At 36.1% G+C, this 72,089-nt stretch overlaps 3 protein-coding genes and 1 long non-coding RNA gene across 10 annotated transcripts in view; 1 reads left to right on the plus strand and 3 right to left on the minus strand.

The window, feature by feature from the left end:
- Window positions 1-29,073: 29,073 nt before the first annotated feature.
- Window positions 29,074-35,216, plus strand: LOC132603712 (inactive protein kinase SELMODRAFT_444075-like). Of its 3 annotated transcripts, none has more exons than XM_060316893.1 (9): window positions 29,074-30,285; window positions 30,982-31,158; window positions 31,251-31,345; window positions 31,615-32,588; window positions 33,102-33,262; window positions 33,637-33,713; window positions 33,791-33,938; window positions 34,348-34,497; window positions 34,601-35,216. In XM_060316893.1, the coding sequence occupies exons 1-9, from the start codon at window positions 30,226-30,228 to the stop codon at window positions 34,838-34,840; spliced, it is 2,082 nt and encodes a 693-aa protein (XP_060172876.1). In that variant the 5' UTR covers window positions 29,074-30,225; the 3' UTR covers window positions 34,841-35,216. The 3 variants fall into 3 exon arrangements, with proteins under 3 accessions (XP_060172876.1, XP_060172877.1, XP_060172875.1); XM_060316894.1 differs by having other exon boundaries at window positions 30,994-31,158; XM_060316892.1 differs by having other exon boundaries at window positions 29,076-30,285; window positions 31,004-31,158.
- A 506-nt stretch (window positions 35,217-35,722) lies between these two features.
- Window positions 35,723-38,715, minus strand: LOC132603713 (uncharacterized). 5 transcript variants are annotated; one of them, XM_060316896.1, is made up of 2 exons: window positions 38,475-38,715; window positions 35,723-36,228 (listed from the first exon to the last, which is right to left on the minus strand). In XM_060316896.1, the coding sequence occupies exons 1-2, from the start codon at window positions 38,599-38,601 to the stop codon at window positions 35,930-35,932; spliced, it is 426 nt and encodes a 141-aa protein (XP_060172879.1). In that variant the 5' UTR covers window positions 38,602-38,715; the 3' UTR covers window positions 35,723-35,929. The 5 variants fall into 5 exon arrangements, with proteins under 5 accessions (XP_060172879.1, XP_060172880.1, XP_060172883.1 ...); XM_060316897.1 differs by lacking the exon at window positions 38,475-38,715 and adding an exon at window positions 38,053-38,191; XM_060316900.1 differs by lacking the exon at window positions 38,475-38,715 and adding an exon at window positions 37,675-38,037.
- A 1,723-nt stretch (window positions 38,716-40,438) lies between these two features.
- LOC132602391 (uncharacterized) lies at window positions 40,439-42,859 on the minus strand. The gene is made up of 3 exons (XR_009567762.1): window positions 42,592-42,859; window positions 42,056-42,104; window positions 40,439-40,863 (listed from the first exon to the last, which is right to left on the minus strand). It is a non-coding gene; the product is annotated as an uncharacterized LOC132602391 (long non-coding RNA).
- A 27,550-nt stretch (window positions 42,860-70,409) lies between these two features.
- The window catches only part of LOC132603714 (DEAD-box ATP-dependent RNA helicase 20), an 8,698-nt gene continuing 7,018 nt past the window's right edge, over window positions 70,410-72,089 (minus strand). Inside the window, exons 9-10 of the mRNA XM_060316901.1 lie at window positions 70,958-71,188; window positions 70,410-70,665 (exon numbers count right to left, since the gene is read on the minus strand). Coding sequence (XP_060172884.1) covers window positions 70,604-70,665; window positions 70,958-71,188 — 293 coding nt within the window. The 3' untranslated portion in view covers window positions 70,410-70,603. The remainder of the gene's footprint in view (window positions 70,666-70,957; window positions 71,189-72,089) is intronic.

The following is a 72,089-nucleotide window of genomic DNA, read 5'->3' on the forward strand; positions in this document are numbered from 1 at the left end:
ATTCAAGAAACCCCAGAAAACAGAAACTTTGTTTTCTTTGAAGTGTGAAAACGAGAAACATCAGCAGGAATAATTTATATCAACTAAAACTCAAAAGAAATTCAACTGAGAAACCCAGAGCAAAAGAAAAGGAATGTAACAATAATCTGTCATACCCATTTCATTCCAATAATAATGATTCAAAATCCCCACTATAAATGCGCACACACAAAGATATCTTGAATGTCTGAATTTTTTAATTATTTTAAATTTAATCAAATGTCATATAATTGTGTCATTAACGGAGGTATAATTGTAAGCCTGAAAATAATATTAGAGATCTAATAGGTTGAAGGAGAGTAATTTTAAGCCATTTCTAATACGTTAAGGGCATTTTTTATGCACTAGGTAAAAGGATGACATTTTTGAACAATTTTTAATATGAAGTTTAATAAAATATAAGTTAGTCGAAATACCTATTTTCTTGTAGAAATTAGTATTTTCGGATGTGCCAACAGCCAACGGCCATAAAGTCACTTATTATGGACCCAGGGGAGTAATAACTTTGGAAGGTTGTAGCCATTAACAGTATTATAACAAAATACTCTATTATAATATACTCCCTTCATTTTTACTTTGTTCAATATTTTAAAAATAGATTTTCACTTTTACTTATCACTTTTAGCATATCAAGAGAAGACAATTTATTTTTTCTATTTTATCCATAGTATTAATTATTCACTTCAAATCATTTTTCAAATCCAATAAAAATATGCACTAATTAATATGGGCACATTGGTAAATTATGCACTTCATTTATTATTTTTTAAACAGCGTGAAAAGTCCAAAGTGGACAAGTAAAAATGAACGGAGAGAGTAATAAATAGGGGTACTTTAGTAAACTCCATATTATATTTATTCATTTCTTAATTAATGAGCGTGATTTTTGCTAAGATGAAATTTATTTTGGGACGGAGAGAGTAATAGTTTTGTTAATACAAATTTAGAATTTGGATAAAAGCTGTTAGATTTATGCGAATTCATATCTTTAAGATTAAATCCGCCTCTATATGCAACGCTCTAACCACATACGTAGATGAATCTTGAACCTAAACTCAAACCCAAAAAGTTAACTGCCAGAATTATCCAAGATTATGAAGACACCAACTTATTCGGGGCTTTTATTAAATGTGACAAAAAGGTTTAAAAATTGAGTAGGGGTGATAAAATTTGGATTAGTGATTAGGGAGTTTTGACTTGCCCCAAAGTTATACTTTTAACACTTTGACTCCAAGCTTTGTTTTTTACACGTTGCCTTCAAGTTTTGTTTTTAACTCTTTGACCCAACTCATATAAATCATAAAATACCCCCTGCCCCCGATGCCCCCCGCCCCCGCCCCCACCCCCTGCCCCCGATGCCCCACCCCCACCCCCTGCTCCCAATGCCCCCACTCCACCCCCTGCCCTTGCCCCCCACCCCCACCCCCACAAAAAAATGTTTTTTAAAAAAGATTTTGAAAAGATTTTTTTTTTGTTTTTTTGTACCACCCACCACCCGCCCCGCCCCACCACCCCCGACCCTCCAAAAAAAATTAATTTTATTTTAAGAAAAATATTATGTTTTTGGTTTTTTGCACCAGCCCAACTCATCCACCCCTGCCCTTGCCCCCCACGAAAAAAAAAATTTAAGAAAAGATTTTGAAAAGTTTTTTTTGTTTGTTTTTTGTACCACCCAACCCCCCCCCCCCCCCGCCCCATCACCACCCACCCTCCCAAAAAAAATAATTTTATTTTTTTAAAAAAAAAAGTTTTGAAAGGTTTTTGTTTTTTATTTTTTGCACCACCCCTCCCCCTGACCTTGCCCCCACCCCACCCCCCACGAAAAAAAAAGGTTTTTTAAAAAAAGGGTTTGAAAAGTTTTTTTTCTTTGTTTTTTGTACCACCCCCCCCCCCCCGCCCCAACACCCCCCGACTCTCTGAAAAAATTTAATTTTATTTTAAAAAATGTTTTGAAAAGTTTTTGTTTTTGGTTTTTTGCACCACCCCACCCCATCCACCCTCCCCCCGCCCCCCACCCCCAAACCCCACAAAAAAAATGTTTTTTTTAAAAAGAGTTTGAAAAGTTTTTTTGTTTGTTTTTTATACCACCCCCCCCCCCCCCCGCCCCACCACCCCCACCCTCCCAAAAATTAATTTTATTTAAAAAAAAAAAATTGGTTTTGAATTTTTGCACCACCCCTACCCCGTCCACCCTCCCTTGCCCTTTCCCCCCACCCCCAAACCCCACAAAAAAAATATTTTTTTTAAAAAAGATTTTGAAAAGTTTTTTTTTTTTGCACCACCCCCTACCATCCCAAAAGAAATTAATTTTATTTAAAAAAAAGTTTTGAAAAGTTTTTTATTTTGATTTTTTGCCCCCCCCCCCCCCCCCCTCCCCGCAAAAAAAAAATCGTGAAAAGTTAATTGTTTTCTTTGGTTTCTTACTCCACTCACCCACCCAAAAAAAATAATTTTGTTTTAAAAAAAAGTTTTGAAAAGTTTTTATTTTTTGTTTTTTGCATCACCCACCCTCCAAAAAAAAAATTTGAAAAGAAGTTTTGAATTAGAGAGAGAGATACCTCCTCCATATGTTGATCCTAGCAAACCTGGAAGAAAGCGGACAAAGAAGAGGCATGGAATCGGGGAATCATTGCGAACGAGGAAAAATAAATGCTTCTTATGTAAAACAGCTGGCACAAAAATAGTTATTTTTTGGAACTTTATGACATTTTAATATTGTTCTTTTTTATAATGATAATTTATGTTCTTGGTGTTTGTGAACTTGGTTTATATGATATGTTGATCGTGTTCAAATCACAAATGTGTGTATTCTTGTTAATAAATTGCTGAACAGTTTCTAACAAGTAATGAATCTGTTGCAACAGCTCTGTAACTTGTTGGGTTTTATCCAACAAGTAACAAGACTTGTTGCAGCAACTAGTATCTTGTTGGAACAGGTATCTCACTTGCTGCAACAGATATTACAGTTGTTGCAACAGATACTACACTTACTGCAATAGATATTACAGTTGTTGCAACATATACTACTTGATTCCCCCATATTTAGTGATCAACAAAGGGAATCAATGATATTTAGTGATAAACAAAGGAAATCAACGATATATAGTGATCAATGTATAATACTTAATCAATTTGATGTATTTTGAGTCAGGAAAGATGATTTACTGAGTCAGTATGCACTAAATCGAGTGGTCATTAGAGTGAATTGATGTGAACTACTTGATTCACCCATATTTAGTGATAAACAAAGGAAATCAACGATATTTAATGATCAATGTATGATACTTAATCAATTTGATGTATTTTTAGTCAGGAAAGATGATCTACTAAGTCAGTATGCACTAAATCGAGTGATCATTAGAGTGAATTGATGTGAATTACTTGATTCACCCATATTTAGTGATAAACAAAGGAAATCAACGATATTTAGTGATCAATGTATAATACTTAATCAATTTGATGTATTTTGAGTCAAGAGAGATGATCTACTAAGTCAGTATACACTAAATCAAGTGATCTTTAGAGTGATTTGATGCGAACCACTTGATTCACCCATATTTAGTGTTAAACAAAGAAAATAAATGGTATTTAGCGATGAATATATATGTCTACTAACATCCTTAATGGATTAGATAGTAATTTCATGGATTAGATGGGCAATTCTAAGTGTATTCTTCCTAAATCGAGTGATCATTAGAGTGATTTGATGTGAAGTACTTAATTCGACCATATTTAGTGATAAAAAAATGAATTCAATGTTATTCAGTATAAACAAAGGAGTTCAATGTGATCAATATCGTGAATATGTTGCAACAATGGAGGAGTTGTTGCAACAGATGAGATATCTGCGGCAACATATGAGTAAGTTGTTGCAACATATAAGATACCTGCTGCAACATGTGAGTAAGTTGTTGCAACAACTACGCAACTTGCTTATACATCTGATCCATCTGTTGAAACAGATTATTAACTTGTTGCAACTTATTCAACAAATGTATGATCTGTTGCAACAATTAACTCATCTGTTGCGATATATTTTTTCGTTTTTGCAATAATTTAATCAATTGTTTGATTTTTTCCAACAAGGTGAGTAATTTGTTGCAACAACTAAGCAACTTGTTTAAAAAGATTAGTAACTTGTTGAAATAAATTAGTAACTTGTTGCAACTTCTTCAACAACTGTATGCATCTGTTGCAACAATTAGTAAGCAAAATAAATAAGTTCATAAACAGAAATTGTTCAATAGACACCTTGGCTCCAAATACCACAACTTAAGTAATAATTTGTTCAGCAACTGCCTTCTGGGGTGTAGCAGATTTCCTTGATCTACTCCATTTCCTTCGTTTCCATCGTTAGTTTCTTCATCTTCTAGTTCTTCTTCACTTTCTTCATTTTTATCTACTGCTTCTTGGCTCTATTCTTCATCTCTTTCTGAGGATTGATTGTTAATTTGACTGTCAATTTGACTATATCTTTCCTCAACATTTGATGATTCATAAATAGGTTGTCTACTTGTTGAAACAAATGTAGAACTTGTTGCACTACACTTGTTGCAACAACTACAAATCTGTTGAATATCTTCTATAAACAGAACCAAATAACCGAAGCTATGTCCAACAGATTTGTAGTTGTTATAACAGATTGTCTACTTGTTGCAACAAGTGTAGAACTTGTTGCAACAACTACAAATTTGTAGGATATCTTGTACAAACAGAACCAAATAACTGAAGCTATGTCCAACAGATTAGTGAGTCGTTGCAACAGATTGTCTACTTGTTGCAAAAAGTGTAGAACTTGTTGCAACAGCTACAAATCTGTTGGTTATCATCTAAAACAGAACCAGATAAATACCAGGACAAGAACAAAAAACAATATGTTGGAATTTTCGTAAACCCTGAACCATACCAGGACAACAACAGAAAAACCATCTATTTCACTACAAACACACAACAACAACCTGGATTTTATCCAAACTTTTCCTAAACCCAAAAAAAAAAAAAAAAAAAAAAATCAAAACTTCCTTTCAATATATTTTTTTTTTGGAGTGGGTGGGGTGTGCAAAAAACCAAAAATAAAAACTTTTCAAAACCTTTTTTTAAAAACAATTTTTTTAAGGTGGGTGGGGGGAGAATTTTTTTAGGGTGGGTGGGGGGAGTAAGAAACCAAAAAGAAAAAAATTCAAAAACTTTTTTTCAAAAAAAATTATTTTTTTGGGTTTTGGGGGGGGGGGGGGGGTGCAAAAAAACAAAAACAAAAAACTTTGCAAAACTTCTTTTTTTAAAACAATTTTTTTTGGGAGGGTGGTGGGTGCAAAGAAACAAAAAGAAAAACTTTTCTAACTTTAAAAAAAAAAAAAAATTAGGGGGGGGGGGAGGGTTGGGAGGAGGAGGGGGGTGAAAAAACAAATAAAGGAAATCAAAACTTTTTTAAAAAAACATTTTTTTTGGGGGTAGGGGGTGGGAGGAGGTCGAGGGGGGGCTGATGAAAAAGCAAATAAAAAAATTTAAACCTTTTTTTAGAAAACAAATTGGGGTTAGGGGGCGGAGGAGGGGTGGGAGCAGGGGGCTGGTGAAAAAGCAAATAAAAACATTTAAAACTTTTAAAAAAAAAAAATGGTGGGGGGTGGGGGGGGCAGGGGAGGGACGGAGGGGGGGGGGTTGGGAGCAGGGGGGCTGGTGAAAAAGCAAATAAAATAATTTAAAACTTTAAAAAAAAAATTGGTGTTGGTGGGGGTGGGGGGGAGGGGAGCGGAGGAGGCGTGGGAGCGGGGGCTAGTGATAAAGCAAATAATTTTTTATTTTTATTTTTAAATTGGGGTTAGGGGGGAGCGGTGGGGGAGGAGAAGGGGGGCTGGTGGGTTTTTTGGGATTAAATTGGAGTCTTTTTATATTTTGTAAAAGATTAAGAAGTTTTAAAAATTATAATTCAGTCTCATTTAATTTAATCATATTTTTAAGACAGTTTGACTTTGGCTAGTCAAACTTGTCACCATTTCTAATTAGTAGACTTATTTGTCACCATAAGTTAAATTTTCCAACTTACTCCACAGTTAAGTTGAACTACTCTAATAAAGAAACTTATGATAGAGAAAAAGTCATAAATGCCAAACGAATTTAAATTTGTAACTAGAGATAATATCAGATGAGCCGACTCAGTCTACTAGTTTTGTGAATTTAAAGAAAGAAAAAGTAGAGATTTTGATTTTTTTTGTGGCGGAAACGCTACTGTCCTTTCATTTCTCATTTTATATGACGATATATCTGACTAGATACGAAATTCGAAAATGAATCCAATTTATTTATTGTATTAATAAAGAGAGAAACATTATACAATAATGAATATATATATATATATATATATATATATATACTTGTTATTGTAATTTATTTTATTTTTTAAAATACAAACTTAAAAAGGGCGGCACACAGTCACCGCTATATTTCTGAAATGAAAAGCTTTTGTTTTTGGTCATATGAAATGAAAAGTTAGTAAATGTCTTTCTATTCTTTCTTGTTTATTGTGAAATTCACAAGATTTCAACTGCTGCTATTTTGTTGGTAGTTTCAGTGAGTTGCATTGCAGCAGTTTAATCGTCTTTCTCATTTATTATTTCTGTCTTGCTTTGGGAGTCATAAATTTTACTAGTACTCCTTAAATTTAAGTGACCAAGACAATGTTCCAGCAAATCAATGCAAAATCAAATTTTGGAGGGAATTTGATACAATAAAATCCATGAGACAAATTTTATTTGAAATAGAAAAGAAAGAGATAACCAAAAGAATTTACGTTCTCTTATTAGTTATGTTCAGTATTACTCCCTCCGTTCACTTTTACTTGTTCACTTTAGACTTTTTACACTATTTAGAAAATAATAAATGAAGTGCATAATTTACCAATATGCTCATATTAATTAGTGCATATTTTTATTGGATTTGAAAAATAATTTGAAGTGAGTAATTAATACTATGGGTAAAACAGGAAAAATAAAATTGTCTTCTCTTGATATGCTAAAAGTGACAAGTAAAAGTGAAAATTTATTTTGGACAAGTAAAAGTGAACAGAGGGAATATATGTTTTTTGTGAATTGAACAATAAAAGATGACAATTTCTTTAATGCTAAAATCATAGTTGGAAACACTTGCCAACTTTTGTCTTTGACTTCCTAAGGTAATCCCTATTGTGGGACAACTTTTTTGTTGATAAAGGGACACTTATTTAGGACGGAGGGAGTAAATAATACAACAACAACAACAACAACAACAAGCCCAGTATAATCCCACCATGTGGGGTCTAGGGAGGATAGAGTGTACGCAGACCTAAATAATAAATATTTAATTGTGAATCCAACGTCTCATTATTATATATTAACTTGAGATTATTATAGAAATCAATAATCTTCAAATCTTAAATCCGTATCTGGTCCCATAAAACCTTTGACAATCTTCAAACTCGTGCAGTTGCTTTTGGAGGTGATTAACTAATTGGGAGAGAATACTGCATGAAACTCTCAGGGTCAAGCATTTTAAAACAAAGAGAATAGTTAAAATGCAAAGAAGCAGTGAACCATCCAAACATGATGGTACATATATATGACTACATAAAGATTTAAAGTTCATGCATGCCCGGAGAAACCACTTTACTCCACCAAATCTTAAAATATTAGTCCGCACTTTATTGGTGAAACCAATATAAATCACTCCTCCATTCACAATTAAAATTTATTTGACACTTCTTCTGTTCTAATAAAAAAGACTACAAGTAATAATTCATTTTAAACTTCTTAATTAAATTTTAAATGAATTTCGTTTTTATAATTACACAAATATTATGACATGTGTAAGATTATAAGTTTTAAAAATCTTATAACTACATAATATTATGTCACGCTTAATACTTAGAAAATTATTCGTTTTCCTTTGCGCATCCGAAGGTAGTGATTGCGGGTTCTCATGTCATCAAAAAAAAAATTCCTTAGGTTTCATACCGAGTCAAACTATATCTTAAAAATTGACACGGATGGAGAAAAAATAAAAGCAACCAAAAAGGATCCAAATTGTCTATAGTAAAGATGGTAAATCTTGGAGATGGAGATGGAGATGGATCCAGCTGGATGTATCCCAGAAGAAACAAGGTTTTGTTTCTGTGAATCTATAAAATGTCTGATTCCAACTACTCTACATTAATGCTGTTGTCATATGGAGCCCGTTTGGCCATAGAAGATTCCAAATTTTTGAAGTTCGATGATTGAATAAATGTTTGGTTGCTAAGTTGACTAGTTCTTTTAGTTTTAAATTTAAAATGGGGATTTTTATATAAATAGCCGATCGAATTTACTTTTTAATTTTCGTGACCGATTTACATAGATTATATATCAATTATACATGATTATACATGTGTTTAGGTAGATTATATATATGCCGACTATTTTTCATTTAAGTTATTGGGTGAGCGGCTATATATAATTTAAAGTTTGAAAAACATATTTTAATAGTTTTTTCAAAAGAATATAAATGCTGATTCACAAAACTTTAACTGCGTTTTCATGTCCAACTAGGAGCTTGATTGGATTGGCTTATTTTAGGTGCTTTTAAACCAAAATACTTTTAATCACTTTTGTGGTGTTTGGATAAAATACAGAAATGCTTTTAATCACTTATTTTTAAGCTAAACCGACAAAAATAAGCCAAAAGTCATAAGTTATAATTCCTAATTTATGGCTTTTAGCTAATAAGTCAAAAGCCATAAGTCCATGCAAACGGGCTATAGTTCAACAACTTTCAAATCCATTTTCTATTTCAACTCCAAATTCTACTCTTTTTGACATCTTAATCAATTCATATCCAAACACCTATTAAATGTAAGCAAACAACTTTTCGGATTCAGAATTTTAAATCAATAGGTATGAAACAGTACCATACTAATCATTTACTAATACTGAGCTGTGACAATATGTTCAATTACACATCAGCTCATTCTTACATTCACAAATACTGAATAGCACCAAATATTTTTTGGGAATAATACGGAGATAGACACCTTAATTTGTGTTCATAACTCACAACGTAACTAAATACTTCAACTTTTAGAATGCACATCTAAATATTTAAAGTCATTTCCATTGTATCTCATGGACACCAGACACTGACGTGGCACTGATGGTTAGATATTCTTCGAGTTTTATGAGCTTATTTGACGTGATTTTTATGTGAAGTTAGAGATTTTACGTGTGGATATTGCTAAATTGTGTCGTTTTATCTGTAGTTGAGGATGAACCAAAATTGAGAGCAAAATGGATGAAAAGAGGATGAAACAAGTGAGAAACTACACACGAAGTGGTGCGCGGTCGCACGCCATCGCGCAGGGGGGCAATTTGCGCAATTGCTGGTGATAGCGTTGCGCGAAGTGCTATCCAGCTGCGCGATCGCGCAACGAGCGGACGAGAAATTTAATTCTAGGCTAATTTCGACACTTTACGGACAAACCCCTTGGACTATATAATGGTTTAGCTCATCCTAATTAGGTTATCTTGTAACTTTTGACCCAGCGAGCATTGGAGGAGAGTAGATGAGGAATTGACAGCCGAATTCATTAATTTCTATCACGATTCGATTCAATACGGAAGTTTGGATCAATCGTCGGTTGTAACCTTTACTACTTCTATTTCTTCTATGTTCTTTTGTTCTATTATGGAGAAGTTTCTTATAGGGTTTTGACAAGGCATGATGTATTGATTGACGTTTTTAGATTCGATTCTTGTTTTATTGCTTGAATTCATTAATGGGGTTTTGAATTGAATTGCAGAGTTATTTACTATTTTATTTAATAGAGAGAGGAAAAAATTGGTGAATATCTTCGGATTATTTTTATTTGGTTTCAATTGGTGATTCTTCTAAGTAATCGAAAGAGCTTCCTGAATTATTGGTTGAACCAAGAAAGAAAAATATTTGAGAGACGTTTTCCTTGAGACTAAACCCTTAATGTTGTCTTGCATATGTTCACAGACTTTTCATCAATCTTGAACTCATGGATAGTAGTTTTACTTGATTGTTGAGATATTCTTGAATGCTTTAATCGGAAGAGAGAGTGTTTTATAAATTATCTTAATATAAATCTGATCAGCTCATGATTGAATGATTTTATTGAGTAATCGGATGAGACTCTTGAATAATTTATCTTGGGTTATAAGCTGACGATATTCGTGAGAAGTCGTCTGATGATCTATTTCTATCCATGTATTTTGCACATTCTCAGGGCTTGCATTAGTTTAATTTGTGGAATTTGAATAAATAATCGGAAGACATTTATCAGATTCTTGAGTAAACTAATTACTTATTGAATTCGAAAGACTCAATAAATATTTGAAGAGAATGATAAAACGAATTGGATCTAATTGCTAAAACCTTGCATCTGTCTTGTCTACTACCCTTACTTCTCATATTAATAGTAACTATTCCTTTCATTGTCAATTGTCTTTAATTACATTTGTAGTTGATAATCGTGGTTTATAACCACAACAAACTCAAGTTTTGATCACCTGAATAATACTGAGCTAGACATTGTTTGAGTAATTGTTTGTACCAATCCTTGTGGAGACGATCTAAATACAATACTATCTTTGACTAGCAAAGCGCTTAAATTATACTTTGTTTTGTGCTCGTCAGACACATAAATTTTAGAGGTGTCTAGCTGATCATTTTATAAGTTGAAGTGTTTGATTGATACGGTGGAAACGAGTTGAGGTGTCTAGATGATCAGTTTGTAAGTTGAAACATTCAACCGAGAGGAATCAAATTTAAGTGTGTATCTACGTCTTATGCTTATATTTTACCAATACAATACTTGTAGACCCCAGTATTAATTCATCAGCAATCAATACTAATCTCTGTCCATTTAGATTGAGTTGTTTTCCAACTTTGAAATTTGAAATTTCGGTCATTAATGTTGATTGCTTGTTTCCCTCTCTAATGTCCCTTTCCTAGCAGGCAACCGTACACAATTTTTGAATCACTGAATAGTTTACTCTTTAAAACATGTTTTTAGCTGCTTTGACGTGAAAGTAGAGCAAACAAGTACTGTAGTTAAGGGTGATGGAGATGTATGTTTAATTACTCACAACTAACATCCCTCACACACACCAATAACATATTTATGCCCCATGACATTTTTTTAATTTTTTCAAGAAAGAATAATTCTTTTTTTTTGGTAAGAATAATTCTCTTTATATTTGAATATTTCATAATTTTAAAGTCTTGATGTTTATACAAAATGTCATTGGGCATGTATAAGATTAGAGTTAAACAATGAAACCATGCACTTTGAAGTTGTTTTCTTGCAATGAATCTAAGCATAGATCTTATCAAATTGTTATGTCATTTACTTGCCCTTTTTCTGGTGGATGTTTGAGTTGTTTGTGTCCCCACTTCATCTGCTTATATCTCTGTGAACAAAAAAATGAGGAATATGCATCTATGTGATTGGGTTTATAGCTGCTTGCCCTTTCCTTCATGTTGAATATTTGAAAGAACAGTCTATACACTGGATATATGCTAAGGGACAGAGGTATATACACCTTGTATACTCTGAATATATAAGAGGGGAGTATATTTTCTGTATATCATGGTATATTCAGTGTATGTAGGAAAGTTTTTTAAACATCAGTTGCAAGTATTCCCTTTACCCTCCCCTTTTCTTTCATTCCCTTCTATTAAGACTGGTTTACTGAGACATATGTGGATGTAATTTATGTATACTTACATTATATCATAAATGGTTGCTTCCATGTGTTTGAAACCGTGAGTTGAGTTTTTACCCCATTTCCTTCTCCCTGTCTATCGTCTGAATATGCATGTTGGACCCGTAGCCCAAAAACTTATATTCCCTAGTGAGTTATGTTAAAGGATAGGCCTAGCAGAACCTCTTTATGATATTGGTGTACTATGACTTAGCATCGCTGAGCAGCTAAGTATTGAACCGGTTATGTATGTGAACACTGACATACATTTCCCTTCTATTTTAAGACGTGTTTTGAGTGTTGTCCTTTGTGTTAGTTTCTCGTTCTAGTAGTTTAATAGGTGTAGATGGGCTCTAACCTCAATTTTCCTTTTCCCTCTTGCCTTTACATGAACTCATGTGACACGGGCCAATTGGGCCAAAAGACGCATGTCAACCGCTTTAGGCCCAACACTTTGCATTATTGACTCAAACTAATTTAGAAGACCTAACCAGTGAAAATGGTTTAACTGTGGGCTTGGTAGGCCCACCAGTCTATTGTGCTTTTTCTTTCCTTTTATTTTTACGTATCATGTATTGTTTGTTGTAAAGATGTTGGAGAATGTCCAACTAAAATGTATTGGGTGTTTTACAACAAACAATACATGATACGTAAAAATATTTGGAATTAAATAGCGACTCTAGAAATAAATTAATCCAAAAAGAGTCCACAACTATGAAGTAGCTTTTTGTCTCGCGTAAAAGTAAACTGTAACAATGATCTAATAATAAAATTATCATTTCTCTGAATTTCAAAATATTCTAGCAACTTTCAAGTATAAATATGCACCAAAATAAAGGAATTCCTATAGATATCGTCCCACAACTTGAGAGGCAACATAGTTATAACATGATAATTTTTTAAAAATTTTTTTTGCGCGGAATAACAAATTTATAATATGCATATCCAATATGTTATTCCTAAACTTATTCAGAATGCATTTCATGATAATCACAAGTGAGTCATCTCTAATATTTAAGAAATTAGATTTCACAAAAATCATAAAGGGTAGAAATTCATAAATAAATAATGAGTGAAGTTAAGAAAGTAGAACCCGATATTTGTTGCTTTCATCTTGATTCACTAATTGCTTTTGATTTGATCCCTTTTATCGTAGGAAAGTCAAATTTGTTGTTGCCTTAAGTAGAGAATTTCAAAAGACACACGCCTTTTCATCATGCCTTTTATTGCAATGCTCTTACAAATCTCGGGTCGACAAAGATAATTTCCTTGATGTGCCAAATATTAGAGGTGAAGTTCATCAATAAAAAAGACATTAATTTTTTTTTCTTTTGTAATCCCAGTAGAAAGATCACGAATGAAAAAAGAGAGCAAAACTATCAAATATGCAATCAAAATTTCATTTCATGTTATAGCTTAGTGGAACAAAAACTCCACTTTAATTGGAATCGGTCAATTTGATGCATGTATGCATGTCTAATGAAATAACAGAGGACCTTTGGCGGCAAATTGTGGCATCACTTTGCTTAGGCAATCGTTCCAAAAGCCTACAATTGTTCTTCACCGACTGCAGCAATCTATGCTCTTTAAAAGAGCGCGAACGAGCAAAACTTCAAGGGATCAATAAATGTATTAAATAATTCTCTTTGATTGTTAGAAATTGTGAGTTTGTGGTGAAAAATATGGATATACTTCAAGCCGTATACTTTACTTGAATCACTTTCTAAAGAGAATTATTTTTCCCTTACAAATACTCTCCGGGATAGAATGAAGCAAGCCAAGAAGTAATGAAACAATTCTCTGAACACACAAGAATTAATGCTGCAGCCACTAAACTTATGCAGTCTTTCTTAAGCAAGAATGTTGTTACTTGGAATATTTCTTAGGATTGAAATATCCTCAGGATGTTCCTCTATTTTAGAGGATGTCTTTAACTCTTGAATCTGAAACGGCGCAACATTTAGGGAAAAGATGTATTGTTTCATGAAGAGATGTACTCTTTTAGAAAGAAAAGTACTTTTTCTTTTGCCTATTGCTCTTATCTTATCTTGAAAATTCCAATAGATACATTAATTATACACAATTCTATATATTTTACGGAAAAGAGCCAACCTAACGTATGGGTAAAGACTCACAAATACCTTCCATTTACCTATTGGTATAAAAATAGGAGTCCGCAACTTTTTTAACCCAAAAATTGTCAAAAGACACCAAAATACCCCACTAAAAAAAATAATCAAACTACCTTTTGCGCACTAAATGAGTGTGCAATAGGACCAAAGTGTAAATTTACACTTTGGCCGTATTTCGCACTAATTTAGTGCGCAATAGGGGTTTACTAAAAACCCCACTCGTCTTCCCCACCCGATCAGCCCCACCATTTTCAAAAAAAAAAAAAATTGACGTTCCACTTCGTTTTCAATGGTCCCCACATTAAAAAAAAAAATTCGTTTTCGTTGTTATTTTTTAACCCAAAAGTCAATATTCTTACTATATTCAAGGCAAAGAACAAATTTCAAAGCTTTGATCTCGGAAGAAAGCGACGTAAAACTAGAATTCAAAAACTAAAAATCACCTTCATTCTAGATATTTCACTACGAATTTTGTATTACATTGTTAAATATATTACTATTCTAAGCATGATTGTCGTGTAATAGTTGCGGATTGCGGGAAAAAAATATTGCACACTATTTTTGTGCGAAAATAGGCAGTCCACTGCCCTTTTTTTCATTTTTTTATTAATTAATTGTTAATTCTTTGTTAGGTAATTGTTTATTGGTTGATTATTTATTTCGTAATTCTTAATTGTCGGATTAACTAGTTATTTATTTATTATTTATTAAATATTTTTTCATAGTTTCATTAATTAATTGTTTGTTTGTTAATTATTTGCTAGCTAATTGTTATTTGTTTATTTTCTAATTATTTTCTAGCTAATTGTTAATTGTATGATAATGAATTGTTAATATTTATATTTTTATTTATGAAATATTTGTTAATTTAGGATGAACATTCTTAGTTTAGGTTTGAACATCCTTAGTTAAACTTTAGTATCCTTAAGATAATATTTGTTAGTTAATTGTATTTAATCCTTAGGTTAGGTTTGAACATCCCTAGTTTAAGATTTAAAATAGCATTAATATAATTGTATTTAATCCTTAGGTTAGGTCTGTACGCCCTACGGGGCCAGGTTCACATGCGCCAGTCGGCCATGGTAGAGGCAGGGGGAGAGCTCCCAGTCCTAACGGTCCTCAGCCTCGTATTTATGCTTTGGCTGGACGCCAAGATCTTGAGTCCTCTCTTGACGTGGTCACAGGTATATTATTGGTATTCTCTCATGATGTATATGCTTTGATTGATCCAGGCTCCACATTATCTTATCTTACTCCATATATTGCGGGTCGATTTATAGTTGAGCCGGAGTCGATCAAACCTTTTGAGGTGTCTACACCCGTGGGTGAATCGGTGATAGCCAGCCGAGTATATAGAGATTGTGTAGTTATGATGTGTGACTGTCGTACCATGATTGATTTGCATGAGCTAGAGATGGTAGACTTTGATGTTATTATGGGCATGGATTGGTTGGCTTCTTGTTATGCCAATGTTGATTGTAGAATGAAAATGGTTCGTTTCCAATTTCCGGGAGAACCAGTCTTAGAGTGGAAAGGGAATACGGCGTCACCAAAAGGTAGGTTTATTTCCTATCTAAAGGCAAGAAAAATGATCACAAAGGGTTGTATCTATCACCTAGTGCGGGTTCAAGATATGGAAGCTGAGTCGCCAACTCTTCAGTCGGTTCCCGTAGTAAATGAATTTCTGGATGTATTCCCGGAAGAGCTTCCAGGCCTTTCTCCCGAGCGGGAGATTGATTTTGCTATAGATGTATTGCCAGACACTAAGCCCATATTTATTCCTCCTTATAGAATGGCTCCCGCAGAATTGAAAGAGTTGAAGGAGCTATTGAAAGACTTGCTTGATAAAGGCTTTATTAGGCCTAGTTCGTCCCCGTGGGGAGCACCCGTATTGTTTGTCCGAAAGAAAGACGGCTCCTTAAGGATGTGCATTGACTATCGGCAGTTGAATAAAGTGACGATTAAGAATAAATATCCTCTTCCAAGGATTGATGATTTATTTGATCAATTGCAAGGTGCCAAATGATTTTCAAAGATCGATTTGAGGTCCGGGTATCACTAAGTGAGAGTTAGGGAGAAAGATATCCCTAAGACGGCCTTCAGAACAAGATATGGGCATTTTGAATTCCGGGTGATGTCATTTGGGCTAACTAATGCGCCGGCAGTATTTATGGATTTGATGAATAATGTGTTCAGGCCCTTCCTGGATCTATTTGTGATAGTATTTATCGATGACATCTTGGTGTATTCTAGATCCGAGGCAGAACATGCGGATCATTTGCGTATTGTCCTTGGAGTTCTTCGAACTCAAGAGTTGTTTGAAAAGTTTTCCAAATGCGAGTTTTGGTTGAACTTGGTAGCATTTTTAGGGCATATCGTTGCAACCGATAGTATTCGAGTGGATAGTCAAAATATCGAGGCCGTGAAGACTTGGCCAAGGCCCACGACTCCTACGGAGGTTCGTAGCTTTCTGGGCTTAGCAGGTTATTATAGGAGGTTCGTTGAAGATTTCTCTTCTATTTCTGCACCACTCACAAAGTTGACCCAGAAATCGGCGAAGTTTCAATGGACGGATGCTTGCGAACGTAGTTTCCAAGAGTTAAAGGGTAGATTGACTTCTGCCCCAGTCTTGACACTCCCGGAGGGATTGGAGGGATATGTCGTTTATTGCGATGCTTCAGGTGTTGGATTAGGCTGTGTATTAATGCAACATGGCAAGGTGATTGCGTATGCTTCAAGGCAATTACGAAAACATGAGCAGAATTATCCTACCCATGATCTAGAATTGGCCGCGGTGGTCCATGCATTAAAGATATGGAGACATTATTTATATGGTGTCCAGGTGGATATTTATATAGATCATAAGAGTCTTCAATACATCTTCAAGCAGAAAGAGCTGAACTTGCGGCAACGACAATGGTTGGAATTGCTGAAAGACTATGATGTTGATATTGGGTATCACCTCGGAAAGGCAAATGTTGTGGCTGATGCTCTTAGCCGTAGATCGATGGGGAGTCTAAGTGATGTACGACCAGGAAAGAGAGAAATGGCTCGTGAGCTCCAACAGTTAGCTAGCCTAGGAGTCCGAGTAGTGGACTCAGGTAGCAAGGGAACTACTATTCAGAATTTTGCAGTCTCGTCGCTAGTGGCAGAGGTGAAGGAGCGACAATATGAGGATCCCATGCTAATGCAGTATAGAGATACACTCCCTCAGAAAGAGGAGTCAACATTTGATATTTCAGGAGACAGAGTTCTCTGATGCCGAGGCATATTATGTGTCCCTGATGTGGCAAGTCTACGCCACCAAATTTTGAGAGAAGCTCATTGCTCTCGTTATTCTGTTCACCCCGGAGCGACGAAGATGTATCATGACCTTAAGTCTATATATTGGTGGGATGGGATGAAGAAAGATATAGCGGAGTTTGTAGCTCAATGTCCTAATTGTCAACAAGTGAAAATCGAGCACCAAAAGTCGGGTGGATTATTGCAAGCTATAGAAATCCCAACTTGGAAGTGGGAAGTGATTAACATGGACTTCGTTTCAGGGTTGCCTCGCTCACGACGTAAATATGATTCCATATGGGTGATCGTGGATAGACTCACAAAGTCAGCCCATTTCTTACCGGTCAGAATGACCTATGTAGCAGAAGATTATGCAAGGCTTTACCTTAAAGAGATAGTGAGACTCCATGGCGTACCGGTATCTATTATCTCCGATAGAGGGACTCAGTTTATAGCACAATTTTGGAAGTCATTCCAAGAGGGTTTAGGGACCCGAGTTAGCCTTAGCACGGCATTTCATCCACAGAACGATGGGCAAGCCGAACGTACTATTCAGACTCTTGAGGATATGTTACGGGCATGTATGATAGACTTTGGAGGAAATTGGGATGACCATTTGCCACTCATTGAATTTTCTTACAATAATAGTTATCATTCTAGCATTCAAATGGCACCGTATGAGGCTCTATATGGGCAGAAGTGCAGATCCCCGATTGGGTGGTTCGAAACAGAAGAGGCCCAGTTGATAGGGCCAGACTTGGTTCAGCAAGCTATAGAGAAAGTCAAGGTCATACAAGATCGGTTGTTAGCAGCCCAAAGTCGTCAAAAGTCCTATGCAGATAATCGTCAAAGAGACTTGGAGTTCAAAGTGAAAGACTGGGTATTCTTGAAAGTGTCACCTATGAAGGGTGTAATGAGATTTGGCAAAAAGGGGAAGCTTAGTCCCCGGTATATTGGGCCATATGAGATTGTACGAAGGATAGGCAAAGTGACCTATGAGTTAGACCTACCTCCGGAATTGGAGTCAGTCCATCCAGTATTTCACGTCTCGATGCTCCGGAAATGTATTGGAGATCCCACTAGGATCGTCCCAGTAAATGATGTGCAAGTGACAGAGACATTGACTTATGAAGAGATACCTATTGCCACATTAGATAGGCAAGTACGGAGGCTTAGAAACAAAGAAGTGGCCTCAGTTAAGGTCCTATGGAGAAGCAGCAAACGAGAGGAAATGACGTGGGAAACAGAAGAAAGTATGCGATCCAAATACCCACATTTATTTCAGCCCTTGGAAGAAGTCCAAGATGAGACGTCAAGATCCTAAGGTATGTATGCTTTCCTTTTATGCTTTTGGGTCGTGTGTGGCCAATTTTTATGCTATTATGTTGTGGCCCTGTGAGGCATCGATATTATGGGTTGTTGTGATAGGGTGATAGTGTCGTATTATAGGGGAAACTCTGGCGAAATTTTTATAGAATTCCCGAACACTTTAACATTCGAGGACAAATGTTCTTAAGAGGGGAAGAATGTTACATCTCGGAAATTTTCCGTTGGTACGCAAGTGAATGAACTAGTGATGAGTGCGAGTGCATGATGTTCCATGAGTAAGAAATGACGTTTGATGACTTTAGGCGAGATTTCAAGGTATCCGACGTAAGACGAGGAAGTTGGCTAAGATAAGGCAAGGTATGAGATGATCAATGCATGTAAATGGATGCGGAGGATTAGAATGAAAAGCCTAGGAGTGTGAAAAAGTTGCAGGTTTGCAACTGTCCAGGTGGTCGTAAAGTGTTATACGGACCGTAAAATGGTATACGGTCCGTAAACTGGCAGGTCGTAAATTGGCATGCAAGACTTCAACTTTCTGCCAGTGAGCAAATGGTAAAATACGACCTGGAATACGGACCGTAAAGTGATTTATGGCTCGTAAACCATGGTCGTAAATCACCATATTGCAGCCTGAGGTTCTGGTTCTGAAAATGGTTAAAGACGACCACGAAGGACGGTCCGTAAACTGCTATACGGACCGTAAACCCAGTTCACGACCACTGTGCACTTCAACACAGATTTTCAAGTCATTAAATAAGGGGACCAAGACTTATTTTATTTCACTTCTACATTACACTCCTTCTCTCTAAAACATCTCTCTACACCCATTATACAAGTTTTCAAGGATTATAAGTCATCAACAACATTAAACAAGTGAATCAAGAGTAAGGAAACCATCAAGGATCATCCAAGGTCAAGAAATCCAAATGGAGATAAACTAGGGTTTTGCTCATGGTGGAGTATTATCAACTAAGGCTTGTTCCTACAACATCTAAGGTAAGATTCATGATATTTATATGATGTTTAAGATATTGGAGAGTTGAAATGCATGGATTGTAGAAAATATGGTAAAGTAGGTCATGAAGGATGAATAGTGACATTTTGAGGAATAGTTTGAATTGAATCATAAATGTTGTTGTGTTGTGATATGAATGTGTTATAAATGGTGTTAAGATCATGAACTAGACACTTTAGACGGATGGACGAAGTTGGGTGTTATGACCAAGAATATGGGTGAATTAGAAGCAAATTGAGAAATCTAGATAATGTGGATAATTAATGACCATTGTTATGATATTATGAATGTATTGTTGACGTTTGGGAGTTGAATTACGATGTGAAGGAATAATTGTCCGATTTTACCTAGCTTTAACCATGTGTGCTAATTATTGATGCTAATGATAGTATGACCTTAATGAAGGTAGAAACGTGAGCATCGGAGGAGTATGTGCAAGTGTAGAATAGTCCGACGGGAAGGTATGTAAGGCTAACCCTTCTTTCATAAGGCATGGTTCTTTGGCCAAATTCCTAAATTCTCTCTATGAGTATGTTGTCTCCAAATGATTAATATTCCGAGCTCGTAAGCTCACGATCCTTGATATGTACTACGATTGTACTATGCACCTCATATGACGAGTAAGCCTATGATATAGACGTAGCGATAATGATGATGATCGTAATGATGATGACAATAATAATGATATTAAAGGTGCCTACGGGCTAGTATACTTATATGTGCCTATGAAGGGCTATAATGAAACCCCGAGCTTATAACGTCGGGTAGAATATATATATATATATATATATATATATATATATATATATATATATATATATATATATATATATATATGAATATGTATAGAGTATGTATACGATTACGTAACGCGCGCACACATCTGCAGATGGTACGGATAACCCTGAAGCCTTGGTAGGGCCAGGTAGATATAACCTTGAGCCTTGGTTGGCCAAGTATGTACGAAACACCGAACCTTATGGTCGGGTATGCTATGTATATCTATATATATGTGTATATGCTATGTATATGACATCATTAAGAGTACGAATATGTTATGTAAATGATTATGAGGGTAATTAAGTACGGATATGGATGTATGTACGCGGATTCGTGCTAGAAACGGAATGTCCCTATGGAAAGCAAGTAAGTGCCACGATGATGATATTGTTGTCTCTCCTCTTATGCTATTCATATGTTGTTATTGTGCTTCTATATCGATGTTGATCATGCTTTACATACTCAGTACATTCTTCGTACTGACGTCCTTTTGTTTGTGGACGCTGCGTCATGCCCGCAGGTGCACAGGGAGACAGACTTGATCCATAGTTGTTTATTCGGAGATTACGCAGCAGAGCTCCATTTCCTTCGGAGCCATAGTTTTTGGGTACCTATTCTTTTGTGTATTTAATTATGGGCATAGCGGGGTCCTGTCCCGCTCATGTGTTATGTCATACTCTTCATAGAGGCTCGTAGTCACGTGTATGTGGATAGATATGTCTGGCCTTGTCGGCCTATATTTTGTATATCATTTTGCCGGCCACGTTGGCCCATGTACATTGATGTGGCATAGATGCCTATGATGATATAAAGATGTTGTCCAAATGGGGCTAGTTTGATGAATGAAAGGAAATGTGTGTCTAATTATGTGGCTCACCTAAATGTAAGCATAAGTGTAAGGTAAAGGGGCGCCCGGGTGGGCTAGCACCGGGTGCTCATCGCGGCCCCTAGTCGGGTCGTGACAGTTTCGAGCGCCAGCCGCATGATATATGGGGTCAGAGTCGGCGGTCGATGTCTTCCCTCTTCGAGCACTTGCGCCTCATAGACATGCAGCATCCGATTACAGAGGACACACCTCAAGTTGATGTTGACCAACGTGATCGTCTGTACCTTCTCGTCATATTCGGAGGCATCTTGCTCCCGAACACATCGGGTTCGCATGTGAGCTTGAGGTATTTGCCCTTTCTGGAGCATCTGGACAAGTTGGGATGTTACAGTTGGGGCACTGTTGTTCTGGCTTTCATGTATCGCGGATTCTGTCGAGCGTCTGTTGGCGTGAGGACTGATATCGCTGCATTTTGCCCGCTCCTTCAAGTACTATATTTAAGTGTGTGTAATTTTATTCTAAATATAGCTTTTTGAAACAGCGACTAATATTTTTTTTTTTTAATGACCCTTTTAGATATGGGTGTGGACTAGGATGAGACATTTTCAGCCCATAGCAGCTGACCCTCCGCTCGACTATATTGATGAGGTGATTCCATACGCGCCGAGATGGATGAGAGGAGGCTTTATCCGAGATGTGGATACGCACCACAGCATTCTCCCGTTCAGGGATCAGCTGGATCGTATGACTTCGAACGCGGTAAGTTTTTTTATTTAACATTAGTATGTTATTTTTTTTATTATTATTTTTTAAACTATTTTAGTCTTTTATTGTTAACTAATTAAATTATTTTTACAGGCTTTTATATGGACGCCGGATGATGAGATTTTGGATCAGCTGCCAGCATTTTGTAGGGCTGGTAAGCCCTCGTGGAGGTCGCGGTATCCGTTGATACCTATGGACATCGTTGAGGAGCATGCGCCCGACCGCGTCTTACAATAGTTCGGCCATGTACCGAATTTATCTGAGCAGGCGACTTGGGAGCACGACCATTATACGCGGGACGAGCGTACGGCCGTCACTGATGCATGGCGGGCCTTTATGCAGCTCCAAGTTCACCGTTGGGATCAGAGGGTGGGGACGCTAGTGGTGGTCAGACATGCGACTCCGGTCCAGACGTATATGCAATGGTACACTCGGATCACTCGTAGCTTGATTGGCAACCCCGCAAGGCCTCGCGCAGATGGCCGAGGATATGCAGCTCTCTTAGGACAGTATGAGGCGTTGGTAAGTTTTATTAGTCTTAAACTTAATTAATCGTTTTATGTATTAAGTTACAAATTTATTCAATCAATAATATTTGCAAACAAATGCCGCTACGGACCGTACAGAGGATGCGCTAGGAGAGTTTGGACCATATGGATGCCCCAGAGACAGCGAGATATGCAACGCGGATGGTTCAGCTAGCCGAGGGTGGTATGCAGAAGACGCAGGAGCTCGGACGTATCGACGAGCCTGTTCCAAAGGTCATCAAGCAGCGGGTAGTCGTGGTCGTGGTCGTGGTTGTGCCAGAGGGGCTAGTGGCCGAGAGGGTAAGGGCAGAGGAGCTGGTGGCCGAGGAGGTAGGGCCAGAGAGGCTAGTCACAGAGGGGGTGGAGCCAAAGGGGGTCGTGGTCTAGTAGATGAGCCTAACGACCATATACCAGGCCCAGCTCCAGCTTAGCAGCCTCCGTCGACTTCAGAGATCCCATCGACTTTTTGCTGGCCGTCGACTTCAGAGATCCCGTCGACTTCAGAGCGTCTGTTGATACCTGTATATACGCTGGATTTATTTTTAAATCACATGTTCTGGCCATCGCCTACACAGTTGCCAGTTCGTCATCCACAGGGTAAGCGGCCAGCTCGTGATCTATAGGGTGGCACGGTGCTGGACTTTGATTTCTTATTCGAGGAGTTCGACATGTCTCGGGCTCCGGGGCCCGCTCAGGCGACCGCTGAGGAGCCATCTCAGGAGCCCTCTAGCCAGCCATCTCAGGAGCCCGTCGACACACAAGTTTGAATTTTCACAACTAAATAATGTATTAAATTAATTGTTTATATGTTATTTTATGTTTAGTTTAGCATAAAACTAAACTATATTGTTTATGCGCCTGTGGACCCGTTTCCTGCTCCGATACCATCTACATCTCCGGCTCCGGGGCCCACTCAGGAGACAGCTGAGGAGCCAACTCATGAGCCCTCTAAGGAGCCCTCTAGCCAGCCATCTCAGGAGCCTGTCGACACACAGGTTTGATTTTTTATAATAAAATAATGTATTAAATTAATTATTTATATGTTATTTTATGTTTAGTTTAGCATAAAACTAAACTAAGTTGATTATATGTTATTTCAGGTACATTCTTTTGTGCCTGTGGACCCGTCTCCTGCTCCGATAGAGTCGTCTCCTGAAGATCACATTTCGGTCACCGTCGTCTCCCATAGGAAGCATGTTTTGAACAAGCCCCCTAGGAAGGGAACACAGGATGATCACGCCATAAAATATGTACAGATTAAGAGGAAGAGGGGGGGGGGGGGGGGGGGGGATGGAGATGATGGTGAGAGTGGTGGGGCTCACCTTAGGCCTAAGGTTATTCTAAAGCCTCCCATACGTGGGACCTAGGGGGATGGAGATTGTATATTTGTAAATAAAATGTACATTTTATGTTAATATATATATATATATATATATATATATATATTGACATTATTTTCTTAATGATAATTATTTATCTTAGTTTTTTTATTGTCGTTTAATAGTAACTCGTGCGACGTCTTAAATTAATCAAAACCCTATAAAATAAAACATTTAAACCTAAAGATAACAAGTTTCCAAACAAGCAAAACTTACTTCGGAGCATTTTATAACCCCTAAAACGACGATCCAAACGTATAGGTATACTTGATGCATTAAGCCTACATTATTGTTCGCAGAAAAAGATATTAGGTTCTATATATAATATTGATATTCCGCGTTTTTAAACTTGACTAATCTTTGGTCAAAATACGGAAAAAACGTGAATTTCAAAACTATTCAAAAGAATAAAGGGTTGGGATTTTTAGTTGCACTTTGATCCTATTGCGCACTAATTTAGTGCGCAAAAGGTAGTTTGGTTATTTATTTATTTTAGTGGGGTATTTTGGTGTCTTTTGATAATTTTTGGATTAAAAAAGTTGCGGACTCATAAAAATACCCCTAACCTGTTTTTTTGGCTCATGAATACTTCTCAAACTAACCCCCAAAATTTGTTAGCTTTTTCCATTGTAAAAAAGACACGTGTCTATTATGATTGACCACATATATTATATTTAAAAGTTAAATGACTCACTTTTAAACCCAAACCCGCGTACCCGTTTTAAATCCACCCACTCCCAGACACATGAGTAAATGGGTGTGGCGAATATATTATTAACAGTTAAACAGAAGCATTTAGCTTGTAGAAAACTATTTGTGTTATTTAGTGATGGAAATTAAAGTAATGAAGGCATTCTCTGACAATCACCCTTGCAAACCTAAATTTAGTCTAATTAGTTGGAAATGGACAGAGATTAAGTGATTATACAATACAACTTAGTGAGCATAGGCTTTGATTAGTACTCCCTCTGTTTTAATTGACGTGAATTCATTTTCTTATTAGTCCGTGCCAAAAAGAATGATTTTTTTTCTATATTTGGAAATAATTTACCTTTATTCAATGATTTATAGTCACACAAAATATATGTGACTCATTTTACACCACAAGTTTAAAAGTCTTATCTACTTTCTTAAACTGCGAGCCCAGTAAAATGGGTTCACATAAATTGAGACGGAGGGAGTATTTCATTTTGCCTCGTTCTAGCTGTGTCTGATGAGAATGCCATGGTTATGCATACGCGCAGTGGCGGAGCTAGGAATTTTGTCAAGGGTGTTCAAATTCATATAATCTATATATTAAGGGTGTTCAATATGTAATATATGTTTGTAATACGCGGTATGATTTCTTTGAAATTGGACAGATGGTGGTGCAGAAAAGTATAACTTAAATCCATTTCTGAAGATAAAAGTGGGGGTTTGGGTTTAAAAGTGGTGGGTTTAATTTTTAAATAAATAATATATGTGGTCAATCATAATAAGTCACGTGTTTTTATCAAATTGGAAAAAACTAACAGATTTTGGGGTTTAGTTTGAGCGGTATTCATCAACCAAAAAATTAGGTTAAGGATATTTTTAGTCAATAGGTGGATGAAGGGCATTTATGAGTTTTTTCCCATACATTAGGGGTATTTTTAGCCCTTTTCCTTATATTTTATACATGAATTATACATTTTTCAATTTCAACTCCGTATCCTACTCTTTTTTCAAATCTTAATCAATCCGTATCCAAACGCCTATTAATATGTCTGAACTAAATGTAGATAGTATATTTTTTAAAGAAAACAGTTCAACTATACATGTCATTCTTACATTCAAAAATCATAGTAGGGCAGCAAATATATTTTACCAGTACTGGTAGACCCCATAATTATTTCATCAGCAATCAATGTCCATTTTAGATTGAGTTGTGTTTCAACTTTGAAGTTTCAAATTTCAATCATTAATGTTGATTGCTTGTTTCCCCATCTAATGTCCCTTTCCTAGCAGGCAACTGTACCCAATTTTTGAATCACTGAATAATTTACTCTTTAAAACATGTTGTTTTTAGCTGCTTTGACGTGAAAGTAGAGCAAACAAGTTAAGAGTGATAGAGATGTATGTTTAATTACTCACAGCTAACATCCCTTACACACACCAGCATCAAACTTTACTACAAACTATTTTTGGTAACAAAGTAATTAAATTTCACCATCACCTGTGATCGCGTTCCCCAAGGACCCCTCTCTTTCAAAAGGATTCGCGGTATGTCAAACCCCGGTAAAGTTTTTCGCTTTGCATCGAATTAAACCACATGCTCCTCTGCTTGTGTGGATCCCCATCAATTCCTTTGAGTTTCATTCTTGCGAACATACTACCCAGGCGGGATACTTAATGCGTGAGCTACAACACTGCACGGGTCGATACGCACAGCGCCTAGTATCCATCGCTTACGACTAGGACTACTGGCCGGGATATCGAATCACATTCACTCCCTAGCTTTCGTCTCACAGTGTTAGTGTCGGCCCAGCAGAGAACTTTCTCTGCTGGTGTTCTTTCCAATCTCTACACATTTGACCACTCCACCGGAAATTCCCTCTGCCCGAATTCTAACATTATGTTTATGTTAAAGTAATTGAATTTTATCAAATATAACAGTCAAGTTACAAAGACACACTCTAACAATAAAGTCACCTTAATGAATAGATTGGATAAACTTTGATGATTTTATTGTTATAATGGGTGAAATTTAATTACCTCAATGTAACCACAAATAGTTTGATGGCTTACTGTTTCAGCGAGAAAATTTTAGTACTTTTACATTATAGTAAGTAAAGTTTAATTATGTGACAAATATTAGTTTGTAAGTTTACAGTTACATTAGATAAAATTCAGTAGGGGAATCTAACCCCCATTGTAGCACTTTTTGTCTAATTTGTTCCAAAGAATATTTCATACTTTACGTGACATTATTACTATTTAGAAAGTCAAATGAAATTTTCTTTTACCGCATCTTTTCAAATATTCTATAAATATCTTAAAACCGTTAATAATTGTGAATTTTTTATGTAATTTCTAAATGTGCAAGTTTTATTAAAAGAAACTTGAAGAGTTTATGTTCAAATTCACACTTGAAATTAGCTAGTTTGACTCTTGTATGTCGAACTGTGTCACATAAAGTGAAACAAAGAGAATATTATTTTAATTTTTTTTTTTTGAAAACTTCATAATTCTAAACCTTTTATTTTACTTTTAATGACATATTCTTGTAGTCACAAAAAAGTCATGACGTGTATCAGATCATAAGTTCTAAGAAAATTTTTGGTACGCCGCAAAAAGTCTTTATTTTTTTTTCTCTTAAACTCCATGATCAGTTAAACACATAATTCCTCCGTTTCATTTTTTGTGAACTTATTTGACTGAACGCGAAATTTAAACAAACAAACATTTAAAACTTGATCTCAAACATGTCACGACGTTTGTGTAGCTATAAAATTATATTTTTAAAGTTAACGAGGGGACCTAAAATAAAGAGCGGTAAGTGCCAAAATTGTCCCTTTAACTTTAGGAGTTGGTCTAACTTTGTCCTTTATGTATTATGCTAAGCCCTTATCGTCCATTAACTTTGCTAAACTGGGAAATCTAACAGTGTAACCACGTGGATGCACATGAGTTCTCACAAAAGTGCACAAAACTATACTATTAGATTTTAAAAAGTTCTGTTAGTATTTTGTTAGTTGAACCAAAATTGCTCAAGTTTAGAAAAGTTAAAGGATGATAAGTGCTCAACATAAAAACATAAAGGACAAAATTAGACCAACTCCCAAAGTTAAAGGAACAATTTTGAAACAAGACTTAGTAGGCATTTGGACATGCGGTTTGAAATCAGGATTTGAAACCATGAGATGAAACCAGCGTTTGGATATGCATTTCATCTCATGGTTTCAAAAAATTTAAATATAAAACTTGATCCATAAGTTTATATTTTATAAAAAAAGACCCATAAGTTAGTAAATATTTTTAACAATTACTCCCACCAACCATTTACCAACCTCATTAACTTCCACCAACCTTTATTTATGTCAACCATGTGGAAGGATTATATTAAAGAGTAGTTACAATACTATTCATGTTAAATTTTCATTTTTATTGAACTAAAGTTTGATCAATTGATGTTGTATTTTTTAGGAAGGCCTAGCGTATTAATTTTGTTATGAACTATGACTTGCTCATTTGGTAAGATTATATAAAAATTGAGAATGTTTTAATAGCTTTCACAACTTGTGGAGTTTTTATGTTTATAAGAGAAAATACAATTTAAGATATTCAAATTACAGGTCCAAACATGATTTCAGAAACCATGATTTCAAACCATGGTTTCAGAAACCATGATTTCAAACCATGGTTTCAGAAACCATGATTTCAAACCATGGTTTGAAACCATGTCCAAACGGCTCCTTAAATGAAGATAGCGGCATAAACTGAAATGCGGGGAGTATTCTTTAAAGCACCTTCCCTTTTTCTATAGTTAGACACGAAATTTAAAAAAAAAAAACATTTTTGAAGCTTGTAATCTAAAACAATCCATAAATACTTGTGTGGCTGTAAATTATTTTATTAAGGGTAATAGGAGAAGTTTTAAGTTAAATTTTATCTAAATATAAAAAATTTTGAGATAGACTAAAAAGAAAAGTGTATAAAATAAATTGGGACAGAGAGAGTACTATGTTTAATGCTCCTATCTTTTGCCTGTAAATCTTTTGTTACATCTAAGGGGTTGTTTGTTTTGTTGGGCAAACATAAATAATTTTGGTATAAATATTTCGTACTCTCTTATCCCTTGTTTCGTTACAAATCTTGGATAAGTAATATCAAGATTAGAAATAGTACCAGGATAAGTTATTCCTGCCAGATGGGATTAGCTATCCTTGGATAAAACAATAAAAATGACAAAAATACCCTAGAGGTCCCTCAAACCCTTTTTTTTACTCCCTCTATCTCAATTTATGTGATATAATTTGACTAGACACCGAGTTTAAGAAATAACTTTTGAAACTTGTAGTCTTTAACAAGTTACAGATATTTGTCCCGCTGTAAATCGTTTCATTAAGTGTAAAAAAGAAAGTTTTAAGTTAAATCATTTCTAAATATAGAAATATATTACTAAATAAGGTAGAGGTACTTTTGTAAACAAACAACTTCTTCTTCTTAGCAATTATGCAATGCATTTATTATCCACCAAACCAAACAGTCAACAAGAAATAATTACGGAATAACTTGTTTTCAAACCAAACGACCCCTAAAAGTTTACAGGTTGATGTTGGGTTTTTCATTAACAAGTTCGTTGCATGACATACTTTGACTTTGGGATTTTATTTCAGTTTCTTCTGTAATGAAAGTTGAGGTGTTAATTTCTTTTATCTAAACCATCCATAGCCACTGAAAGCATAAAAAACTCTTGTGTCATTTGGTATTCTTGCATTTTGTAAAGTTATGTTCTTTTCCATAACTGGATTCTGAATTACACACTACCTTGCATTTCCAATTTTGTGAAAACATAAAGGGTCAGTGTATATTCAATAATTGCATCTTGGAAACAGTTCATTTCACCTGAGTCTTTTTGCACCAATTTTGACTCTCTGATCTGAAAGCAGCCTAATATTAAAGAAGTACTGCATTTGGTGCTGTGGTGTTTGTGCGAAGATATCACTGTCATATGAATGTATATTTTTCAGAAATCATGTGCAAGAACAGTTCATTCATTTTTATAGCATATGATATGATGATTTTGGACCATGATTCAGTACTTTGAGCTTCAGCTTCTGTCAAGTCTTTTGGATTCATTAGGCCATCTCCAAAAACAATTATTGGTGCTGTTTTGCTGCTAAATTTAGAATCTTTTTGCATAGATTTCTCCTCTCTTGTCATTGTAATCACAAAGTGCTTTTCCTTTTTTGGTACTTCCGTTTGTCTCAGAATCTTTATCACACCCTCTCACCACAAAAAAGTATAATCTTTACACAACGAAGCTTACTCCTTTTCCTTTTCACCTTGAGTTTCTTGAAACATTCACAAGGCTTAGTTGTTAAAAAGGTCTCTTCTTTACCAGCATACACTGTGATAGAATAGTGTCAATTTCAGTTGCATATGGTGGGCCAAACAACACAATAATGCATATAAAGTTTTGTTCTTGAATCTTGTTTTTGTGTCAAACAGACAGGAAAGTTTGTGTCTTTGTCAAGAGAATTAGTCTTGTGTCTCTGATGGGTCTTGTGGGTTGATTTTCTTGAAAGTTTAAAGGCAAAGATTTGAAATTTATTGTGGGATAATGAGTAGGGAGGTGAAGAAAGGGAAGGTGGAGGATAAGAGTGGCGAGAAAGTTATGGTGGCTGTTAAGGCATCAAAAGAGATACCTAAGAATGCTATTGTGTGGGCTTTGACTCATGTTGTTCAACCTGGAGATTGCATTACGCTTGTTGTGGTTGTACCTTCACAAACATCTGGTAATTCATTCACCTCTAGACTTATTTTTCATTTCCTTTAGTCTCTCAATGTGGAAGCACTAAAATGTGTAGTATTATTCAAATGTATGTCAACTGAGGTTAAAGAAAACTGAAAGGCCACAAAAAGAGAGAACATTAGTTGTAACTTTTGATTGTTCTTCGACTTCTGCTTGTTATCCTGGAGTTTCTATAGAATATAGCTATTTGGTGTTCTTACTTGCTTTGAGATTAGGTACTTAGGGGCCTTTTGGTTCAAGGGATTAGGTGAGTTATCTCAGTTTAAATTTTGGGATTCAATTCCTCCCATGTTTGGCTAGAGGATTAGATAGCTAAAACAAACTGATCTGGACACCATGGTTATCAAAATAAAAAATAAAAAGAGTAGGTACTTAGAGTTTTCCGGATTGAATAACAAAATTATTCTGCAATTGAACAGAAATCTTGGTGTTCTGATTTTTCTGTTCCTCTTACCTGATTGAGAATCTATTCTCGTCGTACCGAGGCTGAATATGTTCCTTGAGGATTTTTTTTATTTTACTGCTTTTTAGTAAGGTTACCATTAAGCATCTCTACTGAATTATTATATGCCTTGACAAGTACATACCTGGTCCTTCTTGTTATCAGTTTTTGTTGTTTCTGTGATTCCACGAAAAAATCTAGCAACAGGATGTTCTAATTATATGTACATAACATTAGTGGTTTCGCAAGCATTTTCTAGGTAGAAAGATGTGGGGTTTCCCCATGTTTGCTGGAGATTGTGCCCATGGTCACCGGAAGTCGCATTCTGGAAATAGTACTAAGCAAAAGTCAGACTTAACAGATTCCTATTCTCAGATGATCCTTAAGCTCCAAGATGTTTATGATCCCACTAAGGTTAATGCCAAAATTCTTTATTCTTGCAGATTGTTTTAAGGTAATTTTACACTGACATACTAAAACTTGGTGCTTTTCATTCACTTCACCAGATAAACATGAAGATTAAAATTGTTTCTGGTTCATCTCATGGAGCTGTGGCTGCTGAGGCAAAGAGGAATCAAGCTAATTGGGTCGTTTTGGACAAGTAATTTTGAATTTTCAGAGTGTTATCCCTTGTTTATGTGGGATAATTACATTTTTGGACCGCTCAAAAAAATAATAACCATCAAATGTATGTGTTTTGTATATTAAGTATAAATATACATATAATATATACAATCAGTGTGTAATTTTGAATACTTTGGCTAGCGCCCATAATTAATTTCAGCGAGGGGCCAAAAATGAAAAATATCCCTTCTTGTTATTCTCTTTATTCTCTAAGCTATTGCTCATTTCTTGTTTGAACTTTTCCAGACATCTCAAACATGAGAAGAAATGCTGTATGCAAGAGCTGCAGTGCAATATCGTAGTAATGAAGCGATCTCAACCAAAAGTTCTCCGCCTTAATTTCGTCGGTTCACCTAAAAAGGAACCTGATGTCACGGTCTCGTTACCTTCAGAGCAAGCTCAATCATGTGGACAAGAACTAGAAAAAAATTATTCATTGGATACTTCTAGAGGTCCGCTAGTAGTAACACCAACAAGTAGTCCAGAGATGTTCAGTGCTACTGAAGTTGGTACTTCATCAGTTTCAAGTTCTGATCCTGGAACTTCACCATTTTTGGTCGCCGAAGTAAATAGGTATTTGCATAAAGCGGAGTTGTTAGCCTTAAAGGAAGATCAAGATTTAGATGATTCAAGTTCAGAGAGTGAGAGTGAAAATCTATCTTCTTCAAGTTCAAGATTCCAACCGTGGATGGTGGACAGTGTCGATTCACATTGTCAACTCTCTCAATGCCAGGGAATTAGCTCCAAGTCATTCCTGGAGAAGTTGACTAAGCTTGATATAGAAGTTAGTTCCGGATCACTGAGTTATAGAGATGATATTAGAGAATCGGGTCCATTAACCAGAAGTGCATCTCTTGGCCCTCCTCCCCTGTGTTCAATATGTCAACATAAGGCGCCTGTATTTGGGAAACCTCCGAGGTGGTTCACTTATACTGAGTTGGAGGTTGCAACAGGAGGATTTTCACAAGCCAATTTCTTGGCTGAGGGAGGATATGGATCCGTTCACAGAGGAGTCCTTCAAGACGGTCAAGTTGTTGCTGTCAAGCAACATAAATTGGCAAGTTCTCAAGGGGATCAAGAATTTTGCTCGGAAGTTGAAGTGCTCAGCTGTGCCCAGCACCGTAATGTAGTCATGTTGATAGGATTCTGCATTGAAGACAGGCGAAGATTGCTAGTATACGAATATATATGCAATGGTTCTCTGGATTCTCATCTATATGGTACGTGTACTCATGTTTGTTTATGTCCTTTAAACACTATGATGAACCTGCTGATTATTGCCTTAATAAATAAATGGACTTCTTTTAGGCTGGCAGGGTTACTTTGCATGAACAGTGATATTAATGGTGATATAGATGTGTGGTTGCAAGTAATCTGAGAATATCTGTCTGTCTGAACGGATATCCCATTGACCCTCTTTTGAAATTTATTTTCTGATCATTTTTCTTTGTTGATGTTGATAGATGGACTAGAACAAGTTAAAAGTGAAAGTAAAGATTTACTGTCGCCTTGTTTCTTTCAATAGTACCAGTTTCAAAACCCAAAAAAAAAAAAAAAAAAAAGAGGATTTCCTGTTAAGATAGATGTACTTATTATTTGGTGACATAAGAAGTAGAACTTGCACCTGTGAAAAGTTATAGGCACAATAAAATTTATAAAAATGGGTTTTAATGGTATTTAAGATTAGTATATTTTGCATTTGTATTACTTACCATCACTCTCTGTATTTACAGGACGCAATAGGAAACCTTTGGAGTGGTCTGAACGTCAAAAGATAGCTGTTGGAGCTGCACGAGGTTTGCGATATCTACATGAAGAGTGCAGAGTCGGCTGCATTGTCCATCGGGATATGAGACCCAACAACATTCTCATCACTCATGACTTCGAACCACTGGTGTGGAAAATCTCTTACTGTGCAAGTTTTTCAAGATATATGTTACCTCTAGCCAAGGCTCCTTTAGAGCATAAAAAGACTCTTCACCAGTAGTCCCATATTTCCCTGTGTATCTATTCTCGATAGCTAGTTATTTTATTTGTCAATATTCTCTTACATGGATCTACCTGTCCATTTACCCTTGACAAGATGGAGAGATAGATTAGAAGTTAATTAAATATGACATTTCTTTTAGGTTTATCACTAATATGATACTTGATTACTTTTGAAGCCTGAAATTGGTTGCTTAAGTTGCATTTATAGTGCTTTTGATGTCTACCTTTGTCGAAGCAGCACTTGAACTGTACTAATCTCTCTTCACCTTTGATTTCTAGGTCGGAGACTTTGGTTTGGCTAGATGGCAACCGGATGGTGATACATGCGTTGAAACGAGAGTACTTGGAACATTTGGGTAGGCCTTGAAAGGTTGTTTGTATTTTACTTTTCATATGCAATTGCAGAACCAATAAGCTAGTTTTCTGTATGTAGGTACTTGGCTCCCGAGAATACTCAAAGTGGCCAAATTACTGAGAAAGCTGATGTTTACTCGTTTGGCGTGGTGCTCGTAGAGCTTGTAACTGGTCGTAAAGCAGTGGATCTTAACAGGCCTAAAGGCCAGCAATGTCTGACCGAATGGGTATACTTCAACATCTTATTTTACATCTGTTTTTAGTTCTGAAATGGGAAACAGTACAAATATGCAGGAGTTCTTCCATTTTCCCCTTTTACATATCAATGAATTTGTCATGATATCCATCGAATGAATTATGAGTTCAATCCATCCTGTTTATCAGAAAGACGGATATTCTTTGCTCATTATCAGACAGTCAATTATTCACAAACTTCGTGCGGGGAAAATAGTTTTCATTTCCATCTCATGGAAAACCATTTTCGCTCCGCTTAGCCTTATCCCCCTCTAGGGGTATTTTAATGATAGGTCTTATCGGAACTGGATGACCCTATTTGGTCAAATACTGCGACAAACTCCTATGGTCCTTTCATTACGGTACTTTGAACAAGTTCCTGGATAACAAGCCTATTTTCAGGCACGTCCATTGTTGGAAGAATGTGCAGTCGATGAGCTAATAGATGCCCGGATAGGAAGCAGCTACAAGGAGCACGAGGTGTATTGCATGTTGGATGCTGCATCTTTGTGCATAAGGCAGGATCCTGAGGCTAGGCCTCGAATGTCTCAGGTAAGTGTTTCCTTTTGCATCGACTTTTTACATTCTTGATTATGATTCTTGCAACTAAGTCATGACTAGGCTGGATTCTCAAGTATTTTTGGTTTTGTCTCAGGTACTTCGAATTCTTGAAGGTGACCTGATCATGGATTCTGGTCAAATGTCTACGACACCTAGGTATGATATGGGAAGCCAAAGTGGAAGGATTTTATCTAATCACCCCATGCAGTATGAAAGGTACAGCGGTTCTATACTACACGATGAATTGGAGGGGCTAAGTCCAAAGCTCTCATTTGACAAAAGGAGTCCCTCTATTACTTGGGATAGGGATAGTCGTCACAGGACTGCATTTTAAGATCATCTGTAAATTGCTTGATATTGAAACTTGTGATCGAAGGTACATTTGCTGCTATATTAGCAGATCAAGCCATATCTCTTCCATCACTTGTGCAGAAGTGAGTCATAATAGTGTGTGTTTTTGTATTGATACTTGTGTCTCAAGGAAACATTAGGTTTTTTTGAGACACTGGATTCTCACTAATGTTTGCGTTACTCTAAAATGTTCTAGCTTCCACTTAGTCCCCACCATAGGCACGAGTTTTGTCCAAATTAGTTAAGTCCATTCTCCAGCACTCCGCTCCATGAGGATCAACAGTGCTTGCTATTTTTTCTTCCTTAGTGACTCGAACCGAACCTTGTGGTCAAAAGTGTAGTGGTCCTACTGCTAGAGCAATCCTCGCTTGTCTGTGATTGTTTTGAGACACCAAACTTACATTTGTACAAGGGCCAAGCTTACAAGAAAATGTTTAACAAGTTTAACTTTCAATTATACATGTTCTTAAACATCTCATGTTCAATTTTGACCATTTTCTTTATTTGTCAAAGCATCAAATTAACTTTAGTTCTATAATTTTGACCTCACTATATGAAGGTCGAAAAACAGTACTTTATTTACAACACAGAACTATTTTACATTTTAGCAAACCATTGTTGACAAAACATATATATCAATGAATAATTACTAAAATTTCAACAAATATTAAATTTTGAACATAATTCCACAAGTGTAATAGGTAAAATTTTAAGTTATTAAATATCGAATCCATTAAGTTTAAATCCTAGATCTACCTCTAGTTTCACCATGTTCAAGCGGAGCAACATTCAGTGAGTGGAGTATTACAAGATAGCATAAAAAAGATTATGAAATTAAAATTCAAATCCATTCGTTTTTCTAATGTAAAGAGAAAGCACTCAATTTACCAATTTCTTGTAAAAGTCAAACATTCAGACAAAGATCGTATATACATTCATTGTCCAAGCAAATTGATTCGTCAGTGCATTTTTACAGTGAAAAGAAAATAGGGGAAATCCAACCTCAAAACATTAAGTTTGTGAATCCAAGACTACTGGTAATGGTATCAATCAAAGCTGTGAAGGGTCTCCACTACAAACTTGGAATGGACTTGGCTCGAATAAACTGCTTGAGAAGGGCTTTCTCCTCATCAATGCGCCTTTTCTCCTCGGGATCTTTTGGCTTAAGTTTTCTCTTTTCTTCCAATATCCACTTCATTAGTTCCCGTTGTTGTTTTTCTGGTATTGGTTCATGAACAACAGCAGGCTGCACAGGAGCTGGAACAGTTGCTTGCTTTTCTGCAACTGCAGTAACAGCAGATGTTGATGAATCTGACACTTCTCCTGCCTCAGCTCCTACATCATTCTTTTTGGTCCTCATGAAAAGATAAGCTACATAAATTACAAAAAAAAAATGTTGATGTACTGTGAATATAAAAGCAAGATGAGTTATTGAATTAGAATTGGAAAGACACCAAAAAACAGCTCCAAATGATGTAAAGAATGCAAGAGTGACAAAAGAGTATAGGTTGAATTATCATCAGAATCAGACATCTCTCTAGAAGATAACATGGTGACGTTGATCTAAGATATGTGAAAGTAACAAAGTCCAATGCGCTTACTTGTTGGAACCAAAAAACAAATTCACATCTCAAAAAGTGAATATGTTAGTTACAAATACATAGATAAAGTGCTCGCTACTTCTCCATTAGAATCATATCCCTGAACAGCACCAGTTTCTGCAAAAGAATCCACATGCAGTAAAACAAATACAAAATAAAGCGTGTCCACCACTCGGAGTATGGTTAGACATAACATGATTTCTTTATATAGAAACTGAACAAATTTAGATACAAGAAATATAGACCAAAACATATGGTGCACAAGGACTACAGTCTACAAGTCACTATATAAGATCTTAATAGAAGGCTACCAGTTATGTACATTCCAACTTGAATGGAATCACCAAGTGAGATGTACCACCAAATAAAAGTGCATATAAGATTTTCCATTCTTTCTTCTTTCTAAAGTACAAGGTGGCTCTGATTAGAGAAATTATCAAGCAAAGCTGCGACTTTCTCATTTCAGTAGACAATATCTTAAGACGGATCAGAAGATTTTCACCAGAATTCTACTCCTTCCATTTCAATTGAAGTGCCTTAATTTGACTAGGCACAGAGTTTGAGTTTAAGAAAATAAAAGAGACTTTCGTATCTTATAGTTTAGGACTAAAGATGGATGTAATGTACTAAAAAATGTCCTTTGAATCTTGTGGCCTTAAATAAGCCATGTAGAATATTAGAATTAGAGACTTACCAAATATAGAAAGAGGCATTATCTTTTAAAGTGACTAAAAAGGAAAGTAAGACACTTTGCATGGTTCTTAACACTTCTAATATTGTGAGGACTCCTTGTCGGTTTACTCACATGGTAAACTATGGACTTCACTTGTATAGTTGTATGGACCAACGACAAAACCCACTCTTTCACAGCTCAATACAGCAAATACAAACTACTAACAGCAGTTATATGTAGAGATACAAGAAAAATCAAATAATTTAAACCAGCTATCTCTGCTACATTCAAGTAAAGATAAATTAAATTGCTTTAGTTAGAGTCATCACATCCTACATGACCAACACAAACAAGAGGAAACCAACCTTTTTTGAATTATAATTTCAAGATTACTTTTGTTCTAACTTTTCTTGTCTTTCCTCGTACCTTTCTCGCCTGTTAGCTATGAGCAAGTGCAGTATCTATTCTTATCAGCTTAATATATTTCTCTTGTTTTTCTTCCTAAATAAGAGCTGCAATCAAAGGAATCGCAGAACTGTATACCTGACTTATTGGGCATTATCTTACTCCACTTCAGAGACCAACAATGGCCTCAAAATTAACAGGCAACCGACTGATTTTCTATAATCATTTGTTTTAGATTCAGTAGAGCGTAACACTAATGGAATCAAAATCAAATTAAACCTATAACAAAAGGGGAGCTAGTATTTGGGGAAGCAGGTGCAGTATTTGGCTGCACCCACTACTACCCTAAGTTGCTCGGACTCGGTTGTGGGTGTCTGATACGGGTGCGGATCTAAAGGTCGGATCTTTCATGATTTAAATTTTATGATTTGGGGGTATGGATACTAGTGCGGGAGTCGGCTAAAAATAATTTAAATATCTAAAAATAGAGTTAATGTCTAAATTATGAGACATTACCTGGAAAACTTACAAGGTATACCGAGGAGAAAATATTGATCAATAGGAGAATCCCATAAAGAGATACAAAGAAAAGGACCGGCATAGAAATTTCTATAAACGAGATATTCTATTTTCTTCAATTTCACCTTAGCTTTTAATTTGATTACACAAATCATTGTATTTGTTCTGAATTTCTCCGTCGATTTTGGTCAAAGTGCCCAAAATCAAATTGACCATATTTGGTGCGGATTCCACACTCACGTCGTGTCGACACGGATGCGGCACCGAAAGTGAAGTGTCCGAGCAACTTAGCTATTATCCTCGCCTTGAACTGAGTATATAATTGAACAATTTTACACACACTAAATTGGGAGGAGTACATATTTACAGTTTTACAGCTTAGAAAAAAAAAAAAAAAAAAAGCAAGGGAAGGAAGGAACCTCCAGCAGACAAATTGACAGCTAAGATGATAGGCAAAACAAACTTGTTACGGCGGAGAAAAGATTCCTTAGGCAGAGGCGGCGGAGGTGGCCGCGCACTGCCAGCTGGCGGTGACGTGGACGCCATCGATAATGAGGAGAATTTGTGGGAGTAGATACTTGTAGTTGTTGATTTTGCTTTAGCTGACTTGTAATACAACTATGCACACAATCAATTAATCATGTCAGCAGGGGCAGTTAATTGGGGCATTTAGCTATAGGTGACTTTTAAGTTTTTTTTATTGAGAAAAGGTAACTCAAATTTTAATTATTGAATGGAGGTGATGTTTTTTTATTAGTGATTAAGAGATTTTGACCTTGTCCAAAAGTTTTTATTTTGACACTTTGACCCTTAACTTTATTTTTAACACTTTGCCCTCAAGTTTTATTTTTAACACTTTGACCTAGTCAATATAAACCCTAAAATACTAAAATGGGTCAAAAAAAAAAAGGGTGACAATAGCTGCACCCGTTTTTGCTCTTTTCCCTCCTCTGTTCTTCTTCTCCTTCCTCGATTCGTTCTTCATCCTTCTTCTTCTTTTCCATCCGCCTGTTCTCATTCTTTTTCTCCCTCCATTCTTCTTCCTCATCTTCCATTGCTGCTTCCCCTGCTTCTTCTTCATCTATTGTTGTTCCATTTTGAAGAATCTGCTCAACAAAAGAAAAAACTAAACCACCAAATTTGCAATTTTTTTGGTTGGATTTCGTTAGTGTCTACGCATTACTTCATAAGTATTGCTGCTTCTCCTGCTTCTTCTTCTTCCATTGGTGCGGCATTTTGAAGAATTTGCTCAACAAAGAAAAAAACGAAACCAGCAGATTTTGAAGTTTTTTTGGCTAGGCATTACTTCAGAAGTAATTTCCACTCATTTGGTAAGTAAAATATTGTTGTTTTGTTTCAATTGTTTATGTGGGTTTTGCTGCTGATTTTCCAACAATTTACAGTAGCAATTGTACTTGTTGCAACAAGTGCTAAAGCTACTGTAGAAGAGCTTCTAAATTTTTGCAACTAGTGTTATAGTTTCTGTAGAAGCTGCTGTAGTTTATGCAACAACTATTGTAGTTGCTGCCACAATTACAACAGATTATGTAGTTGTTGCAACTTCTATACTAATTGTTGTTAAATACGTAGTATGAATAAGTTGCAACAGATTTGTGAGTTGTTGCAAGTAGTGTACTACCTGTTGCAACAAGTATCTTACTTGTTGCAACAACTCACTGATCCGTTGGATTCAGCTTCAGTCCAACAGAACCCAAAAAAAAAAACTGTAGTTGACTCCAACAGATTAGTTAGTTGCTGCAACAAGTGTATTACCTGTTGCAACAAATAATTTACTTGTTGCAACAACTCACTAATCTGTTGGACATCTTCAACTGTCTTTGGATTAAACAGAACTCGAAAAACTGAAGCTGACTCCAACAGATTAGTTAGTTGGTGCAACAAGGATAGTACTTGTTGCAACAGGTAATCCACTTATTGCAACACCTGATTCATCTGTTCCAACAAGTCATTAAGTTACTGTATTTTGTTACTATACGGTCATGACCTTTTTAAAAAATATATATATATATATATATATATATTCAGGTAGCATTAATGGGGGACTCAATAACAATAGGTGTTGATTGCCATGGCGAATGGATCGAGAAGAACAATCGATATATTTGGCGATGGAAGGGTAGTCACATATTAGAGACGATAGCGATAAGTGTCCAAAGAGATGTTGTGTTTGATGATTTTGTGAACTTAATCATCACCTGTCACGACCCAGCCCCGTGGGCCGCGACTGGTGCCCTACTTGGACACCCAAACGGACATACAACCCAAATCGTCATATTATAGCTTAACTCAGATTGCTTATTCATCATTTTAAACAAAACTGAAAATAAATAATATCTTAAGCGGTCGCGTATACAGAATATCATATCAAGTCAAAAGGGTCGGCGGAATATACATCGCCGTACATATGCACATATACAAATATACAGGCCATTTTGGCTATATCCAAATCTGATAGGTTGGCGGAATGTACATTGCCAGATACATATACGTGTGCAGACAAATGGGCCGTGTTGGCCATACTAGCAAACGGAACTGCACTAAAACGCAGATCATGCACAAACAAACACACACGTGACCCATGACCCACATATATGACTACAGGCCTCTACAAACCATATCGGAATCATATGACGGGACAGGGCCCCGCCGTACCCCAAATAGTCAAATATACAGAAGCATATGTATGACAAAAAGGGCATATACCAAAGTGTGGGCTCCGAATCAAAATGGAGCACTCTGTAGTAGCAGAATGTGTGGCCTACACTGGCAGATCACGAACCTCGGTACCTGCGGGCATGAAACGCAGCCCCCGAAGAAAGGGGGTCAGTACGAAAGATGTACTGAGTATGTAAAGCATAGAGTACAGAAATACAAACCATAACTGACATAAAAAAAGTACCGAGAGACGTTACCAAATCAGTACATCAGAGTCTGTGCTGAAAGCATATGTATATATATATATATATATATATATATATATATATATATATATATATATATATATATATATATATATATATATATATATATATATATATATATATCATGCAAGTAAAAATCATGCATAAGGCTAAGGAACGTGGTCACCACTCCGACGCTGGTGCCACACACAGCATAACTCCAGAAGGTTTCAAATCTCCGTACATCTCCGAACATAACATATCACATCATCAAATCATATCATAAGCCATATCACAGCATAACTCCATAAACGGTACCCGGCCCTATGGCGAGGTCTCGGGAATCGTAACACAGCATACGGCCGAATATATCATAGTGCGCACGATCACAAAACCGGCCCGGGAACCGGCGAACGATGTCATAATAGCAGGCACGAGCAGAGTAGTGCGGAAATCATATGCATATACATAATTAAATTCCCAGACTCGACAAATAAGTACGTATACATATATTTTGAGATCAGAAGGTCCAAAGTAAGTATCGAGTCTGTCGGAAGTAGAATACAAAAGATATAAGCCTTTAAATTGACAAACTTTCGAAAATATACTTCATAAGCCTTTTTCTGAAAATTTGGTATCATTCACATTGGGGAGCTTTCAAATAACTTATGGAGCAAATCAAACGAAGCCACTAAAATATTATTTTTTTATAGCCAGAATCATAAACAAAAGTTCCTTTTTAACATTTTACCAAAGTAAGTCGGATAGGACAAAGAAGGAAGTCTCGGGGCTAGTGGGCCCACCTCGAGTCAACTCGAAGTGGCGGACATAAAACCACAAATATTAGGCTCTATGGAGTCATCCATGAAAGTTTCAAGGCGATCCGATTACGTTTGAGAAAGTTACGAATGTTTGGCCATTTTGCCAACTAAACATAAGAATCATAGTTCAATTACAGTGAATGAATAGTACTCAAAATCAAACTCGGATTTTCATGAACAGAGTTGTCCCCGAGGCTCAAATCTCAACCTAGTATACCTAGGACATGCCAAAAGAAGAAAAGGGATAGCTTTACATACCTTGTCGCTTCTCAAGTTAACCATAACTTAGGTCTTGGACTTCACCAATCTATAAATAATACCAAATATGTCAATAATTAAATTAGGATACTCTTTCAAACCAACCCTTAATTACTTAGAAATCTAACGATATTCGGGCAACATCTTCCCTAAAACATAATAATCCTCGTGATTCCAACTTAGCCAAAATATCAATCACCATACCAACAACAATATCAATAAATACATATTCAAATAGAATCAAATCCATTCTTAAATCACTTTCAAAACAGCCCAATATAAATTCCTATATCGATGCTTGTATACACTTCTTTATTTCCGTATATACATAGTATAACAAAAAAAAACATAACAACAACTACAGTCAATCCCACGATATTCCAGCCCACAAAACAATTTATAACAACCACCAAACAGCCCACATGATAACAATAACAATTTATCTGATTTCCAATATAGTTTTCGCAATTCTTTCATCTAGCAACGTAGATACGACCCGGATAACTCAAATACATCTAGAAGAGAAGATTTCTTACCTTATATGCCAAGATTTAATCCAGTTCCACCTTACTTCATTATGAAGAAAGCCCGGGTTAAACAACGCGATAAAACGGAACAGTGAAATTGAAGCAGAGACAATGAGACCAAAATCCGTACGTTGTTCTTTGAGGAAGATTACGTTCTTCTTCCTTGGAACAAAGAAAACAATCTTGTTTTTGTTTGTTTGCAAGGTTACACGTTATTAACTCTCAAAGAAGTGAAAACATGTTGTTGTAGCTAAAAATACATATACATACTTCAGATGTCATTTAAAGCCAACAATAAAATAGGACATAACTAGTCCTTCTCCATACACGTGTGGGTCTATGGCCCATAACTTGTAATTAAGTATTAAATTGTGCCACCACTTATGTTATGCATGGACACATGTCACCTACTTGTCACCTATCCAGGTGAAAGTTATCCAATAATTTCATTACTTTATTTATTTTCAATACAAACCCCACGCTTAATTAATTATACACATAATTAATTTTTTGGTCTCAACTCACTTGAATGGTACCTATTTTTAATACTTCATATGCTCATTATTATATTCATGTGATATAGCACTAGCCCATATCCTTGTTTGCACCACATAAAATATTATTTTCAACCATCGTCGTCATACTCTTCCATCTCAAATCATTTCGGGACTTCATTTTATTTTTTGTACACCGAGTTCTAAATTTTCATGCTTGAATATGACCATATCCTCCGGGCTCGGGTAAATTTGCTCATGTTGGACGGTCCAATTTCTCTAGTCCAAAAATATAGGGTATTATAGCTTGGATCGTATTTCATTCAAATAAATTTCAAACCTCAACGAAACTTATTTTCTTCGATTTGTTTAACTTCTAATATTTCCAACGTATATGTACCATCACTCTAATCACCCATAAACTTGGTGGATAATCTCATTTCCGTTACTAATGTCATTTAACTCGCACGCCTTCCAACGCATGAAAATACGGGATGTAACATCACCTATTGTGAATTAACTTGTGAACCGAAAGATCTTGCCATCACTTACATGCATAGCTCTTTTGAAAACCAGAGGGTCTTGCCTTTTAAGATAACCGATCAGGATCGTTTGCGTACTTATTTGAATGATGTAGCTAGGCCCATTTTAAGGGTATACGTGGTTGGAAGCCCAGTAGAGAACCATAATTTAGGTCAAGATCAATAAGATGTGTTAAATGATAATTGGATGGGGTAGATATGGATATGGATATTCCAGATAATAGAAGTGGGGGTGAGCCGATTCCTCCACCCAAAATTGTGAGCAATACACCGTGTTCTACACAATCTTCACAGTGCAGCCATGTTCAAGATGATGAAACAGGCTTTTATAAAGGAATGTCATTCAAGAACAAGGAACAACTAGCAACTATGTTGAAACTTGCTTGCGTGAAGAAAGATTTTACACTCAAGAAGGTGATTAATTCGTGCACTGTGTATTGCTTTAGATGTGTACATCCGGAGTGCAAGTGGTGGCTGAGGGCTATGAAGCTTTTAAGTTCTGACAGATTTTGATTACAACCTACGTAAAGTATCACACATGTGGTTCTGAGCATATTACTAGCCATAATCCACACGTCACAGCGAAAGTCATTGGTGAATACTTCAAAGATAGGTTTCCCGACGGTAAAGGCCCATCTACAAAAGATATGAGCCAATCATTCCGCACAGAATTGGGTTGTAAGGTAAGTTATTGGAAGGTCTGGAAGGGCATGGAGATTGCAAAATCTTTGACAAGGGGGACACATGAGCACGGGTATGCAGTGCTTGATGCGTATCGTTATATGCTTCATTCCGCAAATCCAGGAAGCAAGACGGCATTGAAGGTTGATGCTAATGGGAAGTTCAAGTACTTTTTTGTAGCCTACAAGGCTTGGATGCTTGGTTTTGCGCAAATGAGAAAAGTCATGGCTGTCGATGGGACATTCTTGAAGAGCAAGTACGAAAGAGTGTTATTGTCAGCCGTGGCGCAAGATGCGGAGAATCATGTTTTTCCTGTGGCATTTTGAGTAGTGGACAAAGAGTGTGATGCCTCATACAAATATTTTTTTGAACAAATGAGAAGCTTTGTAGATGATACCAAAGAGTTGTGCATAATTTCTGATAGGCATCCAAGTATCAAAAAGGCAGTTTCAATTGTCTTCCCTTTATCTCATTATGGTTGTTGCATGAAGCACCTTGGGGAAAATCTCCGAACCACCTTTCACAATACGAAGGTCATATCTCAGTTTTATAAAGCAGCAAAATCGTACAATATAGATGAGTTCAATGACCATTTCAATCAAATCAGAGACACCGTCCCTGGGGCCGCCGAACATCTTGAACGTATTGGATTCCACAAATGGAGCAGGGTATTCTTCCCCGGAAATAGGTATTCATACATTTCCTTTCCAACAAATAACACATCTGTTGGAACAACTAACTCACTTGTTGCAACAGGTAAGTTAGTTGTTCCAACAACTCAGTTAGTTGTTCCAACAACTCAGTTAGTTGTTGCATTTTGTTATGACACAGAGACAATAACTGAAGTTCTCTCTAACAAGTAACACATCTGTTGGAACAACTACCTCACTTGTTGCAACAGGTGAGTTAGTTGTTCCAACAACTCACTTAGTTGTTTCATTTTGTTATGACACAAAGACGATAACTGAAGCTCTCTCCAACAAGCAACACATCTGTTGGAACAACTAAGTCACTTGTTGCAACAGGTAGTTTAGTTGTTCCAACAACTCACTTAGTTGTTGCATTTTGTTATGACACAGAGAAGATAACTGAAGCTCTCTCCAACAAGTAACACATCTGTTGGAACAACTAACTCACTTGTTGCAACAGGTAAGTTAGTTGTTGCATTTTGTTATGACATAGAGACGATAACTGAAGCTCTCTCCAACAAGTAACACATCTGTTGGAACAACTAACTCACTTGTTGCAACAGGTAATTTAGTTGTTCCAACAACTCACTTATTTGTTGCATTTTGTTACGACACAGAGATGATAACTGAAGCTCTCTCCAACAAGTAACACGTCTGTTGGATCAACTAAGTCACTTGTTGCAACAGGTAATTTAGTTGTTCCAACAACTCACTTAGTTGTTGCATTTTGTTATGACACATAGACGATAACTGAAGCTCTCTCCAACAAGTAACACATCTGTTGGAACAACGAACTCACTTGTTGCAACAGGTAATTTAGTTGTTCCAACAACTCACTTAGTTGTTGCATTTTGTTACGACACAGAGATGATAACTGAAGCTCTCTCCAACAAGTAACACATCTGTTGGAACAACTAAGTCACTTGTTGCAACAGGTAATTTAGTTGTTGCATCTTGGTATGACACAGAAACCATAACTGAAGATCTTTATTTTCATAGGTATAATCTTATGATGTCAAACATTGCTGAGTCGGTGAATTCAATGTTCAATGTTGAAAGAGAGTTTCCCATTACTGCTTTATTTGATGCCATAAACAGGAGATTTGCAGAAAAATTTCATGAGAGACGTATGGAGTTCATTGACTCACCAAACATCTTTGTTCCTTCAGTTGAATTTTTTTTCAAAATTTGTCTACTTGGGGAACAAGTTGTTAGCCCATCAAATAGCCAACTACAAGTTCAGCATCATCGGTCACGATGCAGTTGCGACAGTCGATCTGCAAAGTAGATCTTGTACTTGTAGAGTTTTTGACCTGGATAAAATACCTTGTCCACATGCAATGGCAGCGCTTCGTGTCCAATATAGTGACGACTTTGGAAGGCGGATTTATGACTACTCATCTCCATATTATAAGGTGGAGAATTACATAATTGCATATTGTGAGGAAATTTGTCCTGTGCCTTCTGAAGAATCTTAGGAAGTTCCTTTGGAGATTTTAGAGAGAGAGATACCTCTTCCATATGTTGATCCAAGCAAACCCGGAAGAAGGCGGACAAAGAGGAGGCGCGGAATTAGGGAATCATTTCCAACGAGAAAAAACAAATGCTCCTTATGCAAAACAGCTGGCCACAAAAAAACAACATGTCCAAGCCTAAATGCTCCATAGTTGTAAATTGCATTATGCTTTAATAATAGTTATTTGTTGGAACTTTATGACATTGTAATGTTATTGTTTCTTAGCATGGTAAAAATATGTTTAACTTCTAGCAAGTAATAAATTTGTTGCAACAACCAAGTTATATGTTGGTGTTTTTTCAACTAAGTTATGTGTTACAACTTGTGTTTTATCCAACACGAGTAAGGATTTGTTCAATAACTTAATCACTTGCTGCACAGATATTACAATTGTTGCAACAGATTCTACATATGCTGCAACAGATACTGTACTTGCTGCAACAAATATTGTACTTGCTGCAACAGATACTGTACTTGCTGCAACAGATATTGTACTTGTGTTTTATCCAACACGAGTAAGGATACAATCGTTGCAACAGATTCTACATATGCTACAACAGATATTGTACTTGCTGCAACATATATTGTACTTGCTGCAACAGATATTGTACTTGCTGCAACGGATACTATAGCTGCTGCAACAGATACTATAGTTGTTGCAGCAGATTCCTCACATGCTGCAGCAGATACTACTTGGTTCACTCATATTTAGTGATCAACTACTCGATTCACTCATATATAGTGATAAACAAAGGAAATCAACCATATTTAGTGATAAACAATGGAATACTTAATCAATTTGATGTATTTTTAGTCAGCGAAGAGGATCTCCTAAGCCAGCATACACTAAATCGAGTGATCATTAGAGAGAATTGATGTGAACTACTCGATTCACCCATATTTAGTGATAAACAAAGGAAATTAACCATATTTAGTGATAAACAATGGAATACTTAATCAATTTGATGTAGTTTGAGTCAGCGAAGAGGATCTCCTAAGCCAGCGTGCACTAAATCGAGTGATCATTAGAGAGAATTGATGTGAACTACTCGATTCACCCATATTTAGTGATAAACAATGGAATACTTAATCAATTTGATGTATTTTTAGTCAGCGAAGAGGATCTCCTAAGCCAGCATGCACTAAATCGAGTGATCATTAGAGCGAATTGATGTGAACTACTCGATTCACCCATATTTAGTGATAAAAAAAAAGGAAATCAATCATATTTAGTGATAAAAAATGGAATACTTAATCAATTTGATGTATTTTTAGTCAGCGAAGAGGATCTCCTAAGCCAGCATGCACTAAATCGAGTGATCATTAAAGCGAATTGATGTGATCTACTCGATTCACCCACATTTAGTGATAAACAAAGGAAATCAACCAGATTTAGTGATAAATAATGGAATACTTAATCAATTTGATGTATTTTTAGTCATCGAAGAGGATCTCCTAAGCCAGCATGCACTAAATCGAGTGATCATTAGAGCGAATTGATGTGAACTACTCGATTCACCCATATTTAGTGATAAACAAAGGAAATAAACCATATTTAGTGATAAACTAAGTAAATTGTTGCAACAGAAGATCCATATGTTCCAACAGATTCTTTACTTGTTGCAACATCTTCAGCAGCTGCTGGATTATTTGTAACAGAAGATCCATATGTTCCAACAGATGCCTTACTTGTTGCAACAACTAAGTAAATTATTGCAACAGAAGATCCATATGTTCCAACAGATTCCTTACTTGTTGCAACATCTTCAGCAGCTGCTGGATTATTTGCAACAGAAGATCCATATGTTCCAACAGATGCCTTACTTGTTGCAACAACTAAGTAAATTGTTGCAACAGAAGATCCATATGTTCCAATAGATTCCTTACTTGTTGCAACATCTTCAGCAGTTGCTGGATTATTTGCAACAGAAGATCCATATGTTCCAACAGATGCCTTACTTTTTGCAACAACTAAGTAAATTGTTGCAACAGAAGATCCATATGTTCCAACAGATTCCTTACTTGTTGCAACAACTAAGTAAATTGTTGCAACAGAAGATCCATATGTTCTAATAGATTCTTACTTGTTGCAACATTTTCACATCTGTTGCAATATTTGCACTAGTTGTTTTATTTTTACCAACAATTTAGGTATTTGTTCCAACATATCTGTCACTTGCGTAAAACTACTGAAACAACTTAAACAATATATAAGGGTACTGAGCATATAATATATATTTAACAAATTTACATACTGTGTTCATCCACTATAATTCAAATGCAAGCAAAATATGAGAGAAATTATTTAATGCAAACATAGTTTAAGAGAAATTATTTGTCCCCACATTAGGGCTCCAACACCTTATCAATAATTCCACAAGCCCACCTCTATTGCATCCTCTCCACTGTATTGTCACTCAATAAGGTATCGGGCTTTGTCATATTCGTGCGGGTAAGCAAAGCTTCAACAAAAGCAAGTGACCAGGAAGCACATGCCTTATTGGTCTCATTGCGGGGGATATCCTTCTTCCGAACAAACTTCCATGATTCATTCAGCAACTTTTCAAGTAAGTGTGAGAACATGCCACTCTGCTTTAGCAACTTGGGGAACAAATCCATTAACGGTTGCATGTGGCAGAAGAAAGCACCGTCGTCATTACATGGGATGTTGCAATCATAAACATTTATGATACCCTCCTCAATGATGATCTCAACAGTGACAAAATGGTTGTCATTAATATTCATGACAGCTATGATCCTTTTGTCACCAATCCACTCGCAGCCACCTAGGTAGGGCACACTACCTCTGGGAAAAGCGAGACCATCATCGTCCCACCTAAAGAGAGCAAGTCTTTGATCATAGGGCACGACACCCACATTTGTAGACTCATCGGACAATACTAAGTACCTGTTGCGACAGTGATGGTAGAAGTTGAGGTCCATGATTCTATTAGAGGAATCATAGTACTCAGTTAAATTGAGCTGCCTCATACGCATCAGCAACAAGATTTCATCTACATACTGCAGTAAAAGTATCAAAACAGTCAGCCACTTGCTGCAACAGGTAGTTAGAGTTGTTGGAACAACTAGTGAACTTGTTGCAACAGGTTGTTAACTTGTTGGAACAACTAGTTAACTTGTTGCAACAAGTTAGTAACTTGTTGTAACAACTAGTTAACTTGTTGCAACAAGTTCATCGAATTACATGACTTGTTCAAACAGCATACTGAATTATATACATATATATGAGTGTTGAAACTTACCCAATCCTCCCACCATTCGTGCATGTTTGTCATAACCTTGAAGTCTTCGGCCCCAAATTCATGCATTGAGTACAGTGCTCTCCCACTCTTTTTGGATTTGATCAAGGTTTCAAGCTTCTTCTTTTTTTGGGGGTTTACACGCTTGAAAATATCAACTTTTTTCAGCACTTGTGGCACAAATTCAGCAGGAAGAGTAGCAATAGACTTCTGTGGAGTACTTGTTTTCCTTGCTCTACAATCAGCAAGTGCCTTGGAAACTGTTTTTGCCCTCTTGCGAATCCCAATAGGAGTATAGGGTGAGCTGAGCTTTTTGGATGGCTGGACACCCCTCTTGGACATCAAACTCTTTATAGCTGAATTCGTATCTTTTTGTACCTGAAGCAACTCTTCAACCTTGTTTATCAAACCTTCCATTTTCAGCCTGCAAGTACTGCATTCACAAGCACAAAAATACACCTTGGAGGAACCGGCACCAACTGAAAAATATCTACCCAACCTATAAGGGATATCTGTGGTCTGCCCACCACCACCACTTTGGGGAGTATATCAACCAACTCCATCACCACCACCATCATCATCTCTTCTTTTATCAGCAAGACCTTCCACTGCTTGTCTTGCAATATCAACAACAGTATTCATATCAACAGCATCACCAACACCATCACCAACTCCATCACCACCACCATCAACAACACCAGCCCTTATGATGGTTGTGGCTCCAGCCAATTCTTCTTTTATCTGATCAATCAATTCATCATGCACAGATTCCCTATGCCTTAAACTAACAAGGCATGGCATCTGCACCTCTCGTTTTGTCGGGATAAGCCTTGGATGTACAACCTACAACAAACAAACAGATATATTCAACCAATAAGTGTGTAATCTGTTGGAACAACCCCCACATATGTTTCAACAACCTCCTAGGTTGTTGCAGCATATTCTTTAGCTGTTAGAAAAACCAAAACAGCTGCTGCAGCTTCCTCTGCAACTGTTCTGATATTTTCCAACAGGTTGTGAACCTGTTGCAACAACTGATCAAGTTGTTCCACCATCTTGGGAGTTGTTGCAACATATTCACTATCTGTTAGAAAATATCAGAACAGTTGCTGCAACTTCCTCAGCAACTGTTTTGATTTTTCCAACATATTCTGAGGTTGTTGCAGCAGATAAATGTATCTATTGCAACAAGTAGTTACTTGTTATAAAACTATTCAGGGATATTTTCCAACAGATTCTGACTTACTGCTTCCTTAGGGGGGTTAAAAGGATCAAGATTCATTTTTTTGTTGCTGTTTTTGGTAGTCAACCATCTGAGGATCCTTGGAAAACAAACTTCTTCTGAGTAGTCCCTGACTTGCCTCCGTAGGTGTGGAATGGCTTTAAATGACCAAGCCTAGAAAAAATTATGCCACCAAAAATCAGAATAATCAATGAAGGAAAAGAATTAAAAAGATAAAACATTGAAGAAAGAAAGTTTACCATGAAGGCCCAAGGGAAGCCATAGATGTTGGAAGTCTTCACATTAGGGTTCAACGCTTTGCACAAATATTCAACAGTCAACTTAAAACTTTTATGACCCCATGGATAGTTATTGAATGCATCATGATCCTCCGACAGTTTAATCAAACCAAGTTCTATATTATTCTTTACATCCCTTGCCCAAAGAATAGAATTCACAAACCAAACTAAGCATAATGACTCCTTGTGCTTTCTTGACATAGTTTCTGACTTCAAGTCTGCTAGCAAATCCACTGCCTTGTAGCTCTTTCCACAAACATCCACTAAATCCAAATCATCATCAACCTTGGCTTTGCCTTTCTTGGCTGCCTTGGATGACTTGGGTGTCTTGGCTCCCTTGGATGACTTGGGTGTCATGGCTCCCTTCTTTAATGTAACTGTAGGAAGAGGCTGAGAAGGATCATGACACCTTAGTCCGGTGATTATGGCAAACTCCTTGATGCCAAAACAAACTGGCATGCCGCAGTAGTTTATCCATATCTCATCAGTTTTGCTGCAAATAATTCTTCGTTTGAGAAGACCATACACAATGGTCATTTGAAACCTTGCATTGTTGTCCTCAGGAAAATCTAGATATATGCCAAAACATGTGGCCCTGAAGAAATCCTCCAAGTCCTCCTCCTGAAGTATCTTCCTAAAGTGATCAAAGGGCTTGCCCATGACTGATTTTACAACAAGATCACCATTCAAATCACCTAGTTTATCTATCGGCATCTGCACACAGAACTTCTCAATACTGAAAGTTTTGACAACTTCATCAGTGGAAGGTCTGTCAATATCAGTCCCAATAGAAGAATCAACAGCCCCGGTCGCCGACCTTTCAAAAGATGCAATTTTATCCTCTTCATTGTCATCATTATTTACATCATCATCATCTCATCTTCTTCTTCTTCTTCTTCTTCTTCTTTCTTCTTCATTTTCAGCATTGTTTTCTTCTTCTTCTTCTGCTTCTTCTTCTTCTTCTTCTTCTTCTTCTTCTTCTACTTCTTCTTCTTCTTTTTCTTCAGCTTCTTCTTCTTCTTTATTTTTTTCTTGTTCTTCTTCTTTATCTTGTTCATCTACTTGATCTTCTTTACTTTCTTGGCCAGAAACTCCTACTTGAGAGGTTTCCTGTTCAGCAGTTTATTTAGAAAGAATATTTGCCTGTTCAGCAAGATCATCTAATGATGGCCCCTTAGCTCTTTTACTAACTGTAGATGATTTCGATGATTCCTCCCCTTTTCTTTTTCGTGTAGACATTTTATCTGCACACAGGAGATAAGCAAAAACACTTTCAATTGATTTGTGCACCATTTAAAGTAAATAAATAATGAATTTTTACAAGAGCTGAAGCATAGGTTGCAACAAGTGTGTAATATATTGGAACAACTCCATCATATGTTCCAACAACTTCATAAGTTGTTGCAACAGATTATACATCTGTTGGAAAATATTAATACAGTTGTTGCAGCTTCCTCAGCAACTGTATTGATTAATTCTAGCAGATGGATAATCTGGTGCAACAACTGGTAAAGTTGTTGGAACATATGATTGAGTTGTTCCAACAGACTAATCTGTTGGAAACCATCAGAACAGTTGCTGCAGCTTCCTCAACAACTGTTTTAACAATTTTAAACAGATTTTAAATCTGTTGTAACAACATATTCACTTGCTGCAACAACCTCAGCAACTGTTGGATTTTTACTAACAGATTAGAAATCTGTTGCAACAGATTACTCAGCTGTTGGGTAAAAACAAAAACAAAAATGGCAAGGCTATTTTTCCTAAGCCTTACAAGGACAACAATAGGACAACAACATCTATTTCACTATCAGGCTGCAATATCAGTGTATTACAAACACACAACAGTCAAAAATTGAACAAAATACACAACATTGCATAGACACCCTGCCCATGTTCTTCCTCTTCTTCTTTAACCAAAATTAGTCATTTTCGTACTTTTATTTCAAAACTCTAACTTTTGAACCAGAAAAAACATTTGTTTCAATACAACCACACAACCATCACAAGTTAAACAAAATAAACCAACCTCAACTGTCAAACAAGTGCTGAAGTTGCTGCAACAACTTACTCAGCTGTTGAAAAAAATCCAAAAAAAATTCAAACCCTTTTTTCGAAACCCCAAGGAGAACAAGAACACAAACAGTACCAAAAACCATAATTTCAAACCCCCAAACTCTATTTAATAACACAGAAACCCCAACAAGTGGAACAAATAGAGCAAATGTGGGTTTTTTCAAGCCCAACAAGCCCTTTTTTCGAACTCCTAAGGAGAACGAGAACACAAACAACACCAAAAACCAAAATTTCACAATCACATACACTATTTACAAACACACAAACCCCAACAACTTGAACAAATACAGCAAATAAGGGTTTCTTAAGCATTGAACAACAAAATAAACAACATTGCAGACAAACCCATGTTATTCTTCTTCTTCTCTGACCAAAATCATCATTTTCTCACTTTGATTTCAAAACCCTAACTTTAAAAGAAGAAAAAGTTGAGCGATTTTACCTGAGAGAAATGGAGAGCAGCAGTTCGTATGAGAGTCGGCTTTTGAAGAGGTTGAAGACGGTTTCAAGAAGCACATTTAGCAGTTGAGATCAGTTCGTGGGTTTGAAGTTGAAAGATTGAAGGAGCAGTTGAGATCAGTTCCTGTTTTGAATGAAGTTCGTGTGGTTTGATATTGGACCGATGTTGAGTTTGAAATAAATGGGGGGTTGGATTAAATGATTTGGGGTCTTTTTTGTATTTTATAAAAGATTAACAAGTTTGGCAAAATACATTTTCAACCCCAATTTTCTCAATCCCAAATTTAATTCGGTTTTGACTTGATGTGGTCCCTACAAGTCACCTCTAGTAATTTCCAAACTTAAAGGTCACCTTTACTTAAATTTTCGCAGTTAATTATAGGTGTTGTTTTAGTTTTAAAATTAAAGGGAGATGACTCAAGTTTTAATTATTGAGTAGAGGTGATAAAATTTGATTAGTGATTAAGGATTTTGAGCTTGCCCAATAATTTCATTTTTGACACTTTGACCCTCAGCTTTATTTTTAACACTTTGCCCTCAAGTTTTATTTTTAATACTTTGACCCTAAACTTTACTTTTAACACTTTGCCCCAAATTTTTATTTTTACCACTTTGACCCAACCACTATAAACCCTAAAAAAAAGCTCCTCTTCAGCGCGGTTTTCTCCATTTTTGTTCTTCCCATCTCTTCGTCTTCTCTTCTTCATGCTGCTCTCTTCGTCTTCTCTTCTTCTGCTGCTGCTTTCTTTTTTTTCTTCTTCTTCTTCTTCTTCTTCTTCTTCTTCTTGGTCCACCATTATTGTTGCTTTCTTCTTCTTCTTCATCCGCCATTGCTCAAGAAAAAAAAATTATCCGATTTTGTAATTTTTTGACTGAATGTCATTGGTGTAGCACTGGGGATTACTTCATAAGTGTTTTCCGATCCATTGGTAAGTAAAACAATACTGTTTTATTTTAATTGTTCATATGGGTATAGTTGCCCTAGTTGCTGATTTTCCCATATTAGTTACAGTAGCAGTTGTAGTTGTTGCAACAAGTTCTAAAGCTGTTGTATAAGAGCTTCTGAACTTTTTGCATCAACTGTTGTAGTTTCTGCAAGAGTTGTTGATAAATTATGAAGTTGTTGCAACAGATTTACTAATTTGTTGTAACAATTACTAAAAATGTGAATAAATAATTTACAACAGTTGTTGTACTTTATGCAACAACTGTGAAATCTGTTGGAGAGCTCTTACTTTTTCCAACAACTGAGTTACTTGTTGCAACAAGTATGATACTTGCTGCAACAAGTACAACAGTTGTTGGACATATTTTACAGTTGTTGGATGAAACAGAGACTGAAGCTGTCTCCAACAAATAAGTGAGTTGTTGCAACTAGTAACCTACTTGTTGCAACGAGTCAGTTATTTGTTCCAATAAGTCACTTAGTTGTTGCATTTTGTTATGAAACAGACAAACTGAAGTTGTCTCCAATAAGTTTCCAAGTAGTTAGAACAAGTTACATACTTGTTGCAACAAGTACGTTAGTTGTTCCAACAAGTCAGATAGTTGTTCCATTTTGATATGAGACAGAGACAAAAACTGAAGCTGTCTTAATCAAATAAGCGAGTTGTTGCAACTAGTAACCTGCTTGTTGCAACAAGTCAGTTATTTGTTCCAACAAGTCACTTAGTTGTTGCATTTTGTTATGAAACAGACAACTGAAGCTGTCTCCAACAAGTTACCAAGTAGTTGGAACAAGTTACATTCTTGTTGCAACAAGTACATTAGTTGTTCCAACAAGTCATATAGTTGTTCCATTTTGATATGAGACAGAGACAAAAATTGAAGTTGTCTCCAACAAATAAGCGAGTTGTTGCAACTAGTAACCTACTTATTGCAACAAGTCAGTTATTTTTTCCAATAAGTCATTTAAAGTTGTGATTAAGTTAACTAATTTGGGTCCAAAATTACAAGAAAAAGCCACTCAATAATTAACTTAATCATAAATTTAAGTGGGCTTGGGCTTGGGGTGGTCAAAGTTGTCACCTAGAGTAATTTCAACACTTGACATTCAAGTGTTGTCATTACTAGATGTGACAACTTTGAACATCCAAGCTCAAAGGCCGCTCAAAATTGTGATTAACTTCACTAATTTGGGTCCAAAATTACAAAAAAAAATCACTCAATAACTTACTTAATCATAAATTTAAGTGGGCTTTGGGCTTGGGGTGGTCAAAGTTGTCACTTTAGTAATTTCAACACTTGACATTCAAGTATTGTAATTACTAGATGTGACAACTTTGAACATCCAAGATCAAATGCCGCTCAAAATTGTGATTAAGTTAACTAATTTGGGTTCAGAATTACAAAAAAAAAAAAAAAACCACTCAATAATTAACTTAATCATAAAATTAAGTGGGTTTTGGGCTTGGGGTGGTCAAGGTTGTCACCTTTAGTAATTTCAACACTTGACATTCAAGTTTGGTAATTACTAGATGTGACAACTTTGAACGTCTAAGCTCAAAGGCCGCTAAAAATTGTGATTAAGTTAACTAATTTGGGTCTAAAATTACAGAAAAAAACCACTCAATAATTAACTTAATTATAAATTTAAGTTGCCTTTGACTTGGGCTGGTCATGACTGATTTTCTTAAAACAATATATCTTCAGGCACCATTAATAGGGGACTCAATAATAATAGGTGTTGATTGCCATGGTGAATGGATCGAGGTGAACAATCAATATATTTGGCTCACATGTTAGAGACGATAGCGATGACTGTCCAAAGAGATGTTGAGTTTGATGATTTTGTGAACTTAATCATCAACTATTGTGAATTAACTTATGAACCGAAATACCTTGTCATCACTTACATGCATAGCTCTTTTGAAAACCAGAGGGTCTTGCCTTTTAAGATAACCGATCAGGGTCGTTTGCGTACTTATTTGAAAGATGTATCTAGGCCCATTTTAAGGGTATACGTGGTTGGAAGCTCGGTCGGAGAACCATAATGTCACGACCCAACTATGGGTCATGACGGGTGCCCGGGGCTAACCACCTAGCACCGCTCATACCATTAACCATCGTACTCATCAAGCATTCATTCATTAATCTTATACTCAAATCATAGGAAAACCATTTTTCACTTTGAAACATAATTATATATACATATGCCCTTCGGCTATCAAAATAATGTACATACAATAAGGACATCGTGAGACCATACTACCCACACATACATATCTATGAGCCTCTACTGGAGTACTAACATAAAGACGGGACATGGCCCCGTCGTGCCCAAATATATACACAAAATAACAATTCAAGATAGCACCTCCGAAGTAATGGAGTGCTTCTATAAGCCTGCTGAGTAACTCCTACGAATCTGGGTCACCTCCCTGTCTACCTGTGGACATGAACACAGCGTCCAAAGAAAAGGACGTCAGTACGAAATATGTACTGAGTATGTAAAGCATGAGTAGTAACATAAGTACACGTGAAAGGCAGCATAAAATAAAAGATCAAATACCTTTTTGATATGTTTGTCATGCTTACTTTACCTTTTCTTAAAGGTCGCGGAATGCACATACATATACATATCATAGTACTGTATCTGCTCATACACATTAAACATTATCCGTATTGGGCTACGTAGTGGGTCGACAATATCCGTATTCAGCCACGTAGTGGCTCGACAGTATCACATATATGTCTGCCGTACCCGGCCATAACAAGGCTCAGTATATCTCATCATCATCATTGCCATCACTACGGAAATCTTTTATCATCACATACATCTCATAAGTTTATCATAGCTTTTCATAGAGCATGCATTTGAATTTAAAGACAATCTATGAAAATCATATCATATTCGTAGCATGAACTTCATAAAAATATCATATGATAGGCTTTAAAATCTCTAAAATTAGGCTCATCATTACCATTATCGTATCTATGGCATATCTCTTACCTTTATCTCATATGAAACCCCGTATGAACATAGACTCGTAATTTTTCGGGACATTGGTCATAGGACATGCATTAGAGCTTATAGACAATCTATAACAATATCGGGGTGATATAAGGTCGAGAACCCCCGATTACATTATGGAGTGATCATATTCATTATATCTCACCTTGAAGGAACTAACATTTTAAGGTGAGTGTACACCTGAACAACATCAAGGGATCGTAAATAGGATCATTAACTTCATGGATATCATATCTTGCTTTAGAATCTCTAGGCTTAGACTTATCATCATTATTATCATATTCATGACATATATCTCATCTTTATCTCATAAGAAGCTCTTTATCAATGTTGACTCATAGTTCCCGGAATGTAAGAAAGTCATGAAGAGGTAGGGAAAATAATATCATAGGAATCATATAAGGATCATTAGCTTCGTAGGAATGTCAGATCATGAACTTTAGGACTTTTAGACTTAGATTCATCATCAGTACTGTCATGCTCGTAACGTGTCTCTTTTCTTTATCTTGTATGAAGCTCTTTATAATCGTAGACTCATAATTTCCGATATGTAGGAAAATCATGGAAGGATAGGAGGATTCATGTCATAGGAGTCATGCCTTAGAAAGAACGGACTAGCCTTACATACCTTTCCGTTCAACTATTCTATCACTTGCACGTTCTCCTTCAATGCTCACGTCTCTACCTTCATTAGAATTATACTATCATTAGAAAATCGATAGCTTAGCATACATGACTAAAGCTAGAGAAAATTGGACAGCATCTCCTTTATTTATACGACTTCCTCCATGTCATATATCAACTCTCAAACATCAATAATAACATTCACAACATCATAACAATAGTCTTTATTCATCTGCATTATCCATATTCCTCCATTCACTTCCAATCATCCATATCCATGGTCAGAGCACACGATTAAATTCATTCATATACAATGTCTATCACATGTTATTAACATCATTTAACATAACCATAATCACAACACATCAAGAATCATGACTCAATCCAAGCTATTACTCAAAAATGACACTATTCCCACATTCATGACCCATTTTCTATACCCTTCTACAATCCAAGTGTTTCAACTTCTCAATACCTTAAACAACATGGAAATACCATAAAACTTACCTTAGATAGTGTAGGAAAGAACCTTGGGTGGAAATACTTCGCTTGAGCCAAAACCCTAGTTCACCTCCAATGAAATTTCTTGACTTGGATTATCTCTAATGAGTTTCTTACACTTAGTTTTCTTAGTTTGATGAAGTTGATCATAATTTTCTCTTGAGTTCTTATGGATGAAGAGTGGAGAGGGTTCTAGAGAGTTCTTGAAGTGTTGGGTGAAAAATGAAATGAAATAATGAACTTGGTCCCCTTTTTAATAACTTAAAAATCTGATCCGTCGAGAAAATATACGGACACTTATACGGTCCGTATAAGTGACAGTGAAATCGCCCCTTCAACATCTCGCTTCTGTGACCATTATACGGTCCGTATAATTTTATACGGTCCGTATAAGTGACCGTATAATCCCATCAGTGAGGGACCTTCACTGTGACGATTCTGTGGACCATTATACGGACCGTATAATCGGCCGTGTAACCCATCTTTTCTCTGATCTTGTTCTCGTCACTTCGTTTGATCTCCAATCCTTATGAAATCTTCTTGACACTTATTTAACACCTCGTTAACAATCTAAGGGACATTATAACTCTTCTCTAAAACATCATTAAGCCATCATTAATTCGATACTCGTAAATCTTGTCTGACACATAACATATACCTTGCTTTCCTTAACAACTTTCGTCTCCTACCTCAAATGTCTTTGAAATCTCATTTAGAAGCATCAAATGTTATTTCTTACTTATCAAAACATTGTATACGTCGTGCCCTTCATTAGTCTATTCACTGTACGTTAACGGGAAATTTCCAGGGTGTAACACATAATTTAGCTCAAGACCAACAAGATGTGTTAAATGATAAATTGGATAGGGTGGATATGGATATTCTAGATAATGGAAGTGCGAAGCCCCATGGAAGTGGGGGTGAGCCGATTCCTATACCCGAACTTGCGAGTAATACACTGTGTGCTGCACAATCGTCATAGTCTAGCCATGTTCAAGATGATGAAACATGTTTTTATAAAAGAATGTCATTCAATTTGCGAATTGTGTATTGCTTTAGATGTGAACATTCAAAGTGCAAGTGGTGGCTGAGGGATATGAAGATATTAAGTTCTAGCAAACTCGGAAGAAGGTGGACAAAGAGGGCTATGCGGAAAACCAAATGCTCCTTATGCAAAACAACTGGCCACAAAAAAACATGTCCAAGCCGAAATGCTCCATAGTTGTAAATTGCATTCTCTTGTAATAATAGTTATATGTTGGAACTTTATGACATTTAATGTTATTCTTTCTTAGCATGGTAATTCATGTTCTTGGTGTTTGTGAACTTGGTTTATATGATATGTTGTTCGTGTTCAAATCACTAATGTGTGTATTTTGTTAATAAATTGTTGTACAGTTTCCAACAAGTAATGAATTTGTTGCAACAGCTCTGTAACTTGTTAGGTTTTATCCAACAAGTAACAGGACTTGTTGCAGCAACTAGTAACATGTTGCATTTTATCCAACAACTGACAGGCCTTGTTGCAGCAATTAGTAAGTCATTGAACATAGTACAAAAAATCAGAGTTTTTAAGAAGTATCAAATCTGTTGCAGCAACTAAGTTACATGTTGGGTTTTTTCCAACAAATGGAGTGACTCAAGTTTTAATTATTGAGTAGAGGGAATCAGCCATATTTAGTGATAAACAATGGAAATCAACCATATTTAGTGATAAACGATGGAAATCAAACAAGTGGAGTGACATGTTACAAAAAATGAGTAACTAGTTGTGTTTTATCCAACAAGAGTAAGGACTTGTTCAACAACTTACTCAGTTTCTGCAACAGATACTATAGTTGCTGCAACAGATAATACAGTTATTGCAACAGATACTACAGTTGTTGCAACAGATACTACACTTGCTGCAACAGATACTACACTTGCTACAACGGATACTACAATTGTTCCAACAGATACTATACTTGTTCCAACAGATACTACACTTGCTGTAACAGATACTACAGCTGTTGCAACAGATACTACTTGGTTCACCCATATTTAGTGATCAATAAAGGGAATCATCCATATTTAGTGATAAACAATGAAAATCAACCGTATTTAGTGATAAACAATGGAAATCAACCATATATAGTGATCAATATATATACTTAAGCAATTTGATGGTGTTTTGGGTCAGGATAGATGATCAACTAAGTCCAATACGCACTAAATGGAGTGATCATTGGAGTGAATTGATGTGAACTACTTGATTCACCCATATTTAGTGATAAACAATGGAAATCAACCATATATAGTGATCAATATATATACTTAAGCAATTTGATGGTGTTTTGGGTCAGGATAGATGATCAACTAAGTCCAATACACACTAAATGGAGTGATCATTGGAGTGAATTGATGTGAACTACTTGATTCACCCTTATTTAGTGATAAACAATGGAAATCAACCATATTTAGTGATCAATATATATATCTACTATAATTATTAATGGATTAGATAGTAATTTCATGCAATTAGATTGGCAATTCTAAGTGTATTCTTCCTAAATTAAGTGATCATTAGAGTGATTTGATGTGAAGTACTAAATTCACATCAAATTTAGTGATAAACAAAGGAATTCAATGCTATTCAGCATAAACAAAGAAGTGATATGTTGCAATAACTATTCAACTTGTTTAAGCAGATTAGTAACTTGTTTAAACAGATTAGTAATTTGGTGCAACTTCTTCAACAACTGTATGATCTATTGCAATCATTTAGGAAACTTGTTGCAACAGATTCGTTACTTGTTGGAACGGATTAGTAACTTGTTGAAACAGATAAGTAATTTGTTGCAACTTCTTCAACAACTGTATGATCTATTGCAATCATTTAGGCAACTTGTTGCAACAGATTAGTAACTTGTTTAAACAGATTATTTACTTGTTGGAACGGATTAGTAACTGGTTGAAATATATTAGTAATTTGTTGCAACTTCTTCAACAACTGTATGATCTGTTGTAATCATTTAGGCAACTTGTTTAAACAGATTAGTAACTTGTTTAAACAGATTATTTACTTGTTGGAACGGATTAGTAACTTGTTGAAACAGATTAGTAATTTATTGCAACTTCTTCAACAACTGTATGATCTGTTGCAATCACTTGTTTAAACAGATTATTTACTTGTTGGAACGGATTAGTAACTTGTTGAAACAGATTAGTAATTTTTTCCAACTTTTTCAACAAATGTATGATCTGTTGCAACAACATTCATAAATAATATAAAGGACAAAAACAAAAACAAAATTGTTCAAGTAATAATTTGTTAAACAGTCAGCTCAGGGCTCCAAAACTTTCTCTATCACACCCACTGCCCACCGCCACTGCATCTTAGCCACTGAGTTGTCGCACAATAGAGTCTCGGGCTTCATCATGTTAGTGCTGGTAAGCAAGTGCTCAATAAAAGTAAGTGAATACGATCCGCATGCCATTGCATTTTCATTGCGGGGGAGAGATTCTCCTTCCGCACAAATCCCCGAGCTTCGTTAAGTAGCTTTTCAAGCAAGTGTTCAAACATGCCACTCTGCTCAGTAGCTTCGGCCATAATTCAATGACTGGCTAGATGTGCATGAAGAACTCGTCATCTTGGACTTGTGGGAGGTTGCAGTCATAAACATTTATCACCCCCTCCTCAATTATGAATTCGAGAGTGACAAACTGTCTGACATTTGTGTTCATGATAGTAAGCACCCTTTTGGCACCAACCCACTCGCGACCACCTCTGGCTGGTATAGTACCTCTACAATAAGCGATAACATCATCATCCCATATAAAATCAACAAGCATTTGCTTGAATAGAATAGATTCCGGCTGTGTGCATTCATCCGACAACTATATGTACCGCTTGAGCATGATATTGTAGAAGTTGAGATCCAAGATTATATATGTGGAAGCATAATGCTCGGTGAAAGTGCTTTGCCTCACACGCATTAGGAGCAGAATTTCATCTACATACTGCATTAAAAGTATAAGAAAGGTCAGTCACCTGAACAACTAAGTGAGTTGTTGCAACAAGTAACCTACTTGTTGCAACAACTCACTTAGTTGCTGGAGATTGCTTCAGTTTGGCTCTGTTTCACCCAACTGCTGTAAGCAATCTCCAACAACTAAGTGAGTTGTTGAAACAAGTAGGTTACTTGTTGCAACAAGTGGAACACTTATTGCAACAAATGTATAACTTGTTGCAACTAATACAACCAAAATAAGACTTGTTTCAACAAAAATAAGTGTTGTTTTGAAACTTAAACTGACCAGCCACCAATCTTCCATGCTTGCCTTAATCTTGAAGTCTTCGGCCTTAAATTCATGCAATGAATACATCTTGCCCTTGCTCTTCTTGGCATTGACGAATTTTTCAAGCTTTTTCAGTTTTTGAGCATTGCATGCTTGTACACATTTACCTTTTTAAGATCAACATCAGCAACTGCCTTGTGGGGTGTAGCAGAATTTCTTAACCTAATATCGGCAAATGCCTTGGAAATTGCTTTTCCCTTCTTGCGAATGCAAATAGGAGTATAGGGTGAGGTCAGCTTCTTGGATGGATTGACACCCCTCTTGGATAACAAACTCTGTAAAGCAGAATTTGTGTCTTTTTGTGCCTGCACCAACTCCTCAACATTTTTTATCAAATCATCCATTCGCCGCTTGTAAGAGGTGCATTCACAAGCACATTTCGATGTGCCGGCACCAACAAAGGAAAATTTACCACCAAATCCACGACAACTAACATCTCCACCAATTGGAGTTTGTCCACCAACATCACCACCAATTGGAGTTTGTCTACCAACATCAACATCATAATCTATTATTGTTTCTCCGGCAATTTCTGCCGCAACATCATCAATAGCAGGTTGACCACCAGCAACACTACCACCACCAACATCGACCACAGTTGATTCCCTTTTGATGGTTGTTACTCCAGCCAATTCTAATTTCAACCCTTCAATCATTTTATCAGGAACAGATTGTAAGGGCACAAAGGTAGCAAGGAATGGCATCTCCAACTCTCGTAGTGTCGGGACAAGCCACGGGTGCACAACCTACAACAAAAAAGTAGATATATTAAAATGGTCCTAAATCATGAAATGCAACAGGTGACTAGGTTGTTGCAACAGGTGTCATACTTGTTGGACATTGTCCAACAGATTAGTAACTTATTGCAACAGATGTCATACTTGTTGGACATTATCCAACACATGACTAAGTTTATTCTATATACATGTGTTAAGGCTTACCTCTTCCAAAAGGGGGTTAAAAAGATCAACACTCAATCTTGTGTTGCTCTTGGCAGTTAGCCATCTAAGCATTCTTGGAAAAGACATTTCTGAAGGGTAGTCCTTCACTTGTTGCCGGAGGTGAGAAATGGCTTCAAATGCCCAAGCCTAGAAAATAAGATACCAGCAAAATCAGAATGATGATAGAAATACAAAAAATACAAGAAATTGACATTGCAAATGCTTTACCATGAAAGCCTAAGGGAAACCATATAGATTGACTGTCTTCACTGTCAGCTTAACCTCTCTCGATAAATAGTCAACAGTCAACTTGAAGCTTTCCCGGCCCCATCCATGGTTGTTGAATGCCTCATAGTCCTCCGTAAGTTTAAGCAAACCAAGTGGTATGTTGAGACTTGTATCTTTTGCCATAAGAACACAGTGCACAAACCAAACTAAGCACAAGGACTGCTTATGCTTTTTTAACATGGTTTTGGACTGCAAATCTACATGCAGCTTATCTCCTTTGTAGCTTTTTCCAACTAACTCCACCAAATCAGTCTCACTCTTATCTTTTCCACCCTTTCCTACTTTCTTGGCTTCTTTGGTTATCTTGCTAGTCTGGGCTGGCTTATTCAATAAAACAGTAGGAAGCTCACAAGGATGACATCTAAGGCCAGTAACTATGACAAACTCTTTCAAGCCAAAGCAAACCGGCATGCCATAGTAACTAATCCAAAGCTCATCCTTTGCATCCAAAATAATCCTACCCATCATAAGTCCATATACCATTGTCATTTGAAACTGTGCACCAGTATCTTCAGGCAGATCCAAATACACCCCAAAACAGCTTTTCCTAAAGAAATTCTCCAACCCCTGCTTTTTAAGAATTACCCTAAACTTATCAAAGTTCTTGCCCATGCCTGATTTGACCGCAAGATCAACGGTCAAATCATTATTTTAATTCAACGGCATCCTCATGGCGTACTTGTCAATACTGAAAACTCTGACGACCTCATCAATGGAAGGTTTGTTATGATCTATGTCCAATCTACTAGAAGATTCTGCAATTAAATTGGCATTCACACTATTTCTCTTCTTTGTTCTTAATTCAGCTATGATCTTCGACAAGTGAATTGTATTTTCTGAAGCATTATCCTTTTCAGTTTCTTCATCATCTTCATCTACTCCATCTCCTTCATCTACTCCATCAACAGTTTCCTCAGCTTCTAGTTCTTCTTTACTTTGTTCATTTGTATCTACTGCTTCTTGGCTCTGTACTTCCTCTCTTTCCGAGGATTGATTGTCAGTTTGGCTGTCTCTTTCCTCTACATTTGCTGATTCAATAATAGATTTTGCTAAATCAGCAAAATTCTCTAATGATGATTGCACTCTACCTTTTTTATTATCTCTATGACCCTCAGTTGATTTCTCAACTTTTCTTTTGGCTGGAGACATTTTATCTACACACAGGAGAAAAAAAAAAGCTTCAACTGATTAGTGCATCATTCAAAGTAAACTGGCAATAAGAAGTGCAGCATTTGATCAAACAAAATACAACAAGTAATAGAATTCCCCAACAACTGAAGAATTTGTTGCAACAAATGATGTAACTGTTGCAACAAGTGAATAGGTTGTTGCAACAGATTCTTCAGTTGTTGAATCAGTGATTAAGTTGTTGGATACCTTCTACAAACACAACCAAATAACTGAAGCAATGTCCAACAGATTTGTAGTTGTTGCAATAGATTGTCTACTTGTTGCAACAAGTGTATAACTTGTTGCGACAACTACAAATCTGTTGGAACCAAATAACTAAAGCTATGTCCAACAGATTTATAGTTGTTGCAACAGATTGTATACTTGTTGCAATAACTACAAATCTGTAGGATATCTTCTACAAACAGAACCAAATAACTGAAGCTATGTCCAATAGATTTGTAGTTGTTGCAACAGATTGTATACTTGTTACAACAAGTGTAAAATTTGTTGCAACAACTACAAATCTATTGGATATCTTCCACAAACAGAACCAAATACCTAAAGCTATGTCCAACAGATTTGTAGTTGTTGCAACAGATTGTCTATTTATTGCAACAAATGTATAACTTGTTGCAACAAGTACACAATCTGTTGGACATCTTCTACAAATAGAACCAAATAACTGAAGCTATGTCCAACAGATTTGTATTTGTTGCAACATATTGTCTACTTGTTGCCACAAGTGTAGAAATTGTTGCAACAACTAAAAATCTGTTGGACATAGCTTCTATAAACAGAACCAGATAAATACCAGGACAAGAACAAAAAACCATCTGTTGGATATCTATTCCTAAACCCTGAACCATATAAGGACAACAACAAAAAAAACTATCTATTTCACTACAAACACACAACAACAACAACAACAACAACAACAACAACAACAACAACCTGATTTTTATCCAAACTTTTCCTAAACCCTGAACCAAACCAAAACAACAAGCATCTATTTCCAAGACAACAGCAAAACCATCTACTACAAACACACAACAACAACAACAACAACAACAACCACCTTGATTATATCCAAGCTTTTCCTAAACCCTGAATCAAACCAAAACAACAAGCATCTACTTCCAAGACAGCAGCAAAACCATCTACTACAAACACACAACAACAACAACCTGGATTTTATCCAAAGCTTTTCCTAAACCCTGAATCAAACCAAAACAACAAGCATCTACTTCCAAGACAACAGCAAAACCATCTACTTCACTACAAACACACAACCATACAAGTTAAACAAAATACGCCAAATGTATGTGCAATAATTGTTTGTCCTTTCTTTTCCTAAACCATACCATAACAGGACAACACCAACACCAACAACAGTATCGCTACAAAATACACCAAATAAAGGTTTTTAAAGCAAGCAACCTCAGCGGATGTTTGCAACTGTCAAACAAGTGCTGAAGTTGCTGCAGCAACTTACTCATCTGTTGGAAAAAGTCAACAAGATTGCAAGCCATTTTTTTTTTTGAAATCCTAAGGAGAACAAGAACAAAAACAGCACAAAAAATTATAATTTGACAACAACATACACTATTTACAAATGCACAAACCCCAACAAGTCAAACAAATACCCCAATTAACGGTTTCTCAAACATGGAACAACAAAATAAACAACATTGAAGACAAACCCATATTGTTCTTCTTCTTTTTCTATAACCAAAATCATCAATTTCTACCAAATAACTTTTGAAACAAGTGAAACAAAAAATTTACCTTGATGTTGAAGAAGAAGCAGCAGCAGCGGCACCAACAGTTGAAACAAAAGATGAGAGAGACACTTCGATGAGAAGAAAGAGGAGAGATGAGAGACGTCGAAGTGAAGAAGAAGATGAACAGTTTGCGTGGGAGTTTTGATTTTGAAATATGGAAAAAGTGCAAGGGAGTTGTAGGGAGGGAAAGGTTTGGGTGTTTTAGTATAATGGGCGGGTGTTTTGGGTTTTTTTGTATTTTGTAAAAGATTAAGAAGTTGGAAAAAATACATTTTGGACCCCAATCTTCTTAATCCCAAATTTAATTGGGTTTTGAGTTAGGGTGGCCCCCACATGTCACCTTTGGTAATTTGAAGACTTTTTCGTCACCTTTAGTTAATTCTTCAATGTTAGTATGTGGAATAAATTAATTAATAAGATCAATTAGTTATTCTCAAATCCAAAATATTCACCTATTCCGCTTAAACTAGGGGGCGGTGCTCCATTTCAATTTGTTTGTGTGCTTTTGCCTTCACAAGGAGTGTAAAAAAGTAAAAAGATTTTTTAATCTTGTTATCTTAAATTAAGTAAGAGTTTGGCCATGAAAACTAAATATTTTTTATTTTATTTGGAATTTTGAAGTTGGAGTTTGAAGATGGGAACGATAACCACTTTATGTAATACTTTCCTATTAGATTTTTTTTTTAAAAAAATCCTTTCTTTCTAGAATTAAAATATAAAAATGGAAAAGGGTCAAATATAACCCTGTATTATCAGTCAAATATACCCCTTGTTATATTTTCGATCTAAATATATTCCTGCCGTTATACTTTCGGTTCAAATACACCCCTCCCATTATATTTTGGCACAAATTTGCCCTCAATTTTAACGGAAAGACACGTGTCAAGCTAAGAATCAAAGAACCCACCCCCATTTTAAATATCTGATTCCTTTAGAAAATCACCGTTAAACTGACCCCGCCCGATCCATTTATCTTCTTCTTTTTTCTTTTTCTTTTTTTGTTGTTGAAGTTTTTCCTCATTTTAAAATTAATGTGTTATATACTACAAAAAAAAAAAAAACACTCTTTTAATTCTCTTAATTACACCTCTTAATTTTCTTAATTGCACTTTTTCCTCTCCTCTGTAATCGTTGTCTATTTTCATTGGGATTTAACAAGACTTTGTTCAAAGGCTGGAGTAGGTCATTGTGCATTTTCTTTCGTGGGTTGTCTGAATTAATCCATATATTTTTCGTCAGTAGCCCTCAAAACATTTTCTACTTTTCTTGTTCATGAAATCATATTAGTTCCTCTTAGATATTTCTTAGAATTTCTCAAGATAAATTGAGTGATATTTAATCTCTATCTCGGTATATTGACATATTGAAATGTTGCTAATGGTACAGTGATTTTTGTTGTTTTAATAACTAATTGGCATTTATGCGCAAGTTTCGGGTCAGTTAAACGGGTGGTTTTTCAAAGGAAACAGGTATCTAAAATTGGGGGTGGGTTATTTGATTTTGAGTTGTTCCATTAAAATTGAGGGCAAATTTGTTTCAAAGTATAATGGGAGGGGATATTTGAACCGAAAGTATAACGGCATGGATATATTTAGACCAAAAGTATAACAAAGGGTATATTTGACCCTTTTTTGATAATACAGGGTTATATTTGACCTTTTTCTATTTTTATATTTTAATTCTAGAAAGAAAGAAAAAAAAAATTAAAAAAAAAAAACTCTTACCAAAAAATATTACATAAGAGGGCTATCGTTCTCATTCAATATGTGAATTCAATATGTGAAGGGGTATTGTTTCCCAATCCTTAAATGTTAAGGGGGTAAAGTGGGATTCACTCAAATTAAAACAGGCAGATTTTTTAACATGAACAGTTAAAAAATTAAAATTACAAATTTATCTGAACTCGGTACTGGGTACATGTGAATATTTGGATAAATATTACGTGGGGAAAAGGAAAAAGAAGTAAAATATACTGTTCTTCCATTGACGCAGACTTGGAAGAGTTGAGGAAGATCACTTACGTTTCTTTTAGAACTTCTCCTTCTTTAATTCAATTGCTTTCACGTTTCTTCTCTACTCTGAATTAACAGTAAGAAGAGAATTTTAGCGTGAATCGGTCACATTCAGAGCATGTTGAAGAAAAAGATATCTACCAATGTTTAAAAAGATTTATTGAAAAATGGTAATACTTTAGGATTAACTATTACACGGCAGAATGGATAAATTTCTCAGTTTTATTTTAATTTCACTTTCCGAAATTTAAACCGCATGAACTTTTATGAGGAAAATTGCATCTTATAGTAGTACTTTTCATGTAGTTATCCAATCCAATTTAGCTTCGTAGTTTAATCAAAATTTACCTCTCAAAAAGGAAAAAGTCACATAAAAGTGCTCTTATGATTCACACTTTGTTAACCACGGGGTCACACCTCGAATACAATTCACATTCTTGAATCTCAAAATAAAGTAAGAGAACAATAAGAAATAAAAAAATTAGATATAATAATGACGGCATACAAACGAAAACGAACAAATTTACGGAAAAGATATATAAGCTGTTGTAAAAGTGACCCCCACCACAGCTAGCTTGTACGATTTTTGTAACATTGCTGCATAGAGTCAAATCGACTTTTTCGGGGCTCATGAATATATAATTTTTTATTAATAGGTACAACGTGTCCATCAAATTATTCATAAATAAATATGAACAGTGCAATGATTCCCAAGAGATTTATAGCACACGGAATAAGAAAACCATAATGCTAATAGGTATGACTAATGATTGTGGGAGTATAATGATGATGACCAGTGATTAGAGGTGGTTGAACTACTAACATTACTCCTAATTGGTATGGGACTGACTTGCAAATTGCAAACGGTGTAGTCCATCTACAACTTTTAGTACCGTTGCCTTATGAACCGATTATGCCTCGAGGAATTTGACAGTAACAAGAAAAAGAACACACTAGCTACTAAATTAAGATTGTTTAATTTTTTCACCTACTAATTAAATAATTTGAACATATTATACATGCATGCAACATAAATATGGTCATGATCATCGCTAAAAGATGAGTAGATTTACATCAAGCTGGAAAAAATTACTAGCTTTGAAAGGAAATGCAGCATTTGGATGATTTGCCTTCGATGGTACCCGGTCTTCTCTAGCTCCATTGCCTACTGCCTCCATAACCTCCCCTTCCACGGTCTCGAAATCCTCCATGACCTAGTCATAAAAGAAAATCATTAAGATGAAAGCATAGGTCGTAAGGCACAGAGATATATGGTTCTTTTCATAGCCCGTAATGTTATTGACAGCGAAGAACAGGCAGCAGAATTTCATAACCCCACTTGTGAGATTACACTGGGTATGTTGTTGTTATTGTTGTTGTATCCATGGGAATTTAGTCCATCGATCCTACCAGGCAGAACAAGATTCAAAATATCCAGTATATTGATGTTGCTATGATGAACTGCAAAAAGTTAAATTTATTTCCCCACATAGCCTATAGACCAACCTGGAGGGGGAGGAGCACCGCGTCCCATTTTTGCCAGTTCCGGACTGACCTTCTGTCCAGCCTCCTCGAGAATGTTAATAAGGTCCTTTGCAAACCTAGCATTCGCAGCAGTAAAGTATGTGTATGCTGTCCCCGAGGCACCAGCCCTTCCTGTTCTACCAATGCGATGAACGTAGTCTTCCAGTGATCCGGGAAAGTCATAGTTGATTACAAATTTTACGTCCTTCACATCTGCACCAATTCAAAAGTTATAATTTCTATAAAATGTTTCCAAGTAGTAGTGAACTTAGTTATGGTGCAAATTTACTTCTTTCTCCCTAAGACAATGTTATCGGGCCTTCAGAGATTGGAGGGCAGTAGTGCTCAACTCCCTAACTAAAGTGATACCCATTTTTCTGTACTTCAGTAAAATTTACCATGATTGTCATAAACTTCTTGCACAGAAGATCTTTTCCTTGCCGGAGTACCCTCTTAAGAACAGATATTAGCCATTGCTCCTTTAGCAAGATATGCAAGGGTATATACCAAGAAATATTTATGAAGCATTCAGAACAAACCAAGTGCCAAAATGAGTTATTTCTGTTCGCATATATGAAAACTGAAAAATTGTCCTTGTGTCATCTACAATATGCTACATAGAAAGATCCCGAATAACTTCACATTTGATGGCCAAGAATGTAGGAATTGGCAGTCCATAAAAATATGATTGCAAAATTATAGAGACTAACAATACCATAGTCATAGACAAAGACAAAGACAAAAAAATATAACACTGCAGAAAATCCATACAAGTCAGAGTTTTAAGGGATTAGACGCACGATAGAATACTATATTTACATGAGATCGAGATTTAGAGAACCTCTAGTTTGCCTTAGAAGATAGAGATCCAGACTATGTCAGGGGGTGGAGACTTGTAGGTCCGCGTAAGACTTAAAGAGCCTCCGGTTTTATAAAAAATGCTAGTTCTCCTAAAATTATTTAGTATGTGTCCGATTTACAGAACCTCTGGTTATAAAAACCTCCAATTTTCCTATTATTATCTGGTATCTTTCTTATCACCAAAATACATTAGTATTGAAATCAAAGAGCTAATAGAGCCAAATAAAATAATAGGTTTCATACTGAAATCCCC

Source organism: Lycium barbarum, chromosome 7 (genome assembly GCF_019175385.1).
Source record: "Lycium barbarum isolate Lr01 chromosome 7, ASM1917538v2, whole genome shotgun sequence".
NCBI lineage: Eukaryota > Viridiplantae > Streptophyta > Magnoliopsida > Solanales > Solanaceae > Lycium > Lycium barbarum.

Bases quoted from the DNA above. Each gene is read 5' to 3' on its own strand.
- LOC132603713 (XM_060316895.1), bottom strand. From the start codon at position 36,919: ATGAGAAAGTCGCAGCTTTGCTTGATAATTTCTCTAATCAGAGCCACC. The intron at 36,229-36,780 runs GTACATAACTGG...TAATTTATGTAG, and splicing joins GATTCCATTCAAGTTGGAAT to CTTATCTTTTCATGAGGACC.
- LOC132603712 (XM_060316892.1), top strand. From the start codon at position 30,111: ATGAGTAGGGAGGTGAAGAAAGGGAAGGTGGAGGATAAGAGTGGCGAG. The intron at 30,286-31,003 runs GTAATTCATTCA...AGCATTTTCTAG, and splicing joins TGTACCTTCACAAACATCTG to GTAGAAAGATGTGGGGTTTC. The intron at 33,714-33,790 runs GTAGGCCTTGAA...TTCTGTATGTAG, and splicing joins AGAGTACTTGGAACATTTGG to GTACTTGGCTCCCGAGAATA.